The sequence below is a fragment of the Hibiscus syriacus genome, unplaced genomic scaffold, assembly GCF_006381635.1.
Source record: "Hibiscus syriacus cultivar Baekdansim isolate YM2019G1 unplaced genomic scaffold, ASM638163v2 tig00111309_pilon, whole genome shotgun sequence".
In the NCBI taxonomy this organism is placed as follows: domain Eukaryota; kingdom Viridiplantae; phylum Streptophyta; class Magnoliopsida; order Malvales; family Malvaceae; genus Hibiscus; species Hibiscus syriacus.
In genome coordinates, this window is record NW_024063052.1 from 398,971 (window position 1) to 459,918 (window position 60,948).

General features: G+C 35.5%; 5 protein-coding genes, 1 long non-coding RNA gene and 3 pseudogenes across 9 annotated transcripts; 4 read left to right on the forward strand and 5 right to left on the reverse strand.

The window, feature by feature from the left end:
* Positions 1-286: 286 nt before the first annotated feature.
* Positions 287-1,122, forward strand: LOC120158209 (15.7 kDa heat shock protein, peroxisomal-like). The gene is given in 2 exon segments (XM_039169103.1): positions 287-474; positions 604-1,122. Coding segments are annotated over 2 exon segments (429 nt in total). The 5' UTR covers positions 287-335; the 3' UTR covers positions 894-1,122.
* Positions 361-18,934, reverse strand: LOC120158211. Its single transcript, XR_005519207.1, has 3 exons — positions 18,922-18,934; positions 6,690-6,695; positions 361-496 (listed from the first exon to the last, which is right to left on the reverse strand). It is a non-coding gene; the product is annotated as an uncharacterized LOC120158211 (long non-coding RNA).
* Positions 4,704-5,664, forward strand: LOC120158208 (probable glutathione S-transferase). The gene is made up of 2 exons (XM_039169102.1): positions 4,704-5,099; positions 5,290-5,664. The coding sequence occupies exons 1-2, from the start codon at positions 4,791-4,793 to the stop codon at positions 5,647-5,649; spliced, it is 669 nt and encodes a 222-aa protein (XP_039025033.1). The 5' UTR covers positions 4,704-4,790; the 3' UTR covers positions 5,650-5,664.
* LOC120158207 lies at positions 10,795-12,345 on the reverse strand (annotated as a pseudogene).
* Positions 18,935-32,714: 13,780 nt separating the features above from the next.
* Positions 32,715-34,180, reverse strand: LOC120158176 (annotated as a pseudogene).
* A 182-nt stretch (positions 34,181-34,362) lies between these two features.
* On the reverse strand, positions 34,363-36,780 carry LOC120158159 (annotated as a pseudogene).
* Positions 36,781-39,854: 3,074 nt separating this feature from the next.
* Positions 39,855-43,118, reverse strand: LOC120158215. Of its 3 annotated transcripts, XM_039169110.1 has the most exons (4): positions 42,958-43,118; positions 42,412-42,846; positions 41,296-41,382; positions 39,855-41,162 (listed from the first exon to the last, which is right to left on the reverse strand). In XM_039169110.1, the coding sequence occupies exons 2-4, from the start codon at positions 42,745-42,747 to the stop codon at positions 40,020-40,022; spliced, it is 1,566 nt and encodes a 521-aa protein (XP_039025041.1). In that variant the 5' UTR covers positions 42,748-42,846; positions 42,958-43,118; the 3' UTR covers positions 39,855-40,019. The 3 variants fall into 3 exon arrangements, with proteins under 3 accessions (XP_039025041.1, XP_039025040.1, XP_039025042.1); XM_039169109.1 differs by having other exon boundaries at positions 42,412-43,118; XM_039169111.1 differs by lacking the exon at positions 41,296-41,382 and having other exon boundaries at positions 42,412-43,118.
* An 807-nt stretch (positions 43,119-43,925) lies between these two features.
* LOC120158233 lies at positions 43,926-51,046 on the forward strand. Of its 2 annotated transcripts, XM_039169124.1 has the most exons (19): positions 43,926-44,028; positions 44,329-44,806; positions 45,131-45,331; positions 45,584-45,667; positions 45,784-45,843; positions 46,894-46,938; positions 47,247-47,437; positions 47,557-48,066; positions 48,286-48,385; positions 48,467-48,646; positions 48,729-48,818; positions 48,898-48,960; positions 49,071-49,145; positions 49,418-49,468; positions 49,737-49,814; positions 50,045-50,179; positions 50,254-50,358; positions 50,475-50,540; positions 50,641-51,046. In XM_039169124.1, exons 2-19 carry the CDS (start codon positions 44,453-44,455, stop codon positions 50,716-50,718), a joined length of 2,466 nt encoding a protein of 821 aa, XP_039025055.1. In that variant the 5' UTR covers positions 43,926-44,028; positions 44,329-44,452; the 3' UTR covers positions 50,719-51,046. The 2 variants fall into 2 exon arrangements, with proteins under 2 accessions (XP_039025055.1, XP_039025056.1); XM_039169125.1 differs by lacking the exon at positions 43,926-44,028 and having other exon boundaries at positions 44,328-44,806.
* Positions 51,047-55,592: 4,546 nt separating this feature from the next.
* On the forward strand, positions 55,593-56,446 carry LOC120158177 (NADH dehydrogenase [ubiquinone] 1 alpha subcomplex subunit 9, mitochondrial-like). Its single transcript, XM_039169085.1, has 4 exons — positions 55,593-55,745; positions 55,845-55,967; positions 56,036-56,105; positions 56,408-56,446. The coding sequence occupies exons 1-4, from the start codon at positions 55,639-55,641 to the stop codon at positions 56,444-56,446; spliced, it is 339 nt and encodes a 112-aa protein (XP_039025016.1). The 5' UTR covers positions 55,593-55,638.
* The last annotated feature ends 4,502 nt before the right edge of the window (positions 56,447-60,948 follow it).

The following is a 60,948-nucleotide window of genomic DNA, read 5'->3' on the forward strand; positions in this document are numbered from 1 at the left end:
TCAGCACTAATTAACTGAATGTAACGGTAGAGACCATATTAAAAACAAACTAAAAGTTTGATGATTATATTATACGTTTTAAAAGTTATATGACCAAAATGCACTATTCTTAAAAGTTTAGGGACTATTGTTATTTGTTACCCATAAAATTATTATCTTTCCACAAACAAACAAACACACAGAAGCTGTTAGAAAATGCCAAAAAAACAGATAAGCCCAAGCCCCGGGAACATTCCGGATATTCTCGAGTCTTCGTGCATCCTTTCAACACTGGTATTTATAAGCTCTCATTCCCTTCCCTTCTCCGCGCATTCGAGCTCAGGCAATACAAGCATATGGCGGACGGTATATTCGGCCACCCTTTCAGGCGCCTATTTTGGAGCCCTCCAATATTCCGTGAATGGTCTGGATCAACGGCCCTCATGGATTGGCTCGAATCTCCGACTGCTCACATCTTCAAGATCAACGTCCCAGGTTTAATTTCCCCGTCCATTCTCTTTAATCTTCTTTCTTTTAGTTATGGATTTTAGCAATTTCCTCCACTAAAATTCAAAGTCAAAGCTGAGACTACTGTTTGTTTTGGTGAATTTGTATTATATATAGGATACAGCAGAGAGGACATAAAAGTGCAGGTACAAGACGGCAACATAATGCAATAAAAGGAGAGGAATTAAAGAGGAGAGCCAGGCAAGGACACTGTTTGGCATGTTGCGGAGAGAGGGACGGGTAGGGCTGATTTTTCTCGGGAAATTGAATTGCCGGAAAATGTGAAGGTTGACCAGATCAAGGCCCAGGTGGAACACGGTGTCCTCACCATTGTTGTTCCCAAAGATTCTACCCCGAAGCCATCTAAAGTGCGTAATATCAACATTACTAGAAACTTTAAAGGCTGAAAAGTGTTGAGAAATTCTAAGCTTTCAATAAATTGTTGTGAAATAAAAGTTATACTGAAATTATCATGAAAATAAAAGGTTGTAATCATATTTATGCATAAATACTTGTCTTTAAAATTTTTATAGCTCCTGTAACCAACAAAAAAATTTATAACTCCAATAGAGTTGAAGAACATCATTTTGCGGGATAAATTAGGGGTGTTGAAATAGCAGTCTCAATTTTTGAAGATTTTAATTTTTTCCCTTATATTCTTCTTGATGGTATAATATTTTCGGAAAAAATTGGGGTCTAAAATCCAATTGCATTATTTATTTGGCTTAATATGTAATTCCAATTTTATTATTTATTTGGCATTAACTCCAATTTTATTTTGAAAACTACGATGATTTGTTAGAAAATTGTTTTCTAATGTCCCAGGTCTATGAGGCCCGTTGGGTTCAATATTATATTATCATTTTTAGAATTCCTAATTAGTTTTATTTAAATTTAAAAATTATAGCCGTTATATAAACGTTGGTTCACGGACATAAAATATTTTTAAATTTTATTAGAATTCATTACGTGAACGTAATAAGTTTTAACTGTCAAATTTGAAATTTTTAGTATAATCAGGATTGAGTTGTTGGCCTTTGTATGAGAAAAAATACAAAATTTTGAGAACCAAAAAATAAATTAGTAATATCAAATTGGGTATTATTTATCGAATGTTAATTATGTTTTTGACGATTAGAGCTTCGACAATTGAGATTCAAGCTCATCTTCATATGATGAGTTGATATATTATGCATTCATGTTAAGGGTTAAAGAAGATAAGTAGAAGAAGGAACCTGAATAAGAGTTAAAAATCGATGGAAATAAAGAAGAAGAAGAAGAAGACGACGACGAAACATAAATATAGAGAATTACAAATTTGATGTAGCAAATCACTTATAGAGGGGTGAAAAATAAAAATAATTATTAGAAAATTAAAAATAAGAAAAAAATGAAAGACAAATATGAGAATTTATCAATCCGACGTAGTAAACAAATCTTAGAGAAGATTAAAAAATTAAATTAATTGTAGAAAAAATGTTGATTTATGAATAGCTTTTAATTATGTGTGACTATGTCTTTACTAATTAAGTAATTATTGTAGTAAGTGGAGTTATTTTTGAATAGCTTTGAATTATGTACAATAAAGATATTTTATTTACCATGTCTATATTATGTTTTATTTACCAACTTCATAATGCTAAATTATTTGATTTAAACAAGCATTACAAGTATTATAATGTCAACATAATTACAGGAAATAAGGCTTCGCATGTCAGCCTAATTAGTTAATCAACCTAATTACAGTTAATCTTCTAACATTTATATACACTAATCATACGTTTCGGGATGTTAATCAACCTAATTTCAGATTTTGATCTGGAACACCTTGAGCTGCAACTTGTTTCGGGATGTTAGAAGATTAATTGTAATTAGTTGATCAACCTAATTTCAGTTAATCTTCTAACACTTATATAAACCTAGTAATTGCAAGTCTATTTTAAGAATAGAGTTTAATTGAAATGAATATAGATCTGAGTATATTTGAAGGGAAACAAAATACAATTCACTCTTTAGTTAGCCCACTTTTGTACATCACTTTTAAAAGTTTGTTTCTACGATACTTTTAAAAGTCGCTTTCTAGGAGTTATATCAAACTAGCCCTAAGTGTCTCTAGCTCATTATAATCAATTAAGAACTATAATATCAGCATTGAACATCACCACATCAACAACATTGTTAATAAGAATGGTAATTTAATCCTGAAATTGATGTGTTCTTGCCTAACTCAACCTGATAGGGTCAGGTTGTTTTAAAGAAAATTCAGGTTCGGATTAGGTTTTGGTGGAGGGTGAAAAACCTCCGACATTACCCAAGGATAATGGAGTAATTTATCATATTAATTTATGGATAATTGCTATAATACTCTTCTCTCTGTATAATTTTTAATTAGATCCTTAATTTATGTTAGGTCAGGTCAAATTTGGTCGGGTTTAAAAGATTGGGTTGGGTAGGTTTGAGTGGAAAGTATATTTTTTGGGTTAGGTCGAATCAGATGAAAAATATATATTTTTCGGATCGGAATTGATGCAGGTAGATAATATATATATTTCAAGTTGAATCGAGTTGGTCAAAACCTGACCCAATCTTACTTTTTGCCATCTCTAATAGTCAATGATAATTTTCGTTCGTCAAAAGATTTGATTGATTTTTCTTCGATTCAAGGGTTATCTTATGTGGAAAATAAGTAAGAGGTCACCTTATTTTTCTCAAAAAAGGTGGAGGGTCTTAAATCTTAATGATTTAACGATCTAGTTTTTGTATTTAAAAAAATAATTCAAACATTTTAATGGTGAAATTATACTTTTAATAGTTTAATGAATAAAATTAGAGAACTCCTAAACTTCAGTAACCAATAATGTAGTTTATCCTTAATTCAATCAATTCTTAAAATCTGCTCTGTAGCCTGTGCAGGAATACTACACAGTCGGCCTGGAAATGATACTTAAAGCCCATATTGAATGTAAATGGTAATTGGGTTTTAATTAGTTAGGTTCTTTAACAAAATTAAATGTCAAATTTACTTAATTACAATATTTTATCTCAGTTAATAATGAGAGTTATTGAAACGCTACATCATATATAGGTACCATAATATTCTATATCCTATATTAAATATCCCTGTATGGAGGCAAGAACGTGGAGTGTAGAGCAAGAAACCATGGTTTTCATAATCCGACCGGTCAACGAACCCGCTGTGTTATCGGTTTAGTGGTTCAACCGGTCGGAAGAACCGGATGATATCATAATTAATTAATTATTTAAAAAAATTAAATAAAAATATAAAAAAACATTTAATAAAAAATAATTTTTTATATCACAAGTCATATTCAAAGCAATTTATAACATATATATATAAGTTAAAAACCATAAAATCAAGTGAAACAAAATGATTCAAATTAACTACAACATAATATTTAAGGTAAAACATATTAAATAATAAATATAATTATATAACTATAATCAAAAAATAAATTTGTGACCAAAAAAATCATAACAAACGATGTCGTTTGGTTTAATTTTTTTTTAAAATCCCACATGACTAAGAAACATAGAAGAGCATCACAAAAGTCTAAAGAGAAAATATGAAAACAAAACAATCCCACATGACTAAGAAACATAGAAGAGCATCTTAACTGACTTCTATAAATAATAGAGGTAATTTGACATTCAAAATCGTGGAGCCTTTTGGTGAGCACAGAGTGAACTATTCTTTTGCTTTAATCGAGCGTGAATTTCAGGCTTCAATCGAGCTTCTAATTTTTTTTGATTTCGAGCCTTTTTGAGTTCAAGTTTCAATATTATATTTCAAGTTTGAGTTGAACTTGATAATTTTTAGCTCGTGAGTTTTTGAGTCGAGTTGAGCTTACTTTTAAAATTTTCGAGTTCGACTCGGCTCGTTTAACAAACGACGTCGTTTGATTTAATTTTTTTTAGGAAAAAAACAGAACTGGTTTTCAACCGGTTTACGGTTCGGTCCGGTTCGAACAGATCACAGCCGGTTCAACGGTTCTTTCCGGATCACTAATAGCGGTTTAACCGGTGTAGAATGAAACGGACCAAACAACAGTTTCCGATTGAACCGACCGGTCCGGTTTTCAAAACACCGCAATAAACTATTGCATTAAGCAAACTTTTGTGCAAGTAGCCATATTAATATTATATAATTAGTCTAAGTGACAGGTAGAAAAAAATCAAACTTTTGACTTTAGTATGGAGGCAAGAACGTGGAGAGCAAGAAACTATTGTGCCATAAAAGGGCCTGGCACTGGAATTGCAGTAAATCTTCAAATCTTTCAAAAAGAATGGAGGAAGTGAAGTTGCTAGGAAATTGGGGCAGTCCATTTAGTTACAGGGTTTTATGGGCTCTTAAATACAAGGGGGTTGAGTTTGAGTATATAGAAGAGGATCCTTTCAACAAGAGCGAATTGCTCCTCAGGTATAATCCAATCCATAAGAAGATCCCTGTGCTGCTTCATGCTGGGAAACCAATAGCAGAGTCCATTGTTATACTGGAATACATCGACGAGATTTGGCCCCAAAACCCTTTGCTTCCTCAAGACCCCCATCAAAGGACCGTGGCTCGCTTCTGGACCAAGTTCGGAGAAGATAAGGTAAATTACACGAACACACAAGGACAAAAATCGTTCCTAATATGTGTTTGAATAGTTATTTTGATCTTTGCTTTTATAGCGTTTTAACTTCCAACGTTTCATTTTATACGAAACATGAAAAATCCCATTTCATTTTCTTTTTAAGAACCCATTTTGGGTCACCTAAATTTTGGTTTCCAATGGTGAAAAGGCTCCTGTAGTTTTCAAATTCTTCCATAGCGTTGGAGAAGAGCAAGCCAAGGCAACAAAAGAAGCTGAGGAGCTGCTGAAAACTATAGAAGAGGATGGGTTGGGAGACAAGAAATTCTTTGGGGGTGAAAAGCTGGGATTAACTGACATTGCCTACGGATGGATCGCTTGTTGGCTCGATGTGTTAGCTGACGCAGCCGGTGTTGAACTTCTACGGCTTGAAAAGTTCCCTGGGTTGCACCGATGGGCTCAAAACTTTAAGCAAGTGCCATCCATCAAGGACAACCTTCCCGACCCTCATAAAATGTCGACTTATTTCAAGTCCCGGAGGCAGGAATTCATTGCAGCTAGGACCTCTTAGATGCTGCTTGCTACCACTATTTACACACTTCTTTTATGTTTTAGTCCCTGTACTTCACTGAAATTCGGGATTTATCCCTCTTTTATAATGTTATTTAGACACGTAAATAAGGCGAGGTGAAAAGTCAATAGATCGAAATCGGTGGTTCCAACAGTTAAGGGTTTTTAGGTGACCGTACGTGAGTTTGTCCGAACTAGGAACATAACATACTCTCATGAAACCACAACAGGATTACTTTTTAAAAAAAGTCGACAAATCATCGATAAATTGGATAAGTTACTTTGTAGTCACTAAACTATTGGAGCGATTCTATTTTGACCATTGAATTATAAATTTTATCAATTATATCTTTAATTTATTAAAATAATTTAATCAAGTCATCAATAGTTAACGAATAGTTAACTGGCAGTTAATTTTTATTGTATAATACCCAATTTGATCTCAATACTTGTACATTCTTCAATTTGATCCTAGTTTTAATTTAAAAGTAGGGTTAAGTACACAAATAGTCCTTTGACTATAAGGCACTGCTTGTTGAGTCTATCGACTATTAAAAGTTGCAAATGATCAATAGACTATAAGTCGTTGTTTTGTTGAGTTTTCTAACTATTAAAAGTTACAAAACAGTCACTCGAGTACTCATGTGTTCTAAACTCGTTCTCTTCTATTAAAAAATTTAGCAGCCGTCTGAGTTGGACGTTATCATGCTCAATGGAATATGATAAAATCTGATCCCTGACCGTTTGAGTTGTATTTTATGGATTGAGTCTTCGTTTATACTATATTATTGAATTAGTGCTTAAAAATATTATGTTGTCGAATCAGTGTTTGTAAGAAACAGTGATGTCAATATACATCATTAAAATATAATTTTATCATATACCAGTCAGTAGGTTAACGTCCAGCTTAGACAACCGTCAAAATTTTAACGGAAAATGACAAGTTTGGAACATATGAAATGTCGAGTGATCATTTTGTAATTTTAATAGTTGGAGGACTCAACAAAACAAAGCCCTATTGTCAGGGGACCATTTGTGTACTTTAGCCTAAAAAGTTATAAATATAATGATTTAATAAGATATGTATGCTTTGCATAATCACATACATTCGCATGCTAAAGAGTCGAGCTGACTTTTTTCAAACAAATTGAGAAATAGCTTTTTCAAAAACATGAAATGATGGGTGTTCTTACAGTTAACATCCTTATTCTAGTCAACTAATTAAGGTCTGATATTGATAAGGTGCAGAATCTTGATCCCCCTCCAATATGTATAAACTATCATGTAATCCGTACTGTCAAACTCTTTTCCTGTAATTTAGAATTTTAGTCAAGAGATTGACAGAAAATTTGAGAATATGAAGAACAGAAGATAGTATAATTCTAGTGGGTCTACCGTGTAATTTTAGCCTTTTAAAAGGGAGGCGAAAATAGATTATTAATAAAAAAATATAAATAAATTTTAAAATATTTGATAATTTAAAATTTTCAGGTGATTAATCTTCCACAGCCCTCAGTCCATCCATGACATTAAGCTTTTGAGGTAATTACATGATATCGCCACTCACCCTTGTATGATTCTCTGGGTTTTAAAGTTCTTTACTCCCACTGGCAAAAATTATTTGTAAATTTCAAGAATAAAATGTACACACTAAATTGATTGTTTTGTAAATCATTCTTGTTTTTTCCTTCTTACATATGGAATCCTTCAACAGTTTAGCTATCACATCTGAATTTGTATCTTTTCTCCACTATGGTTTTTGTCTGAAACTTTTGAACTTTCTCCTGCTTCGTAAATCTCAATCAAACTAGAAACACAACATATTATCATGTCCTGATAAGCTTGTCAAGTCAGTTTCTCAATCAAAATCTCATTGAAACATATCCATCAACATATCTAGCTTTTCTGCACTATTATTGTACTAAAAAACTGTGTATAGATTTGGACTAACTCATCATGGAACTGAAGTTTTGCCTGTTTTCTGTCCTTATCTCATTCCCCGGATATAGGACAAAACCAAGTTCTTGTTCTGTTTCCATGGGAATATGGGTTTCTCATCTTTCAAACTCAAACGAGCCGGAGGCTCTTGTCCCGATCGCAGTCAGAAACTCGAGGCTTTCAAGTCACCTTTTCACTAGAATGTATGTTTAGAAATCAGTACGGGAAAGAGTTGTTCATCTAGGAAGGCACATATAAGCAAATCCTCTTAAGACCTTTTACCTATAAGGAACACATGAGTTTAAAGCCAAATAACTCAATTATTTGGAGGAAAAAAAAACAGGTCAAGCTGTAAAGGGATTGAACCATTCATTAGACTTGCATGTTCTAAGCAATGCTCGTTGCTCAGTTTAGGTCCACCTCGCCAGAGTCCGTAGAGGACAGTAACATGTGAAGGAACAAAATCTGAGTCAAAGACTATGGTTTTTTGTACAAGATGAAAATGATGATGGGGTCCCTTGTGAAGTGATTTTGGGAGCCGTCCCATGTGGTTATTCTTCACTGTCGTTAGCAGTGATGTCTAAATTAAAAGGAACCGGAAACATGTAATAACAATTGTGTCGTAACCGTCTTTCGGTTGGGCCCCAGAATTGGGCTTCGACTTAGGAAAATGGATTGAAGTCGCCACCGATTATTTATTTAAAAAAAATAGGTTAATCGGATACCTTATATCTTACCTGATCTGCGTCTTACCAAAGATATGTCGGATTCGAGAGTCGGTTACGGTCAAGGAAGGATTAGCACCCTTGAACCGCCCTTTCGGTACTACGTAATTTCCAGTTGTTTTTAATTAAGAAAATCGAAAGTTAAAATTTAAAGGTAACATATGATCCAAAATTACTTACCTCCAATCAATTTGAAAGAGTACCCTTAAAAAGTCGAGAAACGTTAAAGGAAAAAGGAAATAAGAGTAAATGAAATAAAGAAAATAGAAGGGAAAAAATAAAAAAAAATGATGAAAAACTAAAAGAGGAATAAAAATATATAATTATTAAGTGCAAAATAATATAATGATAATAAGTAGTAAAATAAAAAAAAACGCAATCACACCAAAAGAAAGTAAAAAAAAAGTCAAGGTTTGGTGAAGTATAACTGTTGGGAAGGAAAAGACGATAAGGGGTAGAACGTAGTTAAAATGAGTGTGATGTATCCCTATAATATAGTAAGAATGAATAAACAAAAAAAAGCATTATGATATAATATATATATATATATAATAAATATAATAACGAAAAAAAAATAATTTAATAAAGTAAATATATAATAATGATAATATAAATACATGAAAACAAAAAATAAAGAAGTATAAAATATAAAAATAATTAATGTATATATATGCATATGTTTAAAAAAAAGTAAAAATAAAAAATAAAATACAATAAAAATATACATATAATGATAATAATAGTAGCAAAAGAGAAAAATATATTTATATACGTTAATAGTAAAATAATAATAGTAGCAAAAGAGAAAAATATATTTATATACGTAATAGTAAAATAATAATAAATATAATAGTTATAAATATATATATATATATATATATATATGATAACTTTAAAAAACATTAAAATAATATTAGAATAAAAATAATTAATATATATATACTTAATAATACGAATTATCAAAAAGAAATAAATAAAAATATGAAATAATACATAAGTGACCGTTCATCGGCGACAAACCTCGAAAAAAAATTGATTTTTAAAATCATTTCCTTCCCTCGTTTTAAATATTCTAGTATTTTTCCAAAACGGCCTCGGAGTTGTGTAGATCTAAAAGAAAAGTTTCGAACGACAACCCCTTTTCCTCGGCCAAAACTATTTTTTTTCAAGCACAAATACGAATAACAACACATGCAAGGGTTTGAAAAACATGCAGATGATATTTTCCGCCTTTTAATCTAGGCAAGGGTTTGAAAAACATGCAGATGATGTTTTCAACCATAGAACGAGTACACATTAGGTTATCCAGGCTCATGATAAGTATCAAATATGGATATGTATTTAACACTATAGACATTTCTTCTTGGTCACTATTAATTCTGAACAGAGTATATTCTATGCATACATACATACATACATATATATATATATATATGTATATTTATATGTGTAAAATCCATATTGATTTGTGATAATATATGTAATTTGATCTATTAAACTATCTTGTAGACATACTCATCTAAATAATAAATCTGAATTTATTTGATATGTTATATAGACATAGCATTTCATATGTAGTATAAAGCCTTGAGGAGTCGAGTTTGTAAACCTTTTGGTTTGATTCTAATATGACCTCTTACACAACAACAACAACAAAACCCTATTCTCATATGTAATAGGGTAAGGGGAGGTAGGTTAGTAGGCTGCCCCCAACTCCGGTTGAGTGCAGCTTCCGTGGAAGACCTCCGGCAGTCAGAAAATAAAAAATAAAGATAATATGACCTCTTAGGATATATGAAAAACTTTGGAGGCTCTTCTTTATCCATGTGCAAGGGCACCCGACCTTTTTTAAGCCTCAGATTGTTTCCGTAAGTTGGTCAATGAAAAAGAAAATAAAAATTCAAAGGAATATTGATGTGTCCATACCCCATCTTGGAGCTTGGCTATCCACGAAGATAATTTTTTTTTTAAAATAAAAAAAATAAAAAAAGTGATAGTGGTGGGTGCTGTTGGACATAGGTTCCATTGAGCCTTATGATCATGTGTCCTACTCAACTTCCATGTCTCAACAACATTGGAAACAAGTGGGTCTTTTTACCCTTTGATTTTTGATTGGTTATTTGTAAGCGTATGGCATGTATCGTGTAACACTTAATTTGTGAAAAAAACTTATGGTTAAGGGCTCAAGCAGCAAGAATCCAAGAAATAGACCAAAGAATCATGGATAAAAATAGATGCCTGAAACATTTTGAATAGAATGAGTTCATGTATCAAATATTAACACACACTTTATAGATGTAGTTCGAATTCGAATTATCTAAGACTAACGATATTTTCTTTTTATCAACGAGGTCATTTAATGAGTTCTAATCATAGAGAAAAAGTCATGGATTTACTGATTGTAAGTACAAATACTAAGAGTAAAATCTTGAAAACTGTATCATTAACTTGATATCTGAATATGGTACAAACAATATAAAGAAAGGAAGCCTCATCATCCTCCAAGTTTACAAAAATGCCCAAAGAAAATCAGAAGTTGGGCCATTGGAGAGGGCTCTGTCAGCCTGTACTAGTTTTTTTTATGAGTGTATATAGTATAGTATTTTTATTTTTTACATAAAAAAATGGAAAGAACAAAGATAATTTCCTATATGCTGATCAAATAATTCTTTTATTTAGAACTGTGAAATGCATCGTCTATGGCAAGCAACAGTCCTCTTAGTCTGCTGCTAGTTTCCTGCTTCCAAGCCATGCCGATATCTTTAGCAATGTTCATGGCATCCGATGAAGCACCAGAGAGCCCTCTCCTTGTGAACCCAACAGCGTACAATCCACCATTTCCTTTCCATCCATTAGGGAAAGCAGCCTTTGGGAATCCATTTTTAGAGAAGAATTCACCTTCCTGGAGCCAACAAGGAACGTTGCTACGGTATCCTGTGGCGAGCACGACCAAATCGATATCGATCTTTTCGCCGTTAACGAGCTCGACTTGTCCACGTGTGAAACGCTTAATTTCAGGGACAGCACTAATGTCACCTGATCTGATTTTCTCCAATGCACCAACGTCTAGTACGGGGGTTTTCCCTTAGTGTTCTTCAGCTCTAATGGACCCATTGATGGCCTTTTCAGTCCATATTTCTCGATGTTTCCCAGTACCAACCAGGATAAAATCAACAGCAGCTTGTCAACAAGCCAAATGGGTAACCATTTCAGCATCAAAAATGCTAATTCGTACGTTGATTTCCCAAAAATTTCTCTTGGCAGAACATGAACCTGTTGAAATGGAAAAGAGAGAGTTAGGATCATATTTCTGTTTAAGCAGTATATGTTGATGTGTGTTTAATGTTTTGATAACTTACGGAGCTGCGAACCACCATTGAAGGTGAAGCATTATGGTTGCAAAGATCAAGTGAAACTTCCATGCCGGAGTTGCCGCAGCCGACGACGAGCACTTTTTTGCCCTGGAATTTTTCCCCGGACTTGTAATCACAAGCATGGATAATTTCACCGCCGAACTCATCTAATCCGTCGATATCAGGCACCACACGCTCGGCATTTTCACCTGTGGCCACCACGAGCCAACGGCAAATGTACTCGAACTCTGTTTTGTTCGAACCACTTGTGACAACAGTCTTGACCCTCCAGAAACCACTAGTCTTATCGTACCTAGCCAACTGCACGCACTCGTTGAACTTCGGGTTGATGCCGAAATTCTTAGCGTATGACTCGAGGTACTCGATGAACTGTCTCTTTGTTGGATACTGGGGGAAATCCTCAGGGAAAGACATTTTAGGGAATTGGCAGAATTGTTTAGGAAGATGAAGCTTTAGCCTATCGTAGGTCCGTTTTTGCCACAACGATGCAATGCATTCGGCTCTTTCGAGTACCACAAACGGCACCCCTTGTTCCCTGAGACAAGCGGCGGTGGCTAGCCCCGATGGTCCGGCACCGATGATGACTGAACCATTGACCAAAGTCCATTTACGTTGAAAGAAACCTTGATCCTGACCCACATGGCGAAACAAATTCTCCATTGCGATACAAAATTAATGGTAAAGGTGTTAAAAAAGAGTTTTTTTCCTTCAAGGTATCGAGAAGAGAGAATTGAATGTTGATTGTTTGAAGGGAAGAATGCATCAACGGAGTGCTTAAATAGGGGGGTGGCTTGAAAAGGACCATGTGATAGCTCCCAAGGGTCAGTTCCAAATCATAACCTTTTGTTATTTTATGCAATATTTAATAGATCTTATAATACATTACTACTTTGCTTTATAATAATTGTTAAGATTAATATATTTTTCTTGGGAATTGTTTCATTCTATCTCTCATGAAGTTCTTTTTTTCTAATTTAATATTAGAAAGATGAAAATATACTTATATATATTAAGTTTCATTTTAATATTAATAATAACTTTGTTGGGAGGAAATTATTATATGATGAAATATGGATTGTGAATGAGAATACATAGATGGTTTCAATGATTTGATGGCCAACATCAAAATGTGCTTGAGATTCCACATGATTGTATATCAATTATTGTATGATGGTGAGTGAAATTCGAAAGCATTATACCATATGTTATAAGAAAAGAAAGATTTAAATAATAAGTACATAATCATAATTTATTATTATAACTATTTATCTTAATAAAATAATATTTTTCAAATTCATCAAAATTCTAGTTGTTTTTTTTCTCTTGTGTCATTTTTCTCCTAATATTTTATATTTAATTTTTTCTAAATATTTGAATATTTAATTTTTAATATTTTAAATTTTAAAATAAATAATCTTTTGAACTTTAGAAAATCAATTTGACTCTCAGACTTGATAAATTCAATTTAGTCCATATAACATATCATCAACCATTGTGGACCGCAACGTCAACACCGTGAACTATCACGTCAATACCATAAAGGTTAACATTTGATTTTATTACATAAAGAGCAAAATTTAATTTTTTTTCAATTTAAGAATGATATTAAATGCAAAAGAAGAAGAAGAAGAAGAAGAAGAGGGATCACATCAATTTTTTAAAAAAGATATGAGTCTCAAATACCATAAAGCTTTAAATATCTATCGAATGTGAGTATCATATTGGTTAGATATTAATTTTTTCAAGTGTTCAATATAAGAATAAGACATTAGAGCAAAATTGTAAATTATTCTTGAAGTATGATAGTTGAATTGGTTCCAAATATTTATACAACGAAGGTGAGAGCTCTAGTAGAGCAAAAGTGAACAGCGTTGCACTGCATGGCATTATTCGATCATCACCACCCAACTTTTTCTACTATAAGGGATGGGAATCACTTAGTGCTTTAAACTATTACAACCAATACATATCAAAATTAATCATTATAACTATCAACTAGTTGATCTAGTGGGACGAGACACTAGGTCTTTTAAGCAATGTATGGGGTTTGAATCCTGACGTTTGCGAATAGAGTAAACTGGGTTGAGAGGGTCGACCTCGCCTCTGCAGTACCTGATATGGATTAGTCGGTCAATATATCAAATACGATTAATTCAAAAAAAATCATTATATATATATATGTTATGTCAACCCTATTATAAAAAAATAAAATCTAAATTAAAAAAAAAAGAAAATGGCACCAAACCCAAAAGGCTAATTATGGTATAGTTTTAATCAGGCGTGATGAAGAAGAAGAAGATTGACAATTTGGTATTCATAAATTAATAGATATTATGATCCCATTGCCTTTAGTTAATTTGTGGCGCATTTGTAATATATGCATGCATTTTCTCATACTTTTCGGCTCCTAACAAAAATACATATATTATTATGCATATGAAGCATTTGAGAATCAATTTTTGTTAATAGTTCCGGATAGTATTTGTTTAGAATTTTTTAATTTATTGACAATGTACATACGCTATGTAGATGTAGCTGCTTGAACTCGGATTTTTAGAGAGAATCAATTAATAATTATTAGAAATTAGTATGAGTCCATTTGAATTAAATTTTTGATTAATCTAAATTCAATTTGAGTATTTTTATCCTTTCACTTCTCACCTGGTTTGACTCAGTTTTAGGAGGTTACAACTCAATCGATTCAATTTTTATTAGATAAAAAGGGACCTACTTGAAAAAAATATAAAAAGATGTATTATTATAATTATCTCCAATTATATAAGAGATAATATATTAATATCTCAAAGTGAAGATTTTTCATCATAGACTTGAACTCAACTTGATTTTCCCCCTTAAAAAGTCTAATCCAATTTAAAGTCGAATTTACATAAAAATAATATTATAAAATTGAATTGAGTCCCAATTCTTCATATTCACATCTATATCCATTCATAGTAATCAATGGGAGATATTTATTAAGAGCACCTTATATAGAGTGAAGGTGATGGATCGAATTTCAATGGCTAACTACTTGATCTTTTTTTTTTTTTTTGTGTGGTAAAATTGGAAATATCCTATTTAACTAATCAGAGGCTGTCTCCTTTTGAATTGCTGCAGCCAGTTCCGTTGGAGGCTCTTGGAATCTAATGCAGCGAGCTTCTCCTGGTCTATTGAGCTTGGCCATGTTGTCCGCTATCTTGTTCCTTTCACGGCGTGCGTGGATCGCCTTGGTTTCCCAGTTTCTTCGAATGATTCGATCAATATAGTGCCAAATTGTTTATTCTCGTTGGACTTGCTGTGTAAACCTCTCCACACATCTTGGCTATCAACTTCAATAAGTAGTTTGTTTGCTCCAATCTCCCAAGCACACCTTAATCCTGCAAATACTCCCCGTAGTTCCGCTTCAATTACTGAACAAACCCCAATTGATTTGTGGAAACCAATCTTCCAATTACCTTTCTCATCTCTTATAACTCCTCCGCAAGACGCCATTCCAGTCGCCCTTTCTATCCGAGTTCATTTTTAACCAACCTGAGGGCTGTGGGATCCAACTAGTTTGTCCTTCTTGAATTCCTTTGTTAAAACACACTATCTTTGAGGCCTCAATAGCTCTGGATGTTACTTGCATCATTTGGTAACTCCAGGGATTCAAAACGGCCGTGTAACGGTATAACGGCCGTTATATCGCGGTATCGACAGCCCCCGTTACCGATATCAGCCGAAATCATGGTGTGAAACGGAATCACATCCATAACGGTCGATAACGGCAGTAATTTAACGGGTAACGGTCGATCACGGCTATAACGGACTGTTTTTTTCGTTAATCCCCGTTACAACATCAAACATCACCACAACACAGTGACTTCAAAAAAATAGCAACTCATACATAAAAGAATTACATACCTTTGAATTTAGGTTTACACCGAGAGAGGGGAATCAAGTTGCGCACTTGCTCGCATCAAGAAAAAGGGATGAAGAAGAAGAATTGTTCTGAGTTTGAGGAAATTCCATATATGCCGACGTAGATGCTAATTACAGAATCTTTATAAATAAGATAGAGGTTCAGAGCACTTCAGGTTCAACAAAAATTTTAAAGCTTTCTTATAAGTTTTTCAATGGCACATTTCGAAAGGAAGAAGAAGGTGAAACGGCTGAATAAGTTTTAGTTTCCTATTTTCTTTTGTTGACCAGTGTAGGGTTGCTTTAGATAAGATGTAATGGGATGGGTTACAGCCGGAGGACTTTATTTGTTTTAGTTTAGTTTTTCTAATAAAATCCTGCAGTTTTTTTAAGAACAAAATATATAAAGTTTTAAAAATAATTAAATCCTAATAACTAAGGAAATTGGATTTTAATTTCATTAATTTTAAAATACAATATTTTTTATTTTTTATTTGTTATGAGTTAATATAATATTCTTAAAAAATGTATAAATAAATACAAAAATAATTAATGATGATAAAAATTATGTTTATGTATTAATAAAAGTCTATAAGTGTTACAAAATACTCTAAAAATCATTAAAAGTGATTTTTTATAATAATAATTATAATTATTATATTTTATAATAAGTTTTGCGAATTTAAAAACAATTCACGCCCGCGATACCCGCAATATCTGCGATAGCATCCGTTACATCCGCGTCCGCGATAAACGTAACGCGACTGAAAACGCAGCCGCGGCCGCGACCGCAATTTAAATCCCTAGGTAACTCCTCTCAATAATGAGTTCGTTATCTCCATTATTCGGATCGAAGATTCGTTTGTTTCTTCTTTTCCAAAGGTTCCAATTGATGTAACCAAACATTGTATCCCACTTATCTCCTTTCTTTGCAAAATATGCAGGATAAACAAGATTTTTTATAAATCCATTCCTTGATGTTGAGCGAAAAGAACTCTGTCAGCTTTGTTTCTTTTATAAGTGTTGTCCATATTATTCTTGTTGTTGTACACGATCTTAGTACGTGTTCTACATCTTCCAGTCCTCGTTGCTGTTGGAAAATAAACGAGTACGAGTAATTTCCCTATAACCATATTAGTGAGAATGCGAAATAAAAGCGGAAAAATAATACCCGAAATTGATAATGGAGTTCAGCCAATTATGCCTACGTCTCCGGACTGCTGTAGATCTTTTACTAAGAGAGAAAATTTACAGGTGTTTTACAAAACACTCACTACTCACAAGAAAGCTCTCTAGTATTGGGAGAAAGAAATGATTTGGGATGATTTTAAAGCTAAATGGATAAGGGTATTTATAGTTGAAGCTTAAGGACTAATATTTGAAAATACCCTAAAGTGCAATGACTAAAGTGCAATTTACCCATCTCAAAATTTCAACACAATTAATTGCACCGAATTCGATGCATAATTCCACCCAATTTGGTGGCCTCCCTTAGTTGAAAATGCAGCTCCCAGCTCCCTTTGTTGAATTTTTCAGCCCCCTTTGTTTGACTTTTCCAACAATCTCTCACTTGAAGACTGATTTTAATCTGTCTTCACACCTCGATCAATGCAGCAGCATTTCTGGTCTTGTTAACCTAACATTCCAACTGAAGCTGAACACAACTTCAGTTTGTCCGTGGTCACCGTCTTTGTCAACATGTCTGCTGGATTTTGAGCTCCACTAATCTTTTCAAGTTTCAAAATCCGATCTTCCAGAAGAGACCAGATAAAATGATATCGCAATTGTATGTGCTTCGTCTTGGAATGAAAAGACGGATTCTTTGCTAGATGAATAGCACTTTGACTATCGCAATACAAGACATTGTTTTCTTGTTTCTTGCCTAACCCTTCCAAGAAACTTTGGAGCCAAACCATCTCCTTGCTGGATTCTGTAACAGCGACATATTCTGCTTCAGTTGTGGAGAGAGCAACTATCTTTTGTAGTTGAGAAACCCAACTCACTGCAGTACCTCCTAGAGTATAGACATACCTTGTAGTGCTCCTTCTGATGTCAATATTTTCGGCTAAGTCAACATCTACATAGCCTGTCAGTATCGTATCTCCACTTTTGAAATAAAGTGCTTTGTTTGTAGTACCTCGCAGATATCTGAGGATCTATTTGACAGCTTCCAAGTGTACCTTGCCTGGATTATTCATGTACTTGCTAACAGCTCCCACTGCATGAGCAATATCTGGTCTGGTACAAACCATGGCATACATCAGACTTCCAATTACTGAGGCATACGACACATTCACCATGTGAGCACGCTCTTTCTCCGTCTTTAGTGACTGTTCTTTGGAGAGTCTAAAATGAACACCTAAAGGTGTACTTACTGGTTTAGCATCTTGCATGTTGAACCTGGAGAGTACTTTGTTGATGTACTCAGCTTGTGATAACATCAGAGTCCCTGAATTTTTGTCTCTCTTAATCCTCATCCCAAGAATATGCTTTGCAGTGCCCATATCCTTCATAGCAAACTGCTTCGACAATTTTTGCTTCAAGTTTATAATCTCTTGCATGTCTGAGCCTACAACGAGCATGTCATCAACGTACAATAATAAAATAATGAAGTTGTTGTCGAACCTCTTAATATAGCAACAATGATCTGCTTGGCATCTGGTAAAACCACTACTACTCATGAAGCTATCAAACTTCTTGTACCACTGTCTAGGAGCTTGTTTTAAACCATACAAGCTTTTCTTCAGCCTGCATACCAGGTTTTTCTTGCTTGTCTCTATGAAGCCTTCTGGCTGCCTCATATAGATTTCTTCCTCCAAATCACCATGAAGGAAAGTTGTCTTTACATCTAACTGCTCAAGATGTAAATTTTCTGCAGCTACAATTTTCAATACCAGTCTGATTGCAGACAGTTTTACAACTGGAGAGAAAATTTCATTGTAGTCAATACATTCTTTTTGCTAAAAACCTTTGACAACCAATCTTGCTTTGTAGCGTTTGCTCCCATCGTGCTCTTCTTTGATCCTGTAGATCCACTTGTTATGGAGCGCTTTCTTGCCTGGTGGTAATTCAGCTAATTCCCACGTCTGATTTGACATAAGCGGGTATATCTCATCTTTCATGGAAGACTCCCACTTGACTGAATCCTCCACCTGCATTGCTTCATCATAACTCTTTGGTTCACCATTGTCAGTTAGCAACAAGTAGTGCAAAGAAGGCGAATAACGTTGGGTTGGTTTAGGAATTCTAGAGGAGTGTCTTAGTTCTGGTGTGCCTGGTTCTTCTTGAACTGCTTCAGGACTGATTTGAACATCATTTCTAGAAATCTCCTCGAACTCAGCAATTTCCTTTGTTTCAGCTTCGGTATTGGAGCTACTTGATTCTATGGTTGCCCTGTCTTTGTACATCACATTTTCATTGAAAATGACATCTCTGCTTCTGATGATCTTTCGATTTTCGTAATCCCAAAATCGGTAACCGAACTCACCACCACCATAACTAACAAAGAAACATTTGTTGGACTTGGTATCAAGTTTACTTCTTTCAGCAGAATCTATGTGTACATAAGAAATACAAACACTCTTAAGTGTGAAAGGTTTATTTCTTTCTTGCTCCAAATTTTCTCTGGTATTCTGTCATCCAAAGGAATTGAGGGCCCACGGTTGATCAGGTAAGCTACAGTGTTGATAGCTTCAGCCCATAGATATTTGGGCAATCTGACATATATCCTCATGCTTCTGACACATTCATTCAGAGTTATGTTCATGCGCTCTGCTACGCCATTCTGCTGCGGTGTCATGGGAACTGTTGTCTCCATCTTGATCCCATTGTTTGCGCAGAAATCTCTGAATCTACTATTTTTGTATTCTCCTTCATTATCAGACCTCAACCGCTTGACTTTCAAACCATTCTCATTTTCCACCATGGCCTTCCATTTTCTGAAGGTATCAAAGACTTCTGATTTCTTCTTCAGAAAATAAACTCACACCTTCCTTGTAGAATCATCGATGAAGGTGACATAATGTAATGAGCCTGCAAGAGATAGAACTGGAGATTGTCCCCATACATCAGTATGAACCAACTCTAACTTTTCAGCCTTGGGTGTCTTGCCAATCTTTGCAAAGCTGACTTTCTTTTGTTTGCCAAAGATGCAATCCTCGCATAGTCCGACATCTATATTCTTTAGATCCGGAAGCTTCCTTTTTGACAAAAGTGTATTCATCCCTTTCTCGCTCATATGGCCAAGCCTTTGGTGTCATATGTTTGATTTTCCATTAGCATCTGTTGTAACAATGATATTCTCTAAGTTTGAGGTTACATAGAGAGTATTAGTCTTCTTACCACGAGCAATGACGAGTGCTCCTTTGGTAATCTTCCATTCACAGCCTGAAAATATTGTACTAAATCCTTCTCCATCAAGCTGTCTAACAGAAATCAAATTTCTTTTGAGGCCAAGAATATGTCTCATTCCTTTCAGCGTCCAGGTGGTCTGGTTTGGGAACTTTAATCGGATGTCTCCTTTTCCGACGATCTTTAAGGTTTCATCATCAGCTAGATGAACCTTCCCAAAATCACCACTGACATAGTTCTCCATGATTTCTCGGCATGGGGTGGAGTTAAAATATGCCCCTGAATCCAAGATCCATGATTCAATCGGACTGTTGACGCTTAGAATCATGGCATCACCTGTCTTCTATGTCATGTTGGTAGATTCCTGTGCACTGGTATATTTCTTCAGTGCTCGATAATCTCTTTTAAAGTGATCATTCTTGCCACAATTATAACAGGTAAAATCTTTTTTTTTCGTTCTTGATTTTCCCCTTCTGGATTTCGATATGCCACGATTTGAATTTCTTTCTGAAGTTCTCCCTCTAGACTTTGTGTGCAAGGCTGAGGAGCTTGATGCTTCACCCGATTCTCTCTGTCGAATTTCTTTACTCAATACCAGATCCCGAACATCGTCGAATTTTAATTTGTTATTTCCCAACGAGCTGCTGACTCCTGTAACAGTAGCATTCCAACTGTCTGGTAAAGATGATAAGAGAATTAAAGCTCGAACCTCATCATCAAATTCAATTTCCACGGAACTCAACTGGGTTATGATTGTGTTGAGTTCATTTACGTGTTGAGCCACTGATGCCCCTTTCGTCATCCACAAATTGAATAATCGCCTTATCAAATGAACTTTGTTTGAGGCCAATGACTTCTCATACATATTGGAGAGAGCCACCATAACACCCGCTGCGGGTATTTCCTTTGCTATATTGAAAGCAACATTGCGAGATAACGTCAGTCGGATAACTCCGAGGGCTTGTCTGTCTAGAAGAGCCCAATCTTCATTCTTCATGCCCTCTGGTTGCTTTCCTGAGAGAGGTTGATATAGATTTTTCTGGTACAGAAAATCTTCAATCTGCATCTTCTAAAAGCCAAAGTTTGCACCATCAGACTTTTCAATTTTCACATTCCCTTTGTCTGCGGCCTTCGCTCCTACTCAAATATGGCTTCGTTTGGATCGTTTCTGACAATTCTTGCGAACCACCGTGTATTAGAACACCTCCATCGACAAATTCGTATCTCCAAAAAAAATTTACTATTCATAAAATTTACTATTCATGTAAATAATAATGAATAGTAACCTCGCAAAAAATTAATAAAATTTACAAACAAAAGCTCTTATTACCAGTTGTTGGGAAATAAAGAAGTACGAGTAATTTCCCTATAACCAGATTAGTGAGAATGCGAAATAAAAGCAGAAAAATAATACCCGAAATTGATAACGGAGTTCAGCCAATTATGCCTACATCTCCGGACTGCTGCAGATCTTTTACTAAGAGAGTAAATTTACAGGTGTTTACAAAACACTCACTACTCACAAGAAAACTCTCTAGTATTGGGAGAAAGAAATGATTTGGGATGATTTTGAAGCTAAATGGGTAAGGGTATTTATAGTTGAAGCTTAGGGACTAATCTTTGAAAATACCTTAAAGAGCAATGACTAAAGTGCAATTTACCCATCTCAAAATTTCAACACAATTAATTGCATCTAATTCGGTGCACAATTCCATCGAATTCGGTGGCCTCCCTTAGTTGAAAATGTAGCTCCCAGCTCCCTTTGTTGAATTCTTTAGCCCCCTTTGTTTGACTTTTCCAACAGTTGCATTCCATGAATTTTACTTCGGTTGATAGGTTTCTGCGGTATCGTTCTTTGTTCGTTAATAAAGCTTCCTTAGCGGCGAGCCATAGAAAAGTTTTAACTCTCGGTATTCATCTGAATTTAGTGATTGTCTTCCACGTTGGATTTTTCTCTGTGTTGGGTTGATCATTGAACATGCGATAAGCATATTTGACTGAAAACTTCCTATCTTCCCTTCCTTTCTATCCTGGTGTGTCATCTTGGAACGTTGGGAGTGGTGGTTCGATCGCTGCTATTTTAAGCAAAATATTCCTTGGTAGTCGTATCTCAAATTCAGTCTATTTCTAGTCTCCATCCTTGGTAACCATGGAAGTAATTGTCTGTAATTATGAATCTTGAATATTCACGTTCTGAACATACTTGATTAGTGGTTCCTTCTCATTTAGCCAGGGGTTCATCCAGAACTTGATGTTTCGACCATTGCCTATGTTCCACATAGCTCATTTTCTCGTTTCGTTTCCAAACTTTGCTTTGCCCTCTCCAAAGTTGTGAACAATTTTTTGTCTTCAAGGATTCTGGTATCGACTCTCCCCACTTTTATTTTGCTCTTAAAACTTGTACCCAAAGATGGTTCTTATTTCTTATCAGTTGGAACGCTACTTTCATAAGAAATGCTCTGTTCTGTTGTATAAGTTTTCTTATCCCTAAACTACCTTTCGAGCATGGCTTACAGATGTTATCCCATCTAATTAGATTGACATCGTACTTATCATACGAGTGGCCCCATATAAATCTTCTAATTAGCCTCTCATTTTATGCGCAAACACCTTGGGTTATTTCGATTGATTGCATCATGTATGCCAGTATTGCTGTTAAAACAGCCTTTGCTAATGTGAAGCGCCCCGCTAGTGATAGTTGTTTCACTTTACACCCTGCCAACTTGTCTTGAACCTTTTGAACCACGTACCTATAGGCTCCTCTCGTTGATCTCCCGGGTAGCAATGGTACCCCGAGGTATTTACTCAAATTTGATACCTCCTTAAACCCGATCATTCCTTTTATTGTGTTCCTTGTCTCCTCTGGGATGTTTTTTGAGAAATATATATTCGTCTTTTCAATGCTGACATTTTATTCTGATGCTTCGCAAAAGTCCTTCATTGTTTTCCGGATGATGTTAATTTGATCAGTCGAAGCTTCCGTGAATAGAATCATATCATTTGCAAGAAAATATGTGAAATTTTAGGACTCTCTTTGGAGGTTTTGAAAGGTTTCCATTTTTTGTCTTTCACATTGCGGTTGATCGCTTGTGCTAGTCTTTCCATGCACATTACAAATAAGTAGGGTGATATCGGATCCCCTTGTCGAATGTCCCTGGTTGGTTTGAATGAGTTCGTCATCAATCCGTTCCATAGGATTTGTGTAGATACTGATAAGACACATTGCATAATTCTGTCAATAAAAATTACTGGGGGACCAATGTCTTGCAGTGTATCTTCAATGAATGACCATTCAAGTTTATCGTAGGCTTTTTCCAAATCAATTTTTATTGCCATCCAACCTCGTTTACCTTACTTCCTTCGCATTGAATGGATTACTTTTTGGGTTATGATTATGTTGTCCGTTATGGATCGTTCAGGAACGAAGCTAGCTTGAGTGTGTGAGATCCATTCCGTCAGTAACGACTTTAAACGATTAACCATGATCTTTTTCACTACCTTGTAAAGAACTGAACAAAGGCTTATTGGTCGAAACTGTGACAAGTATTCTAGTGCTTTGATTTTTCGGTATATGGACGAGTAGAGTACGATTCAGACTCTCTTCCATTGGACCTCCATTAAATAGGTTTTACACAAATTGGCTGACTGAATTGCTTACTACCTTCCAGTTTCGCTGATAGAACAAAGCGTGCATCCCATCTACACTTGGCACTTTCCATGGGTTCATCTCAAAGATTACACCTTTGATTTCTTCATCCGACATTGGTGCTATTACAGTCTCTAGTTTTTCTGCTGCTAGTTTGGGGAAATCACTATTGGGAAATAAACGAGTAATTTTCCTATAACCAGATTAGTGAGAATGTGAAATAAAAGCGGAAAAATAATACCCGAACCTGATAACGGAGTTCAGCCAATTATGCTTACTTCTCCGGACTGCTGTAGATCTTTTACTAAAGGGAGAAAATTTACAAGTGTTTACAAAAACACATGAGAGAGAACTAGAATGATTTGGGGATGATTTTGAAGCTAAATGGGTTAGTGTATTTATAGTTGAAGCTTAAAGACTAATCTTGTAACTAAAGTCCATGTACTAATTTTAATTTTCCCTTTACCATTTTTCAACAAAAAACCTGCCAAACTTTAACAAAAAATAAGCAGCCCCATGGTCCAAATTCACTCGCCGGCTGTAACTCTTGAATTCATGCTGCCAAAATTGAATTCATAAATTTGTTGCAAAATTGAATTCATCAATTTGACTTTTCAACAATCTCCCACTTGAAGACTGATTTTAATATGTCTTCACACCTCTATCGATGCAGCAGCATTTATGGTCTTGTTACTCTAAATCTGCGTCAGCCCTTCTTCTTCCCTAAGTCTGACACTCCTCGTATCGAACCATTTTCATTGGAGTTATTTGCGCCATCATGCATCGACACTTTCTCACGGCAAGTCTGATGCCTCTTCTTGCCTCTTCCTTTCTAACACGAAGGTTGGAACTCACTTCCCACCTTGTAAATGGGCAGTTTCTCCGTGGTTTCCTTGTCTCTCAACAACTTGGCTTTCTTCGACCCTTGTACAATAGCCTTTGAATGATTGTTCCTCACTTGAACATCCTTGACAATCCCCTACTTCGACTCTTCTCTTAAGATGATCTTTGAAGCCATGTTCTCTACACGAACAAACTTGGCAAACTCTTTGGACATGGCCAACTCCTCTTGCACTTGGCTTCTACTCACCTTGGCAGAAATGAACCTTATTGAGTCAACTCTCAATGCCCCTTCGATCCTGGGTTCATCCTCCTCTCTGGACAACTCGATCTTGGGCTTATCCATCACCTTGGATGACTCGGCTCTCCTCGGGTAATCTCGCAACACTTCTGGCATCTTAAGTTTGCGCCCTTCGTTTGTTCGACTCTTACCCTCGGCTTAGCATCTTTGACACTTGAACTTGTGCCAAGCCTGCACACATATTCCACATATCCATCATCTGGTTCATCATTGAGTGGACTTTCTCTGCCACTCGAGGAACAACATTCCTCATCCTTCGACTTGCCTTCATCATGGAATATCTTTTCACTACCCTCGGCTTTCGGCTTTGCTTTGGAAGTCTTGTTCTTCTTGACTTCAAATTCTTTGATGGACTCAGAGGTTGTCAAGGCTTTAGACAACTCTTTGAATTCCCTTTGCTCCAACACTTTCTTTGCCCACAGCTTTAATCCGAACATGAAGGTAAAGAACACATCTTCTTCAATCAAACTTGGTACTTTGAGCATGAGTCTTCTAAATCGGCTCACATACTCCTTAAGTGTCCCTTTATGCCTGAGACGCATCAACTTGAACCACGCCTCCATCCTAACATACTATGAGCGGACTTGCTCACTTTGCACCTCGACTTGACGGCTTTATCCCTTGCTATCGTACTGGGTCCCTTCCTATGCTCGACTACTTTGACACCTGCAGTCTCGTCATGTTTTGATCCTAGGCTGACTACTTGAGAACTTGTAGTCGCACCATGCCTGCCCCTTGATTCGACTACTTTGGAATATTTAATCTCTCCAAGTCTTGCTCCTGAGTTGATTGCTTGGACACTCGCAATCACATCGGGCTTTCTTATGGGTTCGGTTGTCTCAATACCAACAACCTTCCCTCGACTCGTTCTTGCTTGGCCGCATTGATCCCATCAATCGGACCAAGTCTTTTCCCTGGCTTGGTAGCTTTAACACTTGCAACCACACCAATTCCTGCTACTTCTCCTTCTCCTTCTCCCATCCTCTTCATAATGGTTGTAAGGTGACGCTTCTCGGGACATCCTCTAATCAAATGAGGACCATCACAGAAGTAGTACTTAAGCTTTTCCTTGCTCACCTTCTTCTTCGCCCCAGACTTAGCCTTACCATTATTTCCTGATGGCTTTCCTTAACTATTAATAGTCGATGGCTCACATTGGCCATTCGAAGAGCTTCCTCTACCATCTCCCTGCTGCACCTTTTCCCGGTCTCCACCACTGTTTCCATTATCTCTGGGCATGGTCCTGGACGACACATCGCTACTTGGCTTGTCACCTGCAAGCTCAGTCAGCTTTCCAGCTACATCTATGGCCTCCGAAAGTCCCTGGGCATCACCTTGCTCTCTCCCGAGCATTTCCCCTGGTCTAAGTCTATCCAAGAATGTCTTGAGCGCACCATCCAACTTCTCAATTTTCACCTTCCATTCGTCTGCAGCTATCGCTCACACTCGAATCTGGATTTGTTTGGATCGTTTCTGACAATTTCTGTGAACCACCGTATATTAGAACACCTCCATCGACAAACTCGTATCACCGACCAAATTTTACTATTCACTATTCACATGAATAGTAACCTCGCAGAAAAACCGAAATTCACAACCAAAAGCTCATGATACCAGTTGTTGGGAAATAAACGAGTAATTTTCCTATAACCAGATTAGTGAGAATGCAAAATAAAAGTGGAAAAATAATACATGAAATTGATAACGGAGTTCAGCCAATTATGCTTACGTCTCCGGACTGCTGCAGATCTTTTACTAAAGGGAGAAAATTTACAGGTGTTTACAAAAACACTTAAGAGAGGGCTAGAATGATTTGGGGATGATTTGAAGCTAAATGGGTTAGGGTATTTATAGTTGAAGCTTAAGGACTAATATTGTAAATACCCTAAAGTCCAAGTACTAATTTCAATTTTCTCTTTACCATTTTTCAACAAAAACAAACCTGCCAAACTTTGACAAAAAATCAGTAGCCCCATGGTCCAAATTCAGCCGCCGGCTGCCACTCTTGAATTCATGCTGCCAAAATTGAATTCATCAATTTGACTTTTCAACAATCACCTCTTATAGCATAACGGAACACCATTCGTTTCTTGAGTCTTTCAGAGTTTGATTCCAAAAGATCCTTGAAGAGTGGGTGGTTAATCCAAGTAGCGATGAAATGAAATGGGCGATCTGATTGTTTGTTCTTTGTACAAGTTGGCCGCAGTAAAATTGGTCGATGATCTAATCTAATACTCTCAAGGTGCTCAACTACGGCATTCGGGTAACGATTTAACCATTTTTCATTGGCTAGGCATCTATCCAACCTTTGGTAGAGATTGCCCCTTCTCCATGTAAATTCACTACCTTTGACGCTCATGTCTTGCAATCCTGTGTCAAAAACAAAGTTTGCAGAACTCTCTCTTATTCCTGCTCCCCTAGGAGCTCCACCTCTCCTCTCATTACGATTTAAAATAACATTAAAGTCTCCGCCTAATATCCATGTGACTCAATCTCCAGGATCTAATTGTTTAATCTTATCCCCTAGCAGCTTTCTCTTCTCTAGTTGTGTACTCGCATAAATTGCTGTGAAAACTTTCCATTCAGTGCTAGCTTTACTTCGGTATCTTCCATGTATGAATTGGTTGGCAATTTGTTTGAATTCGATGTTGATATCCTCGTCCCAAAGTATCTAGATGCCATCACTAAATCCTTGTGCCTCCACTCTAAATGAGTTCCTGAAACCAAGTCTTTTGATTTTCTTACTTTATAATTTAATAATTAGATTAATTAACTTTTTTATTATATTCATTCTTTTCCTGGAACGATAAATTATTTCAGCTCTCAGTTCATACTTTTATTTCCATGTCATTATTTTATATAGATTAATTTTCACATTTTTATCATCTTTTTTATGGGTGGTTATTTAGAAGTTATGAGATTAAACACATGAGATGAAAAAATACGAGATTGATGATTTTGAATTGGTGAGAAATATGAATAACTTTGTATGGTAGGAATGATTAATTAAAATATTTTTAGTAGAGCATAATTTTATTTTTTTCAATATTAAAAAAATAAAATTATTTTAAAAATAAAATATAAAAAATAGAATTACAAAAAAATAAAGATATTTTCTAGAAAACACGTAACATAAAACATTTCAGCAAGCAACAATTAGAAACAAAAAGTACATAAAGGAAATATATAAAAATTATTTTTTTCAAGGGTTAAATGCTATTTTGATCCTTAAATTATATTTAATTTTTTTAATTTAATTTAGTACCTAAAAGGCTAAAATTGCAAATTGACTATCAAGTTAATGTTGCGGAATATGACTATCAGATAGAGCAAAATTGCAACTGATAATTTGAGAAAATAAAAATGAAGATAAAAAAGATATATATTTTATGTGGAAAACCCCTAAATAATATAGGGTAAAAACCACGGGCAAAGATAGAAAAATTTCACTATGAGAAAATAAGAATTACAACTTCTCTCGATCTAAGAAGAAGAAAACAATAACAATTCTCTCTTGATAAAAAGGAGAAAACAACTCTCAAGAAAACTCTCTAAATTCTCTAGTTTTGGGAGAAAGCTAGAATGATTTGGGATGGTTTTGAAGCTAAATGGGTTAGGGTATTTATAGTTGAAGTTTAAGGACTAATCTTGTAAATATCCTAAAGTCCAAGGACTAAAAGAGTAATTTTCCCATTCCACTTTCCAAGTCAAATTTGCAGCCAACTTTGAATTTAGCCACCAGTTACTTTACTTTTCAATAATTTCCCACTTGAAAATTTGATTGGAAACAATCATCTCTTCACACCAGTCTTTCTACCTTGTACCTCATTGTTTTTTTCTTAATGCTCTTGGCCTGGATTCGCCATGTACCGACTAACCTCTCCCATTGCTTGTGCAATGTCTGGTCTTGTGCATATCATAGCGAGCGAACATTAAACTTCGCACTGTCGATGCATATGATACTTGAGACATCTACATTCCTCTCTTTTTCACTGCTAGGACTCATACTAGAGGATAATTTGAAGTTAATAGGAAGAGGGGTAAAAATTGACTTACAATCTTGCATGTTGAATCGTGACAAGATCTTCTTCAAGTAATTCTTTTGTGAAAACCAAATCTTCATATTACTTCTGTCTCAATGAATTTGAATCCCCAGTATCTTGTTTACTGATCCAAGTCCTTCATTTCAAATTCCCTAGCCAGTTGTGCCTTCAATTCTTCAATATGATCTTTGGTGGGTCCTGCAACCAACATGCCATCCACATACAACAGTAATATAACAAAATCGTTATCACCAAACCTCTTGAAATAAGCACAAGGGTCTGCATTAAGTCTGTTGTATCCAAGCCACATAATGAATGAATCAAATCTCTTATATCAACACCTCAGCGCCTGCTTTAGGCCGTACAGAGATTTGTTCAACCTGCAAACCAAGTTATTCTTTTCTTTTTCTTCATCTTCAAAACCTTCAGGCTGGAGTATATAAATCTCTTATTCAATATTTCCATGAATAAAAGTTGTTTTAACATCTAGCTGCTCTAGATGTAAGTTCAATGTAGCACACATTTCCAAGACTACTCGAACTATTGTTAGTCGAACCACAGGATAAAAAATTTCATTGAAATCAATACCTTATTTTTTAGCAGATACTTTGACCACCAGTCTTGCACGATGCCTCCCAACTTGATCGTTACCATTTTGCTTGATTTTAAAGACCCATTTGTTACCAATTGGCTATCTTCCTTGTGGTAGTGGCATAATGTCCCATGTATTATTTTTATGAATGGATTCAATTTCTTCTTGGATTACCATCATCCATAGTGAAGCATCTGAGCTGTTTATTGCCTCCTGGTATGTTGATGGCTCACTGTCCTCTGTTAAAAGGCAGTATGCAATATTTCCTTCTATAACATAATCTGAGTGCCAATTGGGACGTCTTCTAACACGAACTGATTGACGAGTTGTTGGAGCTTTAGAACTCTCTAATTCTTGTTCATCATGTGTTGGTTCTGCTTCTGAAGAATCTCCTTGTTCAACCTCCTTTTCCACATATATTTGTGTAGTCTCTGACTTTTCAGCGCTATCATCGTCTTCTTTTTTTCGTAGTTTATCTTTTACAAAGATATCATCCCTGCTAATAATGACTTTGCGGGCAGTGAGATCCCACAAGCGATACCCCTTTACTCCATCAGCATACCCCTTTACTCCATCAGCATACCCCAAGAATTTACATTTCCTGGATTTTGGATCCAACTTTGAAATTTCTTGGGAGTTGTACATCACATACACTATACTTCCAAATACATGGAGGTTTGAATAATCAGCTGGTTTACCAATCCACATCTCCATTGGTGTCTTCAGCTCTATTGCAGTTGATGGAGCTCGATTCACCAAATAACAGGTGGTATTGACTGCTTCTGCCCAAAATTATTTTTCTAGGCCTGCAGCTCTCAACATTGCTCGTGTTCTTTCTAACAAGGTTCTGTTCATCCGCTCTGCCACTCAATTTTGTTGAGGAGTGTTTGCCACTGTGAACTGTCTTTTGATGTCTTATTTTCTGCAAAAGTCATCAAATTCTTCAGTTGTGTATTCTCCTCCATTATCTGTTCTAAAACACTTGATCTTATTTCTATAATCAAGTTCCACTCGCGCTTTGAAGTTTTTGAAAGATGAAAACACATCTGACTTCTTTTTAATATGGTACACCCAACATCTCCTGGAGTAGTCATCAATAAATGAGACAAAGTATTTTGATCCACCTAGGGATGTAACTGGTGCTTGCCATACGTCAGAATGAACCAATTCTAGAACATTTTTGCCTCTAGAATTTGACGTGTTAATTTCAACCAGTGTGTTTTACTGTTATGCAATGCTCAAAAAGTAAGTGATACCTTTGTTAAGCCTAGAAGTAACTTTGCTCCACAAGGACTTTCATTCCTTGTTTAACATGTGTCCAAGTTTCTGATGTCATATAGCATTGCAGAATCTGAACTACATGAGGCAACAGAGGTTTCTGTTTCTAGCAAAGTCTCTTCAGCATGTACAAGTTTGTTGCTCTTTTCGCCTTTCATCACCCCAGCACTCCACGGAACACCTTCATGATTCCTTTCCGTGTTTCAATCTTTCTTGCATTATTATCCAACAATCCGTAGGATAATAAATTTTTCTTCAGGCCTTTCAAGTGTCGCACATCTCGAACAACTTTAATTGTTCAATCATACATCTTCAATTTGATGGTTCCCACACCAACGATTTCTATGGCATGATCATTGCAACTATACAAAGATCCTCCTGAGACAGGTTCATAATGATGGAACCATTCTCTTCTTGAGGTCATGTGATATGTTGTTCCTGAATCAAGGAGCCATATATCTTTAAATCTCTTATGCCTTCCACGGTGGTTAACGCTTCACAACATAGAGTATCTCCATCATCTGAAGTGTTTGCGGTATTGCCTTGTGGATTGTAGGTTTTATTTAGACTCCAACAATCCTTCTTCAAGTGACCATTCTTTCTATAGTTGTAGCACTTTAAATTCTTTTTGCTTATCGACTTCGATCTACCATGTTTATGACTGCTGCTTTGGCCACGTTCTGTTGATCTCCCTCTCATCGTTGTCAACGCTTCTACTTATTGCAGATTTGCTTGTTTGTCTTCCTTGTTCTTGCGCCGATTTTCTTTTTGTAGAACAGCAGTTGCAACGTCATCGAAGACTAGACTGGTGACATTACTGTTTTTCAAGTTGATGATGAGTTAATCATACGACAGATAGACTTTAAAGTAGAAGTTCAGTACGTTATTGTTCTCCTATTATACAGCTTAAAGATGTAAGCTGAGAAAATAAAGTGTTCAGTGTGTTTAAGTGCTCTGTCACTGAAGTAGATTCTGACATTCGTAGAGTGTACAATTTCCTCTTAAGAAAAATTTTATTGTGCAACGATGTGGCCTCGTACAATTTGGTGAGATGATCTCATATCTCCTTAGTTGTCTTCTTCTCCTCGATGCTTGACAATACTTCATTTGCTAATTCTAGATGAAAGTTTGACATAGCATTTCCATCTATTTCGATCCATTTGTTGTCATCTGTGAAATCTACTGGCCTTTCACTGGTAGCTGCTAGACAACCGTCTTTCCTCAAGATGGTATTCATCTTCAATTTCCACAATGAAAATTTTCTCTCATTGAATTTTTCAATATCAAATTTCGTTGTCATAACTTCTATTACGGATAGCTGCCACTATTTTACTATCGTGAATAGTTTTCTAGAACCTTCAAAGAATGAGTAATACATTCTTATTTTCTTATGTTAGAGGATCCACCTTTTGGTGGCAACCACAAAGACAATAAGTAGATATTAAACATCTAATCTGGCTCTTGATACCAATTGTTGCAGAATACATCTATCAAATAGAACAAAATCGCAATTGATAATTTGAGAAAATAAAAATGAAGATAAAAAAAGACACATATTTTATATAGAAAACCCCTAAATAATATAGGATAAAAACCACGAGCAAAGATAGAAGAATTTCACTATGAGAAAATATGAATTACAACTTATCTTGATCTAACAATGAGAAAACAATAACAATTCTCTCTTGATAAAAAGGAGAAAACTCTTTAAATTCTCTAGTATTGGGAGAAAGCTAGAATGATTTGAGATGATTTTGAAACTAAATGGGTTAAGGTATTTATAGTTGAAGCTTAAAGACTAATATTATAAATACCTTAAAGTCCAAGAACTAAAAGTGCAATTTTCCCATTCCACTTTCCAAGTCAAATTTGCAGCCAACTTTGAATTTAGCCGCCGACTGCTTTACTTTTCAACAGTTAATACTCTGAAATTCCGTTACAGAAAAGCAAAGAGGCACATCAATTTTTCCGTTAAAAATTAATACCTAAAGTTTTCTTACACTTTTAGGTGACGTTATATTATACATGTACTTCGAAAAATTCAAATACTTATTCTATCAATTCCAGCTTGGGTCCAAATCAAACAGTAGAGGTATCCATGTTTGGGATCATAAACGAATTTTTTATAGTTTTATCACTATCGTCATGAAATTCATAGGCCAATCCTCCATGGCTAGTCACATCGATTCAAGCCATCTCCTCGTCTGACGAGTTCCTCAAAAGCCCCAGCTTATGTAGCAGAAAAACAATGGCTCCATGGTGGCGCTCACCCACCCCATCACCACCAAAATCTGGATCAAATGTGCACCCAACAACCGTCCTCCTCCTCCCATGAATAGCCCGTGCGGTCTCCCGGGTTTCCCTGGATATATCTCGTTTACATAAGCTTTCTTGGCAAACAATCCGGTGAAAATGATCCCCCATGCACCACACCTCTGTGAAGCTGTGCCACCTCCAATGGGTCGTCGTATTCCAAATTCTTGGCCAGCTTGTTGAATCCGATGAGGACCCATGAAGCGACGAATCCACAAATGATAGTCGCCCACGGATCTACGACGGCACAACCGCCGGTGATCGCTGCGAACCCGCCGAGCAAACCATTGCAGAATCTTTGACGTTTCAGTGACCCGTGAGCCAAACGTTTGCCGAAAGAGAGTAGTCAAAGCCGCAGAACTTCCCGCGATGGTCGTCGTGAGGGCGGTTCTTCCGATGGCACTCCATTGTCCGTAGAAGGAGGAATCTGTTTGACCGTAAGTTTTCACGACGGTGAGGAACGAACCCGGATTGAAACCATACCAACCAAACCACAACAAAAATGTTCCTAGTACGACCAATGTACCACTATGTCCACGTAATGTCACAGGCTTGCCATCACTGTCGAATCGACCCATGCGAGGACCCTCAATCCAGGTGCCCCATAATCCGGCAATGCCGCTGACCATGTGAACAACACTGGAACCGGCAAAATCAATCACCCCAGAACCAAACAAAAGGTGGTCTTCTCGCGGCGTTTCCCAACCATCGGCAGACCAGAACCAATGAGACACAATGGGGTAAACAAACAGTCAAGAAGGAAGAATATATCAAATAAGCGCAATAGAACCACTGGTGATCCCGAAAGCCGCAATGGCGAAAGACCACTGATACAGGAAGTAACTATAATCCGCCGACGGGACAGGGAAATTGTCAAGCCCCAAAAAATGTTTCCCGATGAAGCCATTGGAAGGAGAACCGTAGGCCAAAGCAAAGCCGAAGAGGTAATAGGATAAACCGCCGGTGGCAGCATCGAGGACATTGGTAAGCATGATGTTCATGGTGTTTTTGGAGCGTACCGAACCGGCACAAAGCATGGCGAAACCGATCTGCATGGAGAACACAAAATATGTTGAGAAAAGGTAGGTGTTGTCAATGGCATACGTGGCGGCAACAAACTTGTTCGAAACCGCGTCAAAGCCATTGCATATATATTCGGCAGCAGCCGTGGCATTGGCAGCAGAGCCGAGAAGAGGACAAAGATCGACTGCAGAGCAGGTGAGAGCAGCCATATTGGATGGTGGACGTAGCTGCATAGATTCCAGTGTTTTCAAGGTTTTATGTACTATTAATTAAGCGCCAAGAGTCGGCATACTTCCTTTAGACTAGGAGATATCTAAACAGAATTAGAGAGACTAACAAAATTCAGTTAGTAATATTAAAAAAATCCAGATATACTAGAATATGAAATTTTTAACGAGACGAGCGGCCATCGCTGATTCTAGACCCAGTTTTCTCTAGTTTGTCTTTGTCTTTGTTGTATAACTATAAAATGCCAACTGATACACTAAAAATCATTGGAAAATAATACAACTTTGGCTTCGCTGCTTCCGACCTACAAAAACGTTTCGGCAATGAACATCACGACCATTGTATACACTAGTGCGTAAATTTATACACCCCAAGCTTGCTGTCTAGCAGGCGCATTCAATTCACACGGAGGGTCCATTTCCGGTTACGAAGTCCTTATAAAAGGTGGATCTTTTGAAACAACATAGAAGACTGCAACAAGGAAATAACACGAGATAATTAAAGACGGAGATAACGGAAATGTTCATAGTTACGGAAAACATCACGTGTACGTATTAATCATGCAGAGATGCTTTCTAAAGCTGACCTGGTATCATTGGGATAATGAAGTTGGTTCTTCAACACATCATGAAGTGTTCTTTTTTCATTCACTTGACCCATTTGGATGAACCTGATACATCGAACACTAGGTCCTTCAGCTAAAATAATGCGGTAATGTGTAATATAACCAAGATTAATGAGGAAACGAGGTCAATTCCTTTTCTTTAAAGAGAAACAAACCAATATTTACAAAAAGAACATGATGAAAGACTGACTAACCTGCACTGATTCATCAATTCATTCTAGCAGCGAAACGCTAGCAACATACGCATTAACAAAGAGAAATTTTTGATGTGAAAGGTAGAGTGCAAAGTACTGACCTGAAGAATTGCCATGAGGATAACCATCAGTTGCCTTTTCTTCTCTTCAATGCTTTCCACATTAGCAGCTTCAGTCCCTTCTAGGAGATAACGGAGGATTTTGGTCTTAGACAGGCAAATCCCAGAACCAGCCTGTGAAAAATCAAGGACAATGAGAATACCATCAAAATCTGCTATGAAAACAGCCTCAGTGTCTTCGATTCCAGCAACTGCAACCTAACATAGCATTAATAGACTACCAGCTATATAAAGACAGCCACAGGTACAAACTCGATTTCGAAGTGCAATACTAAAAGTAGGCAACCAGCCATTTACTATAATACAAATACTTGGCAAAGGCATATACGGCATTTTATACCTAATATAAGATATCAATGGCCAGCACACTCAGCTAGAATTTGTTCAGTTAATTTGATGCTTGGTTTCATCATAATCATCAATTCATAACCAACAAGACTTACCTCATAATAGAGTTCAATAGCTTCACGGGTATAATGGTTGTTCTTATCCCATGGTAAAGGTGGGCAACTTTCTGAAAACATGTTTGAAAGTTAAGGAAACATAAGTTACATAAATAAAATGAATACAGTATAAATCATATGGTGAACCAATAAGCATTTTGATTCATAAAGGATAAAAGCAGAATGGATATGATATCAAGATGAGCCGAAAACATGTCGGTTTCACAGAAGTCCTCTATAAAATCACTGGACATAACCTCCGCATAGAGTAGCAAAACAGGCCAATGAAGAATTCCGTTTTTCTCCAACACCGGCTTCCTTAATCCGGTAAGTTCTCTATACATTGCATTCCCAAGCTTCAGCCTTCTATCTTCAATAGCAGAAACAATTCCCTAATCAAACAAAATGAACGTAAGATTCAAACTCTTTTTCCCTCTATGTTTAATTAAGAAAATGGGTTTTGCAGAATCCAAAAGTGGAAACCTTAGCCTCCACAAGAGCCTTGGAAACTTGAGCTTCACGATGTTCCTGTTCCAGCTTCTTTAAATCAATCTGCTTTCCCAGTTTCTTCAACTCTTCATTACTCGAATCTTTTTCAATCCCACTTTCACAATAAGATTTCGCCTCCGATAACAGATTTAACGACAAACACGCCTTGGCAGCTCGATAATAAGCCTAAATATGAACATACCAAATGACCCAATTTTTAAAGAACCAAAAAAGGGAAGAACAATAAGTGAAAAACAGTAGTACCTTAATGTTAGCAGGGGCGAGCTTAATGGCATCTTGAGAATCAGTGACCGCACGGCGGAAATTCCCGAGGAGCAAATTTACATGAGCTCTATTTGAGTACAAAACGGAGGAGTCTTGGTCGTTCAAAGCCTTCTGGTTGATAGCTCTAGTGTAACAGTCGATGGCTTCTTGGTAATGCTTTTTGCCCTTTTTCACCAACTCGTTTCCGTTCTCCTGGAAGACCCATTTTCCCCAAAGGATTAAAGATGATTAAAGATTGGAAAGAATTAAAGAGGGTGGGAAAAAAAACAACCTTGAGCTCGAGAGCAGTTGACTCTTTGAGGGCGGAAATGGCTTGGAGATCGGCAATTTCAGTTTCAGATTTGGGTTCAGAGCCTGCTTCCATCCATAGCGCCATCTTATTGGTTTTCTAATACTCGTTTTCGCTGTCTGCTGGAAAGGTGAGATTTTTAGGTATAGCAGCAATAGAGATTCCATGAAAGGAGAATTAACGACGACAAGAGAAAAAGGGTAAACTATACAGATAGTCCTCCAACTATTGATCACTTTTACAATTTTAATTTTATCCTAATTCTAAAAATTTAATTCTCAATATTTCAATATTCTATCAATTTAATCCCTATAAACCACGTCCAATATCAACAACCTTCTCATCCTCTACCTTCCTCGGCTCTTCAGCTTCATTATCAACCTTCCGATTAGACACCACAAACTCTTCAAAACCTTCTATCGATGTCTAACCCGAATCATTATTCCACTTGCTCCATCGAAGAATCAAAACCGTAAGAAATTCAAATCCAATTTAAAGAGATTGACGAAATTAAAATTTGAAGAAGACAACGAATTTAAAGAACCTCATGTGTCACCACCTCATGTGTCACCACCTCAATAGTAGATCACCATAAAGACCATGTATGATTACATGATTCAAAATTTTGAGAACTTAAATGCACAAATGGCTTCCATTGATGCGTCATCATTTTATGCTTCCCTCATCTTGGGCACCACCTCTAAAAGAATAGACATTTTGCATTACAACTCAAATATTATGTTACCATGCAACTATTTATTATCGTTTATATTTGATATTTTTTATTTTGGTATGTGAAATACTCTTGTTGGTAATATTATGTTTATGAACTTTATTATCTTATGTTAAGTATAATTTGATTTTCTCTTTAAATGTTTAAAATTTATTTAGTTATCTATTACACTGACATATTTTCTCTTTTAGAGCTTAATTTGATTTTGTTATAATAAGAAGTAAGAAAAATATGTGTAAGTGTAAATTTGTTTCTAGCAAAAGAGATTTTTACGAAGGGAAAGATTTATTTTTCACAAAATTTATATGACAAACTTATTTTAAAGCAAAATTTCACAAAAGGATTTTTTTATTAATTCACAAAGGGTTTTGTTATGTCGAAGAGGGAGAGATTATTGAAACAATATTTGATTTTGATATAATATGAATTGTGAAATTATTTATATTGTTCAAATTTGTATTTTATAATTTTATGAAAATTTGTCATAAAATATTTTAATTGTGAAAGTAATCTTAAGTGTTCTTGAGTTATTATATAATTTATACATAATTTTCAAAGCTTAAAAATACTTGATTTTTTTTCATATATCTCCTCTCAGTCTCGAAATTAGAAAGCCAGTATCGATATCCATTTTTCTAGAATACATTTTTGGTATCAATATCAAGGTGTTGGTCTCGATACCGTTATGTAAGTATCGATACTCACTAAAACGGTATTGATATCGAAGGCTTCAACGACTATATTTTTGACTTGTTAGGATGCTTGGTCTCAATATCACTTCCTTGTATCGATACCAAGTTGCATATGAGCATTTAATGCTCAAATTAATGATTTCAATGGCTCTAATCAACCACCAATAACTCCAAACGACTAGAAGGTATTAGAAGACACAAAAGGGACCAAGATTCAAATGGAAAACAATAAGAAAGATCATTGAAAGATTATACCAACATTAAAAGAGTCTTTGAGCCAAATTTGTCATACTCTTTGTAACACACTTGTTGAGCATATTGTTTATCTTGCTCAAGTGTGATATGGGTAAATGCTTATTTGTTGCAAACACATTTACCTTTGTGATGTTTTCTTTTGTTTGCTAAATTTGTAACTCTTAATATGGAGAGTGTGTAAACAAAGTTTTGGTGTGTAAATCTTGTGTGTTGTAAAGTTACACCTTGTCTTCGAAAGTTAGCAAATCTAGTGATAGTGGATATAGACTTTGGTATATATAATCGAATCACTATATTGTTGTATAAAGTTTTATTTTTGGGTTAACTACACGGATGATCACTTATGTTTGTATTTTGTCCACTGATTTTAAAATACATAAGATATGGTCACCTTCGTTCTTATTTAATTAAGATGTGATCACCACAAGTTAACAACCATTAAATATTTTGGTATAATCACACTTTGGTCCTTGTTATTTACATATTCTTTCAATATAGTCACATTTTTAATAAATTAAAATAAATTTAACCCTCCAATCGAATGATGTCATTGTCATTAGTACGTGTCATGTCACGTGTTATGATTCGGTTGGAAGACTAACTTTATTTTATTTTATTTTAACAAAGCAAAGCAAATTGGTGGAAAATAAATATATTAAATTAAAATAAAATTAGTCATCCAACCGAATGTTGACACGTGGCACGACACGTGTAAATAATAGAGATCAAATGTGTGATTATATCAAAATATCACGTCAGTTAATCTGTTAACTGTTAGCAACAGTTAACCCATGGTGACCACATCTTAAATAAATAAAAACAAAAGTAATCATATCTTAATTAAATAAAAACGAAGGTGGCCATATATAATGTATTTTGAAATCAGTTACCAAAAGTGGACAAAACACAAACATAAGTGTTAATCCGTGTAATTAACCCTTTATTTTTATATTGCCATCAATTTTTAAAATGCCAATTTAGCCCCTCATTCCGTTCTTCAATTTTTAAAAGGTCAATCCCGGATATTCGATTTTTTAAAAGGTCAATTTATTCCTTCGATTGATAGTAAGAGCTAACACATATGTTCTATCTTAGATCCTTATATTTTATTGATAATTATATTAAACCAAATCCAATCGATAAAGTTATTGTAATCATATAATTTTTTGAATTTATGAAATGATAACATTTTTAGTGATTTTGATATGAAACCGTTCAGAATTCTGTAATTAAATAAATTAGTTTACTTTTCAAATCATAGTACTACTATTTATATTTGTTAATCTCTATTGCTTTGTTTAAAAAGATAATATGATATCCTTCACAAAAGATAAAACTAATTTAATTTTTATTTAAAAAAACTCAATTTATAAAATTAAGATCATTCTAATGATTTTATTTTATTATTGTTCATGGTTCTGTTATATATTTGCTTCTTGCTATTTTCATAAAGGAATTAAGTTTTTTTAGAAGTCAAATACATGCCAAAATAATTGAAAGTTGGGAAAAGATTAACGAATAACGACCCACCTGCTGTTTTTCTATACAGTTGCACACCATCAAAGCTTCTATTATTATAGTTACTAAATCTATTCTAAAAAGCAGCTACCTACCCTAATTTCTCGTTTCATTTTAGCAGAGTTTGGCACAAGGACTAGATTTACTTCTCTATAATGCACAGGCCTATGCTGATAAACTACGCACTAGTTAGACGATCCCAAGAGCTTTCAATATCAAAGAAAATCATACCAGTGTCATAAGACATGTGATTGGAAGAAATTGAATTAAGTTCTGCAGTAAGAGAATCTTCGGGAAAGGACTGGTCGTCGAAAAGGAAGCTTTCAAGCTCGTTCAAAACCGATTTATGTCCCCAACTTTCCTCCTTGGATGCTTCTTTCTCGTCTGTACAGTTTTGAAGCTGTAAATAATCAACAGAAGGTTGTTGATTGCTTTGACCGAAGACGTTGGTCCAATTCATGTCAGAATCCGAAGAGGCATGATTTGTTGCCGGTTGATTCTGATTCTGAAGGCAACTGCTATCATGGTTCAAGCTTGACTGAAGAACAGGCTGACCATATGCTGAGGATTGAGAGGCTGCTGAATTGGTAATGACACTGTCCGTACCAGGTTGTGAAGACAAAGGGTGTGCAGATGTCCATAAAATAGAACCAGAATCACGATTTGGCCACCCAATGGGATTTAAACTCCTTTCATTTGATATTGTAACAGATGCGGGATTCTGCTGATGTTGTGAAGCAATAGGAGAATAGTTTCCTGATGGAACAAATGCAGTGCGGTTTATTGTTGAGGCAACTTCCATTCTTTTCGACATGGTGTTGGAAGGGACAAATTGGGGACCCAAGTTACTAACTTTAATACCTCGATCCCTTCGAATTACTGTATTATGCACTCCTAGTAACTGACGTGAAACTGGATGCGGATGCATTCTCCTATTTAAAACATGTTGGCTACCCACATTTAGATGATGTGGAACTTCATATCTGGTAGATGAAGAACGAACTATAGATGGCCGTTGGATGGGAATTTGAGGTATGAAATTCCGAGAAGCTCGAGCTGGAATCAGCCTAGAAACTTGATTTTGCAGTGCATACTGCATATTGTCACGTCGTGGAGCTTGGTTAAGTCGGGGAAATGCTGTAGAGTGAGAGGTGACAGGAGCTTTTGTAACTGGTATTGGAGAATTTCTCTCGTTCCTGAAAGTCTTCCTCAAAGTCTTCCACTTCTCCTCTTTATCAGTGGCATGACAATGATCAGTATTAGAGGTACCTGAGCCCCAATAACCACATGGTGCTCGCAAGTCACAAACAAAGCAATGGCACTGCAATTTCAGAACGGCATTCATTTTTGGTATTAGAAATGCATGTTAAATTCAAGAGCACCAAACTATGAAACAGTCAACCATCATAGAAGTATAAAGTTTCAAGTCACTTTACGAAAAATTAAGATATTACCAATTCACAATGCTGTTCATGTGAGGTTGATCTGAATGGAAACTTAGCGCAATCATGTCGAGGATGGGGATAATCTCTGCATGCAATCTGCAACCATATCAAGAGAAATGAGAAAGCTATCACAAATATGGTAACCATTTTTTTTAACAAACAAATATGGTAACTTTGAGGCAAGAGATACAGTCTTCAATGCCTAAAGCAAAAGGTAAAGGAGTAAGTTAAACATTAATAATATTTAAAAATTTTACATAAATGCACCCTAAGATCACCCCAGGTCCTAGTCTCCTAGATATCCCAAGATTAAAAACTCAGCCTTTTGTCTACTTTCAATCTTTTGAAATTCAGCAGCAAGATTGGACCATTTTTTCCACTTCTACAACAAAAAACTACCAATCAAAAAGACGATATAGTGTCTTTAAGACCAGGTGAGCATAAGGATAGGTCTTAAAGTTCTCGAACCAGGCATTTTACCCTACAGCAACTCAACCCAGTAACATTCACCTCCAGTAAAAACAACCAATCTCGACATCCCATTTTTCTCCAAAAAATAATGATATAGCTCTTGTATGAGAAAAGGACTATGTACCGATGCTTGCGTGTTTTGAAGGCTAAATCCTCACTTGTGCATTCCAGTTGACACATACAACACAACACACTGATTAACCCATGAAGGTGTTTCAGCAGGTTGAAACTTGAAAGAATAATAAAATGCATATCACATCTTTAACCAACATGAACATTCAAAATTGCAGGAGCAAAAACACGTACTAGAAAAAATCCAGAACCGCAATGAAAAACACTAAAAAATGCAACAAAAAAACCCAATAGTTTTTGGTCAATTTAATACGCAATGCTACCCAGAAATTCAAATAACAACTTTCTAAAGCAAAGCAACCCTAAAACTCATCACCAAGACACCAAACAAAGCCTTCGTTCACATTGAAAGCACATGAACTAAACAAAGCCTTCACTCTCAAGAAACCACAAATTTAACAAGTAACCGCCGTAACCGACAAAGAAACCGCTTGCCTAATTTCAGCAACAAAACATTGGAAAAAATAATCAGCGTACTCAGTCAAAAGAAATTTTTTTACAAAAACACAGATATTGATTTACCTGCCCTTTTTGGCCGACAATAAGACACTCATCGGAGTCTTTTTGGGGTTCATTAACATCCGACGACGCCTTATCTGGGTCACCTTCCAAAACGACGCAATCATCCCCATCGTCCTCTTCAGCAACCTTCCTAAGCACTGAATTCGGTGACTTTGACTTCTTAGTGGGGTTGACTTCCCCGAAAACCATCAAGTCATCAGGGTCATGGAAAACCTTATCAACGGCTTCCAGAACGTCCGATAACCAGTTGTAATCGTCCCCCTTTGGATCCTCCCAAGCCGGTGTCGCCTCCTCGTCGTCGGAGCTTAGGTCAAAAATAATAGGAGACGGCTCCATAAAAAAAGCAAACAAAAATTTTAGGGTTTTATTTTTTCAAAACAAATAAAGTAAGAACAAACTTCTCCTATTCAGGTGAATTGCTGGGCTTCTACCAATCTGAATAAATAAGAAAAACAGGTTACATCAAAAGGAAAAGCAGGCTTGGATACATGAATAATTCAGTGATTTGGGATTTAGAGAGAGAGAGAGAGAGAGAGAGAAGATTACGTCAGAGGGAGGAATGTTGGGTTTAGGAAGGCGAATTTGTAGGGGATTAATGTCAAAAAATTAGGGTTTTTAAAATATTGAGAAGATTTTGTTGCCCTTTTTTTGGGTGGGAGAAATCGGAATTGGAATTGAAGTAGTGAAGTGTAATGAAGTGAAGTGAAGTGAAGTGAAGTGAGGTGAAGTGAAATAGGGAAATTGGACTTGGCTTGGCTTCTAATACCGTGAAAGCGAAGAAAGAAAAATATATATATATATATATATTTATATTTATATTTCCCGATTGTCCTCCTATTTAAATGTTTCGTCTTTTTTCATAGATAAAGATTTAAATTTAAGATTTTATTTTAACGATTTTAAATTATTTATTACTTAAATCAATTCTGTTAGCATCATGTAATATATTGACTCGTGCTCTTTGCTCCTTTTTTTTTTACTTGGGAATAAAACAGTTTCCGCCCTTAAATTTGAAAATCCTTCTCAGTTTTTTTATTAATAAAATTAACTTATTTTTAGTTTTTTTTTTAAAATAATAAAATCTTTAAAATTATCGAAAAAACTTAATAGAATATTACAACGATTCTAGTAACCGACACCTAAAATAAGAAAATGGGTATAGCTTGAATATTTGTTTTTATATTAAAATTTATTCTAATGTATTTGGTGATTGTTACTTTAGAGTTTAGACTTTAAATATGTTTTATATATTCTTTTGATAATTTCTTGATTAAATTTATAAATTTATGTTTATATTATGTTATAGATAGTATTAATAAATTGTATCTCTAATTAAGAAAATAAGGTAGAAATTTCGGTGAACTTAACGAGTAATGAGTCGAACAATAAATTATTTTAACGAGCACGAATCGTTTAAAATTTTAATATTTATAATGCACATGATGCATTATCCAAACTTAATATTTATAATTGTTTTCGGTAGAGTTCGCTTCATCTCCTCCTCTTATCTCCCCTCTATTTTTAGCATTTCCCTTCCCTTCTCTCTCGCTTGAAGGGCCTAAAACTTTGCTAATCAGACAACCAAATTAATAGTAACAATAATTATGATAAAAGCAAGTAAGATAAGATCTCTCCTGTTTCTGTTCTTGTTATGTTTGATGCTCTATCGCTTATTGTTTTCATGTTTCATTCGCATCAACCGGTTTCAATTCGATCAACTTTCATTTAGAAAATGTTCTGTTTTGATTCTCATTTCCTTTTAAGAATTTGCATCTGTTGGGCACTTTTAACCGATCGGTTTGGGTAGTTAGAGAATATTCTGAGGATCAATAGGTAATAAAAGGGCACCCGTTTCTTTGTCTAATTTATAAAAAGCTTTGCTTTAAGAGGATGGTAATGGTATCTTGTAGTCTGCAGAATAAATGAAAAGGTTTGAATCTTTTAGTGGTAATGGCTGACAATTTAATGGAGGAGATGTTTGAGTTTAATTGGTAAAATAAGCAGCGTAACATAAGTTTTAAAAAAAAGAAGTGTTTACAAAATGGAAACCAAGGAAGAAGCTGAAGGACAGGAAGACCGGTCTCGATCTTCCATTTGGGAAATAAACCCTGATTTTCAGGAGGCTGTGAATGAGGTTGTAGAAACACGGAACCCAGTGCAGCCTGGGAACACTGGTCCACCAAGGCTGCCGCCATCGGGGCATAGACACACTCGGAGTGAATTCCCAACGTCAGGGAACTGGCGTAGCAATAGTTTCCATAGATTGAAAATTCAGATGCAGAAGGCTTGGCAATGGGGTGGCCATTCGAGGGATGATTGGTACCACTCGAGCTTCAATCCCGAGGTTTTGGCAAACCAGAAACGCCAGTGGTACCAACTCAGCTCCAAGTCTATGGTATTTAGACTCAGCTCTTTTCTTATTTCCAGGTTTCCTGTAATCAATCAATTTGCATATGCATTTCCTGTAGCCGTGCAATCTTTTTCACTCTAATTCTGCAAGTTTTTCGGATTGACTATAACTTATTCTTGAAGAACAATTATAGCCTGAACCATTTCTTAAGGACAAGTCTCACATTGCTTCCTTTTCTTTGTGCTATTTTCTTTGCTCAGATTTTAGATGTTGAGATAAAACAGGTAGTGAGCATTAGTCAAATGGGATTCTAATATATATCTGTGCCACTCAGAATTCAGAATTCTAATCTTGAGGATGTTGTTGCAGGATCATATTAAATACAGGCAACCCGAATCAATCTTCGAGCACTTCATTATTGTCGGGATTCATCCAGATGCAAATCTTGGGGTCATGGAGGAAGACTTTGCTAGACGGAAGAAGTGGGAGATGGAGATGAAAAGATCTGGAATCATAGATCTTAAGCTGATACAGCATAGGGGGCCTCCACTTCCGACATTCGAGCCTCAGGTCGACTACATAACTAAACAGAAGGAGACCCTTTTTTATGTTTTCAACAATATGTTACTCTGCTTCTTAATTTTCTGCAATTTAACAATTCGTGTTTCTCCTTGCAAATAAAGGCAGTGCCATTACAGAAGCAAGAACTTGGTTTGTCAGTCATCATTTTTAGAGCATATGCATTTGATCAACGAGAAGGCATTTCTTTTCATATGGGCAGACATCACATGGTCATTTGTTTTCCTTTTCCGTGATGAACAGATGCTTTTTAAATACCCCCCTGGGAAGAGTTTAGCTATGCGTACGAAGGACTTGGCCAATTTTTGTTTTCCCGGAGGTGTTAAGGTTTGATCCGTTATTTTTTGATTGTCTACTACCATTTCGATATCATCTATTTCTTTTTCCTTTTCTGGGAATTAGCATTTATGGACTTGCAGCATTTAAATTTTGTTATGAATTAGGGACGGTTGCTGGAAAGAACTCCATCACTCAGTGATCTAAACGAACTTCTTTATGGACAGGTATACAAAATTAATACATTTCTATTATACCATGTTAAAAAATTCCTATGTTCTCCTCGTCTTAGTGCACCTTTTTTGTTTTTTTAAGACTTAATTAAAAAAATAAGTACTTCTTGTTTTGTATCTCTAATTTCTAAATCGCCCATTGATTCATCATTATTGGCGAACGTGCATCACTTAATCAATCACCAGTACCCACCCCTTCCGTCACTGACCCCTACTGATCGATCACTCCTTGTCGTTGTACGAAATCTCTAAATCCCCTCAAACTCAGCCGTAGCGTGCACCCAGCTGTAATCCACTGGTTCGTCATCATTGGTGAACTGAATCGACGGACCGCACCGATCGAACCTCCTACCATTTGAATAGATTTAGGGATCTCGTACAACAGCAAGGGGGAGACACGAAAGGGATGGGCGATGATGATTGATTCGAAGGCAAAAAATGACATTTAGAGATTACAGAGTTAGGGATTTAAGGATTTGAGTTTAAGGAATTTAGCATTTTTTAAAGAAATTTAGGGAGTTTATAAGTATTTTTCTAGAAAATGAAGGATTTTACTTAAAAAAAAGGAAATTAAAAATTAGACTATATGCCATTAGAAGATAAATTTTTTGACTCAGGGAAATGGAATAAAACCTTAATCATTCGCTTTGACCAAAAATGTCTCTAAAGACCTATGTTGAGTTTTTCTTCTAATATCCAATTTTTTTTCCCCCTGAACGGGGGATTACAGAATGACTGGCTCATTCTCAAGTAAATAAAACATAGCAGAGGAAAGAAGATAAAAGACAAAATTATATGATTTTCCTATATTCAGTTATATGGTAAAGCAGGGTAAGAAAGATATCTATTTTCAACCACTGACATCCAAAACCATTCCATGTGTTGGGGAGTAATTCTTTTAAAAACATGCATGTGCAAATGAATCTGTGCTTACCTCCATTTTTATCTTAGTCAATGATGCTGCTCCAACTGTATAAAAGATGAAAGAGTTTTGTAACTGTTGGCCTGAAGAGAAAAGTAACATTAATCTTACATTCTTTGCAGGAGCATTTGAGCATAGACGATAGCGCGTTTATTTTTAAACTTGAGGTACATTTCATATTTCTTCCTCAGATTTGTTGTTGCATCCTCAAAATGCTTGCACGGATTTGATTGTGTGGAACTGGATCCCTTTATGGCAATCTAGCAATTCAACCTCTCCAACATTACTTTCATTTTTCTACTCGATCATTATGACCACTTTAAGTGTTTATAACCTGTGTAAATGACTCGAGTCCGACAATGGAACGAGAATTTCTCGGTTTTGTTTCATGTCCTTTCACTTCTTGTAGAATAAGCATTTATATGACGAACAGGAAATTATGGTGTTGTGAAACATTTTATGCTCCCTTGATCAGGGCAATGCTACGATTTACGGTGTTTGCTTACACGTTCTGGAACTTGTTCAGAGGCAACCTGGTATTTTAGGTGTTACATCACCTCCTAGATCATCTGGAGCATGCTGCCAGTTTATGGTATCTGCACCTCGCTGCTATTGTTTGCTAACTAAAGTGCCTTTCTTTGAGTTACACTATGAGATGTTAAACAGGTTCAAAGTTAATTCCTTTTCCCAAATGATCCATACTGTTACTCTAATTTGAGGCTGATGTTTACTATGAGTATGATGTTGTTGATACTCTATATTCTCAATGTTTTACTTGGATGCAGTATCATTGCTCAGGAGCGCTTGAATCGAATAACAGAATTTGTTAATGAAATGTCTTTGTCTCTCAATGATTATGTCCCATCTGCCACCAAACTAGATGAAGAAATGAATGATAATGCCGAGTCTCTAGACCGAGAGTATGTTAACAATTGGATGGCTTCTGCAATACCTGTTAACAGTTCTATAACTCATAATCCAGCTGCTGGTGGATTAACTGCTGATGACGAGGTTTCATCTGTTTCACTAAAGATGAGTTCAGCACTGACATCTGAAAGTGTAGCAGCAAGTGACGTTTCAGATTTGGGCCAAGTTGTGGACATAGATAGGGATGGTAGGAAGAATGTCCTATATTTTGATGATAATATATCTGTAGCCTCGGGATATCATTCTGATGCCTCCGAAAGAATAAATGGCAACTATGAAAATGAACAAGCTTCTCCTGAGATTGGAACGTTTATTAGCTTGAGGAACCGTAAATTCGAGAGAGTTGGGAGTTCTCCATGCCTATTCAGGTGGTAAATTATGATTAAATTGATTGTTAATTTTGTATTAGAATAAACAGAAAAGAATTCCATTACCATAACTAAACGAGATTCTCATGTGAAAAATTACTGTAAGATATCTGCCTGCTATATGAGAGTATCTATTGTTGTTTTAGATTTCTCTTTTTTCGTGTGATTTTCCCCCCAGTTTATCCCTATCACAATTCAGTAAATGGTTATCTTTGGCAGTCCAGCTAGAAGCCTGGCATCAGAGGATGACGATGACGATGACCTTTTCTCAAATCCTGAAAAAGATTTCGGGGATGACTTAATATTGGAGTGGGCTAGAGTCAGTTTTCTATTGGTTTCTACATGTCATTTGTATAGTTGGATTTCCATTTGATGTTTGCTTAACTGATCACTTTGATAGGAAAACAAAAACGACATTCTTGGGATCGTTTGTGCTTATCATGCTATATCTCTTCCTCCACGAGGAAGTGAAATAATTTTTCAGCCTCTTGAGCATTTACAGGCTATTGAGTATGTGAGACTTCCAGTTTCTGCCCTTGGAGTGGATGAAAGTCTTATATCTTCATCTGATCCTGCCGAGGTATTTCTTTGTTACACCCTTTTTGTCAATGCCTGCTTTGTAGTATATATATTCACTTAGATATCACTGAACTTTGTGAAAGGTTGATGCAAAGTTGGCAGCAGCTGAGGAAGCTTTTGCACTTTCCGTATGGACAGTAGCAACAATTTGTCGAGTCCTCTCCCTTGATAGTGTAATGTTCTATGATGCAAACCTCTTCACTTCAATTCATCTTGGTAGATATGTTTTTCACCTTTTGATCATGCTTCCAGATTTTAGCAATGGTTGTTGGAGTATTATTGGAAAAACAGGTCGTAGTAATTTGCCCTAATCTGGTAAGAAGATCGTATTCATATTTCCGTTCCGATGTGTTCTGCACTTAGTTGTTTTCTATGGCCAGTTATAGATTATGTCCCGATTTCAACACTAATTTGCATCAATGCAGGGTGTCTTATCGGCTGTGGTGTTATCTATGGTTCCTTTGATTCGTCCGTTCCAGTGGCAGAGTTTATGTCTTCCAGTAATCTCCCTAACCTCTATCCCTGCTGCTCTTTCTGAAACTCTAGTTGATATATATATATATATATATATATTAATGTAACTGTAACTTGTTAATATTGATCCTTATCTCTTTCAAGTAGAGTCCCTTGATCCTTAGTGGCAGATTCCATTTCGGATGTTTAGCTTTTAGTTACAAACTGCATTTGGTTATTCTTCTGGATATCATTCATACTTTTAATAATCTGAAATGACCCTTTATGTCTCACTTTCTGAAACTATAATCGAACTCAGGTGCTGCCGATGAGGATGCTTGATTTTCTTGATGCACCAGTTCCGTTTCTTGTGAGTTGTAGTGTTCTTTTGGATGTCAACAATAATTAAAAGAAAAATGATGGTATGATTCATGAAATTCTTAGCTGACATGCCTAGAAAGACAAAAAGCATGCTCCTTTACATGTATATGTGATTTATATCGCATACGCACGAACAGGAAATGATTCTTCAGCTTTCGTAAGTAGGTTAAAGCTCTGAATGAACATACAAATTATTATCTGCCAACGATGTTACAATATAATGCCGGATTTATTTTTTTGTTTCTTTCATTATCTAGGTTGGCTTACAACATAAACCCATGGATTTGAAAATGAAAACATCTAATCTTGTTCAAGTTAATGTGCACAAGAACCAGGTATCTATGATTCTAGACGGTTTGCATTATTTGGTTATGAGATTTATAGTTCCAGATTATAACACTTGCATAATGTTCGATATATACTGTAATTTTAGTGTATTCATCGTTTTTTCTGTGCTCTCTAACTCTCTTGAACAATTTGTACAGAGATTCGATAATCTGTTATGACTGCTCGAATAGTTTCACCCTAACTCGGAGTATTCTTAGTTCTTTTGAATGTTATTCAGGTGAAAACATGCCACTTGCCTACCCTTCCTCGACACAGAGAACTTGAATCGGAACTAGGGCCGATACATTCCAGACTCTCATTAGAAGGTTCATTTGCTAGAAAGCATCCCACATATAGGTGCAATGAAGTGCAGGTGTTTACTGGTCATTTTATCGATATTTTTTATTCTGTCTTTTGCAGCAACTGATATCAGTTTTACCTATTCAGGCTGAAGCTGCAACAGAATTTTTGGAAGTCATGCGACAATACTTCGAGTCACTTTGTGCGGATCTGAGATCTCATACAATTACTAGTGTAGAATCCAGTGACAGGGTTGACACTTTGGTTCTTATAATTTATGTTGTCCTCTGGTTTCTTTCTTAACAAGTAACAAATCGCTGCATAACTAGTAGATCTTTCTCATTTTCTTTGTGTTCATTAACTTCCAGGTTTCCTTACTACTTAAAGATAGCTTCATCGACTCTTTTCATAGCAGGGATCGGCCTTTTATTAAGGTAATTTTACATTCACTTTCGCAAATGTGTCGACCATATGTTACAGATTTGCAGCACTGGATCTTGATGGAACACATTGCTGTTGTTTTCCCTTTTGCAGCTGTTTGTAGACACTCAACTATTTAGCGCTCTATCGGATTATCGATTGTCTACCTTTGAACACGAACCCTTAACATAATCCGACCAACAGGTACATTGCGTCAGGATAAGATTCCTAGATGCAGAACTCCATCAGATATAAAGTACTGTGTAACTCTGGAAGATTGATGGCATCTCAAACATTATTGGTAGTGACCCTAAGCCATTTTCGAACAGTGAAGGGTGTAGTGCCATAAAATTGTGACTCACTTGGCAGCAAAAGGCTGCTAAAATGCTTATGGATCAAATTTTGGTCTTACTCACAAATCCTTATAAATGTCAACACTTTATAGAGTAACTCTTCATGAAATGATCAATGTATAATATAGGTTTCTTTGGATGATTTTGATGGCCTATAAATATCTTGCATACGCAACTACTTAAATACATACATGTATTTTATTAGATTTTTTTATTATCTCATTCTTCGTATTTTGATCAATTAAAATTAAAATAATCAATACCGGGGCGCAAATTAATTTTGTATGTTTTTGTCAACTTAGTCAACCAAGTCCATGTAAGCACTTAACGCGCTCAGTATGTTTTTCGTCATGCCTATTAACGTTTGTTAACAATGAGTGACCAGTTTGTAACCAATTGATAACGTTAGTGATTGATTTATAACTTTTGAAATATTAGTAGAGAAAATGAAAATACCCCAAATATTTTGTGACCACTGTGTAGTTTACCCCTTTTTTATGGTAAAGTGAAATTTTAAGCTCTTTTATTTTTTAGTAGTTTTTATTTATGGAAGGAGCATAGAATTTTACTCGTAATTGATACTCTCTCTTTTATTTAAATTGTTCTCTATTAATTTTTTGTCAAATTTTTAATTTTTACTCAATATTATTTAAATATATTATTGATAAAATTTGAAAAAGGATATTTTAGAAACCTTTATTTAAGTAGTTTTGAAATATATATTTAATAAAATTTAATTTTAAAATTTTGACTTTTAAAAAGTAAATAAGAACATTCTTAATAAAACAGAGGTAATATTTAACTTACAGTTTAGGGGGGGAATATACGAACCGAAAATTTTTAATCAATTAGTCTAAAAATCATCGATGAAAGTGTTGAACTCTTAATACGTTCCCAATTTTAAAAAGAGTTTTGCAATTCAACATTATAATAAAAAACATTAAAATAAACAATATTCAAGCAGAAGAACTTATTTTAAAATCAAAGTGGTTAAAGGAATCGTTGTTATTCTTAGAGGTCGTGAGTTTGAGTATCAACAATTACAATAGGGTGATAAAATATTCATTATCAAATGAATGAGAGTATTTAAAAAATATTACTTTGTAATTATCTTAACTTAATTAAAAAAATTAACTTTACAATTACAAGTTGATCCCATCACGGTATTTACCTTCTTTTTTTCAATAACGATGATACTTCATTACAACAAAATATTATAGAAAAAGGATGCATCCCCAAAGTGATATAAAAAATGGTGTTTACTTCCTTTATTTTAAATTTTATTATAAAACTACAAATAAATTGCACAACCAAATAAATTGGTGGTTACAATATACTCCAAGTTTCTATATATTTTTACATTTTAGATTTTATTTTTAAAAACCCATCTTCTTTTCTTTAAGAGTATATTAAAATATCAATATAATTCTATGAAAATATAATTACTATTTGTAATTACAAATAATTCAATTTCTCTAGACATATTTAATTGGCATAATGTGATTATCTTTTGATTTTTTTTTACCAAAAAGAACGTCTGAGCTTTTATTGAAATAAAGTGAAAGAAACACAACGTGGCAATAAGGAAAAATACAAACAAGGCATCTGTCTTAAGAAACAGAAAAGACGTGCAAAAAGAAAAGTAGCTCAGACTGTTCATCTTCCTCGATCTAAACAGCTGGAAACGGCAAATCGACGAAAGGAAAGGGCATTCTCAGCAGAAAACAAAGCCCTTAAACAGAAGGTAAAAAACGCTCCACTATGGGGGATCGATCAGGCGGCGATCATCATCAGCAACAAGAGAAACGTCTCCTGGGTCATCCTCGATCCAGTATCTGTCCTCCTTGATCCGCATGCCTTCTCGACATAGTGCATGCGCGCCAGATTACAATTTCTCGGCGCAAAGTTGAAAGTGCAGAACTGAAAACGGCTTGCCATAGCTCTCGCATCAGAGGTAAATGGGCGAATGACAGAGAAATCCGTAGAAGGTGAGTTTATTTTTTGAATTACAGCCCTGGAATCCCCTTTTAACTCAATTTTGTTTAAACCCAGATCGAGAGCGAAACCTAATCCTTGAATCACTGCCAAGGCTTCCGCCGCAAAACTGCTATGGACATTCTCGTTGTGGCGAAAACCAGAGCCCAAGATTAATCCAGCACTGTCGAGGGCAATGAAACCAGAACACGAAGTAGCATTCGAAGAGTTGTAACTGACGTCAACATTGATTTTTGCATTAGGTTCTGCAGGAGGTCGCCAAGAGGAATTCGAATACACCAAAAGATGAAGAAGCCTATGGGACATAGTATCAATTTCACCCACATAACTTCAAATGAAGGTATCAACGTCCTCTACTCTCTGAATAGAATTTTCATACATATTTTGTTCCTTGCATACCAAATAGCCCATATACTGATTGCGATTTCGTTGTGACGAGCCCTGCTGTTATTTGAAAAAAGCCAATCGATCCAATCTACAAACTCAAAAAAGTTCACAATTTTAGGCCACGAAACACCAACAGAAATCCACACATTAATAGCAAAAGGGCAGTCCCTACTGACATGAATCTAGTCTTCAATTACCTGCTTACAACGGAGACAAAGGTTGTTGGGCACCACCCTTTTAATGAAAAGGTTTTGCATCGTTGGGATGAAGTTCTGGAAAAATTTTCAGAGAGGAATTCTAATCTTCATTGGACAAGAGAGGCCCCAAATGTTTTTGTAAAAATGCCCCGAGTAGCAATTTTATATCATAGGGTTGATTAGCAAACGATAACCACTTCTAGCCGAGTAAATTACAGATTTTTCATCGCTCCACACCAGCAAATCTTCCTGAAATGAACTTGAGAGGGGAATAGTGAGAATTGCCTGGGCTATGTACAAAGGGAAGATGGTACTAATCCACTGAGAATTCCACAATCGAGTTGAGTGATGAATTAAATCAGCTACAAAATTAACATTGAACCTGAGGAGGAAAGTGTGGCAGCCAAAAATCACTCCATAAAGATATGGATAGTCCATTTCCAATCTTCCAAATACAACATTTGTTCAAGAGGCCTTTAGGACTCCAAATGCTTCTCCAAATGAGGGAGGGATGGAACCTATGAGAGCCTTGTCAAAAGTAGCACTAGGATGGTACTTCGCACATAAATTTCACGCCATAACAGACCCCGGCTTAGTGAGCAAACGGCAACCTTGCGAGGCCAAGAGTGCAATATTGAACTTGTCGAGATCCCTAAAACCCATACCACCGTTTTCTTTAGGGGGCACATAAAGCCTGTCAAGTGCACCAATGGATGCTTCTGCGGCTAGACGAATGTTGCCAATCCAAGGAAGATGAATGTTTCTTCGATGGTAGCTCACATTTTGGAATTTGTTGGACGAGGATGGAATCTACTGTTTGCCTCCTCTCCTCGTGAGAGGAATGAACTGGCATATAGTATAGCTCATTTGACTTGGTCTCAATATGTTGGTCTGCAGACATATCAAGCACCTCAGATGGCGGTCATTTCTTTCCTCCAAGAGGACATCCAGGCCTCTCGTTACAAGTTAGGGATATTTATTTCTATTGTTTACTTTCTCTTCCATTCAAAAAAAAAATGTTGCATAAATTAGATCGGTGATCAAACAGATTAGATTAGTAATTCTCAATTAAACGGAATGAATCACTAGTTCAACAATAATCAAATAAAAAATTTAGAAAAGTAATAATTATACATTATAAAAACATAAAAACCAATTAACCGTTGGTTTTCGTCACTAGTTTAAATGATTAATTAATAGGATTAATCATTAGAAAATATTAAATATATATGAAATGTTTTTCCTCCGACTTATGAGAATGCACATAGGTTTGTCAATTTTTTGTTCCAATTTAGTGCGCACTATCATCATAATGTTGTAACTTTTTATCTATGTAATAAGATTCTTTGAACCAAGAATAAAAAATTCACTGAAATGCGATTAATTATTTTTATAAATAATTCAATAATAATTTCAATGGATTGTTTTTTTATAAATAATTTTGTTTTGATTCGCATGAATGTTTAAGGGTAAAGGCCCAATATACCCAGTCATCCGAAAACGATGAGCCCAAAGCTCAAATCAAATCCAACATGGAACTTAAATTACACCCAAAATCCAAATCACCATCCTTCAACATCTTTGCTGATTTTGCAAACTGGTTCTATATTGTTTTAATGCTATGCAATGGCTTACTTGAAGTTTTCCTGTTATCCTAAGAAAAAGTAGAGTACAAGTTCATCCTTTTGCAATTTAATCTTTGATTGGAGTACATTGTTATTTTTCACCCTTTTGCGTAATACCGAACTTTTGATACTTCTTACCTGATAGCTATATACGGAATTTATCAAAGAAATGACCTAGAAAATGTTGCATTTATTATTTCTCAAAGTTGTTGAATTTCACATTATCCAAACTTAGTTTTGGACTTGGTATAAACATTTGATTTCAACTCTAGGATATCATGAGAATACTCATAGCTCAGGGTGCAATCATAAGTTCATAACAAGAACCTGAATAGAACAAAACCAAAGTGAATAATAAAATTGTAGAAGCATCTCTTTCCTGGTTAATTTGAGGGAAGGTAAGTGAGAAATGAGTATAGTAAAGGGCTAAACTGAGTTTAGAAGATTGCTTAGTTCATTAAAGGTTGGCCTTCCCTAGGCTTCCAAATTTTTTATGTGAATTGTGATTTCAACGTCACCACTTTTATTATATTATTCCTTCTGCAGGCCACTGTCATGAGACCTGCTGTAATGAATGGTACTGAGGATCGGATTATGAATCTGTGGGCGCACTTTGCAAAGAAATATAGCTTTCTTCCACTTATTGGCAATGGATCTACCAAGTAATTTTGGATTATAACTGATCCTTTGAATTGAAATTTGTTGGGTTTGTTTCTTCTGCAAGCTTTGTGCATCTTTTGCTGACAATAGTTTCTTTACAGAATCCAGCCTGTATATGTTAATGATGTTGCTTCTGCAATCGTTGGGGCCTTGAAAGATGATGAAACCAGCATGGGAAAAGTCTCTGAGTTGGGTGGACCAGATATCTATACTGTGCATGAACTGCTAACTACTTTCCAGCTTTATGATTGAACAATGCTTCTTGGTGTAACTGATCATAGAATACACTGCAGGCTGAGCTTGTGAATGACATGATCCGTGAATGGCCACGCTATGTAAATGTACCTTTACCCATTGCGAAGGTAATATTTTAACCCTTGTATTTGGACAAGTGCTACAAGCAAGATGTTCTAAGTTAGTGCAGCCTTTTTTTCTGTTGTCAAATTGTCAGTCTTGACTATATGCATGGACAAAGAGTTAGATATCAATTGAAGGCATGTTGTGCCATTGATTCCTTGATCGTGACCCTAATTAACGCTTAATTAATTATTGTGCTTCTAGATTCATACTGATCTTTCTGTTCTTATGGTCACACACATTGTTGTTCCTTATTACTGTTTAACATTGAGTTATAGATTAACAGCTCATCATTTGATGGTTTTAGGCAATTGCCATGCCTAGAGCGGTATTACTCGATCCGTAATTTTTATTTTTAAGATTGATATTCGAGGTAGATTGGGATGTATTTTCTTGAGAAAAATATTTGAGATGTCCATTCTGATATAATTAAGAAAAATAACATTGTACATGTTATTTTAAATAGATTGGGATTTCGTTTCTTGCTATCTTCATTTTCTGTGCCGTCTCTCCTCTTGGACTCCCCCCCCCCTTCTCTCTCATGCATGCCCTTTTTTTTACCTAATATTGTATGTTATGTAAAAACATATGTTTTTTTTACATGATTTGTGTATCGTTAGGATTATATGTCCCCCCCCCCTTTTAGAAACTTATTTATGGAGACGCTTGAAAATTCAATTAACCCCTAAGCCATCGCACTCACTAATACTATTGTGTTTTATACATTAAAAAAGAAACCATTGTTTGAGAAATCCGATCCGGTGGAATTCTTAGCAGTGGTGATGCATCGAAGTTTCCTTTTTTTTTTCCGAGAAGAAGGGTTTCTCAAGTTACAGTGGGGTGATGCATCCCAATCGCTCATTTATTTCCTGTTTCATAGGCCACATGGAGTTCACAAGTCACAACTACAGATTGTGAAAGACGAGACACGTGCCGAAACATGGATGGTGTTACAATATTATATTAAACCCCAAAAAGAAAAGGAGGAGAAAAAAAAGTGTTTCCCCAGTTGAATGCAAGTAAAACAAAGAGTTCCCCACCCACGATTAAGGCAAAGGGATACACTATTTTCCTACCAACCAAACACCACCTTCCCTACCTGCTTTTCCATCGACTCTTTCTATTCATTTTAATCGTGAGAGGCATGCATTTCCTCCACCGCTACATTATTCTACTACTTTTCTATGATCATCCACATCCTAATCTAAGACCAGAAATGCACAAAATAAATAATTTACTTATACATGTATAAATTAAAAAAATTATTTATTTCATGTAAAAAAATTGATTGATAATTATATATTAACAAATATATCAATTTAAATTGACATGAAATTGAACGTTTAAACTGATCTGCTCTATTGCTGTTGTTACAACAATTTAGAGGTTATTAATTCAAGTGTACAGTTATATAATGTTAACAGTTTATTCGGTTCAAGTACTAGAATTAATGAATCATTTAAGAAATGCATTAAAAACTAATGTTTACGTATTGAAAATAGCAATGCTTGAAGTGCGTATTGAATGTATGAATAGAAAGTATAACGAGGTTATGGATTAATAAAAGAGCCGCCCAAGTGCATTCCACTAAAATGGTAGTAAGAGAATGCAGGCTAATCTTAGTCTACGTTGACTACTTTTAATTATTTCATTTATAAAACCAATTTCACTCTGCATTTGAGTTTGTTTAATTTGATAAAGCTGAATTTAATCATTTGATTTGTATATAACGTATTTAAATATATTTCAATTAAATTAAAAAAACAGTTACGGTAATTATAAGGTAACATATGTTTCAACCTCGTCATTTTCTATTAAAATATTAGTGGCTCAGACGTTAACCTATTAATTATATATGATAAAAATCTTATCATAGAATCATCTGAGTTGTATGTCATGAATCGACTATTCGTTTATGTTGTGTCGTCAAGTTAGTGCTTGAAAGCAATGGTCCTACCACTAGACATCATTGAAATATTATTTTCATTACATCTAAATCAATAAGTTAACATAAACATCTAATAATTATCAATTTTTTAACAGAAAATGATGAGTTTAGAACCTATGAATAATCAAGTGATCATTTTGTAACTTTTAAAGTCGATGAACTGAATAAAGTAACATCTTCTAATTAATGGACTATTTTGTAGTTTTTAATAATTAAAACACTCAATAAAATAATAACCTATAATCATTAGATCATTTATTCACTTTACTCTGATTATTATATATATGCATCTAAAATATTATATTAGAGAAACAATTATCAGTAGTATCGATTATAATAAATTATTAGCATTGTAAAAGTAAAAAGAATGTACGAACCAAATTACTTTTATGGTTAAAAAATAATTGTTACTCTTGCAAGTTTCAGGCTCGAGCATTAATGATTGTAACAGAAGTTACTGAGCGTTTATTATAAAATAATTAAATTTTTTTAGAACAAATACTATTTTTTAATCATCTTTAACTTAATAAAATAAAAAAATAAAAATATCTCTTAGAAGTATAAGTTTACATTTTCGAAAGAGATTTTTTTTTGATAGAATCCGCTACTTTTATTAAAAACATGAAATATTAAAAACCTAACTAAAAAACCTAGATTACACAAAGACCAAACAAGAAAAAAGTTTAAAACCTAACTAAAAAGCTCAAAAAAAAGATAAATACGAACAAATTTGACCGAATCGGTAAATGAACCATAAAAGGGGATGAAACTACTTAAAGACCACTAACAGATCGTAAATCAGGGTCGAGCGACGTGAGAAAATTATTCACGAACACAAATCACATATCCAAATAAGTCAAAGGGTTTAAAAACAAATAATATCAACATGATAACAAATAAGAGTCATCTCGATCAGTCGTGACAATGTCAAATCTAACATTAAAAAAAATAAACAAAAACAACGGCCAAATAATAAAAAAAATATATCAAAAGACAAAAAAATATACTATAAAAACATAGTAAAACGTGTCATAAATAGAGAACTATTAAAAAAGTAAATGTAATAAAAAAAACAAAGATATAATATAAAAAATAGAGAAAAATAATATCAGTGCCGCCACCTTCAACCAAAAAAAGAGAGGCTAATAATTTTAGGGTTCAACAGGAAAGGTAATTTTCGAAAGAGAATTAAAAGCATAATTGATGTTAATATAAAATATAATAAAGATTGGGAGGGTGTTGACGTGGACAAGTGGATGTTGCCAGTCAATTGCCCCATCCATCACATGCCTATTTCATTTTAGCCTTCGGATTACACCTCGACACCTATCTCTTTCGCCATTAGTAAATCGGCGATTTTTTTGAAAAATCACCATGATAATCTTTTTTTATCTGTCAGATAACCATTCATCTTTATTTATCGATCTGATACATTTTGCAGAAAAGCACGCCCCTGAGGCGTGTCTTACGTTGATCTTACGTCACGTAGGGTAAGGCGCCCCCTGTAGCGCGCCTTATGCTGACATAGTTACACGTTGGCTAAAGCGTGGCCCCTGGGGCGCGTCTTACGCCACGTAGGGATATAGCGTGATGCAGGGGCCGCGCCTTGCAATTATCACATGCATAATGCAAGGCGCGGTGCAGGGGTCGCGCCTTGCATAATTTCATCCGAATTTCTCGGCTTTAAAACATCGTCTCTCCGCTATAAATACCCCCTTCCCCCTAAAAATCTCTCACAACTCCCTCTAAACCGAGAAACTACTACAATAATCCTCTCAACTAGTAAAAAAACACCCAACAATCCTTTTATATTTTATTCAGAAGTTCGTTCGATCTTTCGTTATAAGGTAATTTTTTATAATATTTTTTTATAATTATATATGATTATTTGAAAAAAAATATTGTATTAATTGTTTTCAATTAATTTTTGTGGTTGTAAAATTGGAAAGCAGCGTACGTTGAAATATTTTTGCCGATACGGTAATAATATAAAATCAAATTATTTACGTTTTTGTGTAAAAAAAATTATTGTGTTATATTTTCGTTCATATATTTTTTTTTTTTTGAATTAAAAGAAAGCCTAAGACAGAAGTCTAAGTATGGCTAGTGGCATCATCGTGCTGGGCAATGGTTGTTTCTAATCGAAGAAGGTCAACAATCTCATCTGGGGGTAGTCAAAACGAATCAAACTGAAGTGATTACAGGAGGCAAGCTTTGACATCTTATCTGCAATCTTGTTCCCATTCCTACTTATCCGGTGGACCTTTGTTATCCAGCATCCTGACCGTCAATGCTTCAGAATTGCGCGTAATAAAGGAATGTGACTGTCAGTGGCAGCACTATCTTCGACCAGCTTGACTGCTCTGCTACAGTCGGATTGTATCAATAATCTAGAAACCCAACGCTCCTTGAAATGAGTAAACCTTCGTAGATGCTCCAGAGTTCTGCGTGGAGGACAGATGTTGTCCCTATATTCTTAGTAAAACCTTTAATCCAATCACCAGTGGAGTTGCAAAGCACACCACCAATCGAACCTCGCCCATCAAGTGTAACTACACCATCCATGTTTAAACACATCCATTCCTGGGGTGGCGGAGACCACGTTGAAACAGCCACCCGTTCTCTCGGGAGTTTAGCAGGAGTTTTGATGTTGGTTTCATAGCATTTGACCCAGCTATAACTACTATGAAGTATCGAGTTTGTTTTATAAATGGCGCCCTTAAAAACATAATCGTTCATTTGTTTCCAAATTAGCCAAATGAGAGCAGCAAAAAAGGAGAACCAAGAAGGATCACCATCGCGTAAGGGACGCTGCATGTTGATGTTTTGTGTAATCCATGAATGAAGGTCAGTCCCGAAAAAGTTTGAGCAGGCAGATTGGGGTACAATGCGCAACCACA

Coding starts and splice junctions, on each gene's coding strand:
- LOC120158208 (XM_039169102.1), top strand. CDS start 4,791: ATGGAGGAAGTGAAGTTGCTAGGAAATTGGGGCAGTCCATTTAGTTAC. Junction 5,100..5,289: donor CCAAGTTCGGAGAAGATAAG/GTAAATTACACG, acceptor AATGGTGAAAAG/GCTCCTGTAGTTTTCAAATT.
- LOC120158215 (XM_039169110.1), bottom strand. CDS start 42,747: ATGGAGCCGTCTCCTATTATTTTTGACCTAAGCTCCGACGACGAGGAG. Junction 41,383..42,411: donor TTGTCGGCCAAAAAGGGCAG/GTAAATCAATAT, acceptor ATATGGTTGCAG/ATTGCATGCAGAGATTATCC. Junction 41,163..41,295: donor ATGAACAGCATTGTGAATTG/GTAATATCTTAA, acceptor CTGAAATTGCAG/TGCCATTGCTTTGTTTGTGA.
- LOC120158233 (XM_039169124.1), top strand. CDS start 44,453: ATGGAAACCAAGGAAGAAGCTGAAGGACAGGAAGACCGGTCTCGATCT. Junction 45,668..45,783: donor GTTTTCCCGGAGGTGTTAAG/GTTTGATCCGTT, acceptor GTTATGAATTAG/GGACGGTTGCTGGAAAGAAC. Junction 50,359..50,474: donor GTGTAGAATCCAGTGACAGG/GTTGACACTTTG, acceptor ATTAACTTCCAG/GTTTCCTTACTACTTAAAGA.
- LOC120158177 (XM_039169085.1), top strand. CDS start 55,639: ATGAGACCTGCTGTAATGAATGGTACTGAGGATCGGATTATGAATCTG. Junction 55,968..56,035: donor ATCTATACTGTGCATGAACT/GCTAACTACTTT, acceptor GAATACACTGCA/GGCTGAGCTTGTGAATGACA. Junction 56,106..56,407: donor TACCTTTACCCATTGCGAAG/GTAATATTTTAA, acceptor TGATGGTTTTAG/GCAATTGCCATGCCTAGAGC.